Source organism: Macrotis lagotis, chromosome 8, assembly GCF_037893015.1.
Source record: "Macrotis lagotis isolate mMagLag1 chromosome 8, bilby.v1.9.chrom.fasta, whole genome shotgun sequence".
NCBI lineage: Eukaryota > Metazoa > Chordata > Mammalia > Peramelemorphia > Peramelidae > Macrotis > Macrotis lagotis.
In genome coordinates, this window is record NC_133665.1 from 90993785 (window position 1) to 91054732 (window position 60948).

The following is a 60948-nucleotide window of genomic DNA, read 5'->3' on the forward strand; positions in this document are numbered from 1 at the left end:
TGGCAGCTTTTAGAATTTTCTCTTTGATTTGGGAGTTTTGGAATTTGGCTATAATATTCCTGCAAGTTTTTCTTTTGGGATCTCTTTCAGGAAGTAACCAGTGAATTCTCTTGATTTCTATTTTATCCTCTGCTTCTATGATCTCAGGGTAATTTTGCTGTATTATTTCTTGAAAAATGAAGTCTAGACTCTTTTCCTGATTTTGGCTTTCAGATAACCCAATAATTTTTAAATTATTTTTTCTGGATCTGTTTTCGAGGTCAGTTGTTTTTTCCGATGAGTTATTTCACATTTTGTTCTATTTTTTGGCTTTTTTGGAAGAGTTTCATTTCTTCCTGATTTCTTGCAAAGTCATCAGTTTCCTTTAGTTTCATTCTGCATTTGAAGGAGTTATTTTCTTCAGAGAGCTTTTTTTTTAATCTCTTTTTCCAGTTGGCCAATTCTGCTTTTTAAGACATTCTTTTCCTCTTTTGCCTTTTTATTTGCTTTTTCCATTAGGCTTAAACTGGTTTCTAAAATATTATTTTCTTCAGTATTTTTTGTATATCTTTCACCAAGCTGTTGATTTGGTTTTCATGATTTTTCTGCATCACTCTCATTTCTCCTCCCAATTTTTCCTTCATCTCCTTTAATTGCTTTTCAAAGTCTTTTCTGAGTTCATCCATAGTCTGAGCCCATTTTCTAAATCTCTTGGAGGTTTTGGATACAGAAGCTTTGATTTTGTCATCATCTGAGTATGTGTTTTCATCTTCCATGGAACTAAAGTAAGTCTCAATGGTCAGATTCTTCTTTTTCTGTTTTTTACTCATTTACTCAGCCCAAGACAGTACTTCCAAGGTTTGGGTTTTTTTTGGGGGGGGGGAGGGGACACCCTGGGAACTTTATTCCTCCAAGGTCTTATGGTCTCTTGCCTGTGTTTTAAAATGAAAATGACCCATATCCTGCTATTTTAGTATGGAAGACCAAACTGCAATCTGGATCTGAGTTTAGGAAAACAGTAGAGTCCTACCCAAGGGAGAGAAGAGAAATCTCTACAGTCTTCCCTGACCTCTTACAGTCTCTGGAGGTGTAGGCTGCTTTCTCCACATTCTCTCTGCAAATTCTGCAGCCAGTGCTCCCTCACTCCTAACTCCTTCTGTTGCAGCAGAGTTCTCTCACTGCCCCATCAAGCCTTTGCAGGTGATCACTGGGCTGGGCTGGGCTGGGCTGCACTGTGGCCACAGCTTTTTTTCCAACCCCTGGTCCTGGTGAAACACACCTTTCCCACAGAACTTCTAAGTTATCTTGGACTAGGAAAATGTATCACTCAGTCTTTCTGTGTTTCCGCCCCTCTAAATTTTGGTTAGTGTCATCATTTGTTGAATTTTGGAGTTTGGGCGGGGAAGGAGTTCCCAAGAAATGCTGCCTTCAAGCCGCCATCTTGGTTCCACCCCCAAAGTGTCCCCCAATGCAGTAATTTTAAAGGAGTATATATTTTCTTTAAGGATACAGATCACTATCCATCTATACCTGCCTAATTCATGTACATGATACAAAGTTGGTTTACTTTAGGGACTCTACTCAATATAATGGGAGATAAATTCTCTTGATGTTCTACAAATATGCTAGCATTCCACCAGTTATCTTATTCTTTACTCAGGTTAGCCTTTTCTCATTGTATTTTGCTTTTATGAACCATCTTACATAAAGGGAATGCTGATTAGGTAGGTCTCAGATTCAACTGCTGCCAATTTTGAACAAGTTCTTGACAGAATCTCCGAGTTCTTTAACCTGAACTTTAACTGCCATCCCAGTAATAAAGAAGAAATAATTATTCCCATTGTCATTAATTCTGTGTTTATCTCACAATTTATCAAATGTTAGGGATAGAAGGACCTTTAAAATTATTCAAATGTCACACTTGAATTTTTCAGATAATGAATTAATTTCCTGGATGGGGAAGTTACTTTATCAAAGTCACATCATGAGTTAGTGGTGCAATTGGGGACCAGAATCCTTATTCCCAATCAAGAACTCTTCAACAAACACATTCCTAGGAAACAAAAACACCTAAATTCTTGTTACTTAGGAGTAGCCACTGTTTACAACAGACTCTGTGTTTATCTTATGACCTGGATTAGAATCCCATGTCTGGAACTTATTATCTCTGTAAATTTGGAAAATTCATTTTATTTCTCTGGTCTTAATTTCCTTTCCACTAAGAATAAAAAGAGATGTTGAACTATTGTCTCTAATTTCCCTTCTAGTTTTAAATCTATGACCCTGTGTATCTATTCTTTTAAGAACTATCCTTTATAGGGGCAGTTAGGTGGAGCAGTGGATAGAGCCCTGGCCCTGGAGTCAGGAGTACCTGAGTTCAAATCCAGTCTCAGACACTTAATAATTACCTAGCTATGTGCCCATGGGCAAGTCACTTAACACCATTTGCCTTGCAAAAATCCTAAAAAAAGAACTACACTTAATGTAGTCTAAAAGGAATGAGACTTTTTTGATTATGAGGACTTCTGAAGTGGCAATCATTCAATGACTGGTTAACATAACAGGAAAATAAAACAAAACAACAACAACATTCAGAGTGGAAAAACCCAGTGGATAACCTAATTCTTATCTTATTTTTTTGGGGGGGGGTAGGCTAGTCATCTCTAGATCTCCCTCAGTTTCTTCATCTGTGAAATGAAATGTTTAGATAAAATAATCTAGTCAAGGTGGTTTTTTTAGATTCTCATTATTATGAGTCTGAGTATGTAATGAGATTTAGTATAAGAGAAGGAGAGTAAATGACAAAATCAAGTTCTAACAGTTGTGTTCTTGTTTTTCTGGAACGCAGAGGTCTAATAGGAAGAGAAATGCTGTCTCAAGGCCATAAGGAAACTGCTGTAAGTAGCATATGCTATCTAATCACCAGGGTATTGTGTCATTATGTAGACATTGTCTGCCAGTGTTTGTATTTGATCAACAGATATAGAATAATATAAATTGTTTATGTTAATTCTATGGTCTAAAGTAATTAAAAAAAAGAAGAGTCCTTCCCTCTTTGGGAGTTTGTGGCAGAAGGCAGAAGGCAGAAGGCAGAAGGCAGTAGAATAACTCCATGGCATGTTCAATCATTGTAAAACACCAGATTTCCTCCTCCCTGTGTACTGGAGAGACAAGGAGCATGAATGAATTTGAATAGTCTCTGTGTACTCTGACCTTCAATGGGCCCTGATTGGCAACAAGGAGCTGATTGGAAAACTGTTTTGTTTAGTTCTCCATGGTGTCTGGGGAGTTGAACCTAGTGAATCTTGGACATGGGCAGCTAGCTCTGTGAAGACATTTTTAGGAATCTCAAGGGCAAGGACCGTAGACTGATAACTGGAAGGAACCTCGGATGTCAACTAGTCTAATCCTGTCATTTTACTATGGAATGGTCACTGACTTGTTTATGGTCAAATGGGTGGTTAGTCTGGTTGGTGTGATTAGTGTGGTTACTGTGGTTAGTGTGGTTAGTGAATCCAAATCCTCAAACTTTAAAGCCATTAACCTTCCTTCAATCATGAAACTTGGTATACTACATCTTTTCAAATATATATATATATATATATATATATATATATATATATATATATATATATATATATATTTGTGTGTGTGTGTGTGTTTGAAAATTTTTCTAGAAGCAGGCTTCCTGAATCTTCATTAAGAACTTCTACACTATCATGATTTGGGAAGCACTGGTATTTTGTGGGCTCCTATGCCTCACGGACCTTAGGCTTTAGTATGCTTTTTTGCAGGAATCAGAAACCAGGAATCATGAACTAGTGCATAGTGTGACTTTTAGTTCAATATGCACCTTTACCTTCTCATTGCCTAAAGTGCTTTGCATGCATTCAGAGAGGCTTTTAGCAAAAATTTGGTTAAAAACAATGGTAGCAATATGATTCAAATGCATTATCTAAACTGTCAGTTTAATCAATCTATATTTTTATCTGTATTAGGGAGTTATAACTCAGTTCCATTGGGCTTCCCAGTTAAGGAAATATTTTGTCATATTGAACTTTTCCCATTAAAAATTATTTTCAAATTCAAATCAAATGAGAAAGTGGATCTTCCAGACCTCTAGTGATTTTTTTAAAGCTTGGAACAAAATCTCCTCAATACTCAAGCTCTCTTTTCATGCGTTTTTTTAAAATGAAATTGCCAATGGAAGTTAAAGACAAGATAGTGCATCCTTATTCATACCTGTTGAAAAAATAAAGCAAATTAAAATGACAAATTGCAACATTCAAAGGGTTTCCTGTTCCCCAGATTTGGAACCCAATTTGTTGAGAATTTGTGATGTGTGTGCAAGTGGGAATGCTAAAAATAAGCAGTGCACCCTGCCGAGATTAAACATCAAGCTGCAGTTTCCAAATGAGTAAATGCTACTTGATGAACTCCTCTTGGGTTCTTACCCTCAATTACAAGTTAATTAGGCATAGCTTTTTAAGGAGGAGTTCAGCCCCAGAACTGGCCTTTTTGTGGCCATATGACATTCTTGGGGTAAAGGGGGAGTCTCATGCTTAATTACATAAAATATGTCCATAAAAATACAGGCTAAAATTTCTGGATAGTCCAAGTATTTCAGTTGGGGAGGTGGCATGCTGCTTAATAGCAAATTTGAATTGGAACCTAAAGACATATATATATATATATATATATATATATATATATATATATATATATATATGTATATATATATATATATATATATATATATACACACACACACACGTGTGTGTGTGTGTGTGTAAAATAAACTCATATGCTCATTCTTATAGGTAGTCAAATTCTCTTAGGATATCATTTAGCAAATTTACTACTTCAGAAGATAGACAACTTTAAATGTCTTTACTTTTCTTGGCTACAATCCTAGGGATTCAAAGTTCTAAATTCATATATGGTCCTAAAATTTCTGAGGTATTACACAAAATTCTCATTATATTAAAGAATATGGTATAAATTATCATATTATATATGCTATATATATATGAGAGAAGAGGAAGAATGCTAATATATATATATATATATATATATATATATATATAAGCATTTTCCCCAGTATTTTTCCTTTAAAACTCTCTCCCCAAAACCGTTATCAATTATTTACATCATAGTAGAATTTAACTTAACATAATAACTTTCCTGAGCAAAATTATTATCCTTTTTTTCTTTTCAGAGACATGTGTAATTACAATCTCTGTCCCATTAGCTATCTTAAGTTTACCCCCTGCCACCTGCCTCCATTACAACAGATGAAATGTCCTCCTTCATTTATGTGTAAGGTCAGCTAAGATGTATAAGTCTGGTCTCTCTAGTCAAATGTTCCTTCATTAAAATCAGAACTAAAAATAGTATGTTTGTGCCCCTCAAAAGGATCCTTAACTTTTAAAATAATTCATTAATATTTTTATTGATTTGTTTGATTGATTATTGATAAACTATTTTATATTGATCATTTATTTTATTGATTGGTTAATTGACCCTTCTAGAAATAATTTGAAAATCTTTTTGGGAAAGCTGTTTTGGGAAGATCATGGTACCATTAAAATTTAGGAAAGAAAGAAATTTTTCACTTTATTTTTATATCAACAAGAAGAGCTGATGCTTCTCTAACAATTACTTTGTTCCAGTTACTGTGCTAAGTGCTTTATAATTAATATCTCATTTGGTTCTCACAATAAACCTGAAAAGTATTTATTATTATTATCCACACTTAGAGATGTAGAAGCTATGACAAACAGAAGTTAGGTGATTGGCTCAGTCACAAAGTTCTTAGGAGTCAGAGGTTGAATTTGAAATTAGGTCATCTTGTATCCAAGTTTGACATTTTATGGGCAAATATATTCTCTCCACTAATGTAAATCTTATCTGAGCTTCTATTTAGTAGATTCCTCTAAGTTTCTGGGTCTCTCTCATGGGGATTCTGGAGCCAGCTTATGATTGAGTCAACAAAATACTCAATTGTAGCATTTATATTTCAGAAATAAGCAAAAAATACAAATCAGGGAATGATTATTATCTTATGATAGTCCAGACTAAAGAAAACAATGGACAAATGCTGATACAGCAGATTAAACTAAAATTGTGACAAATGTACATTTTTCATGTTCTCCTAGAGTTTGGCTGTAAAATTCTTACTAGCATATCTCAGGTGCTTTCAAAAAAAATTATCACGTGGTAGCCAACCTTCCAGGATTGAATTAAAGTTGATAAAAATGTTGTGTTAAAGTAATTATTGGTGTAAACAAGTCTTTAAATTAGACTTAAGAAAAAAAGAGTAGTTTCTAAACTGATGATAAGAAAAATATTTCCATATCAAGTTGAGTCCTCCCAAGGAGAACCTTCTTGAAACTGTCAACGATAAATTTTAGTATTACCTGCTCCATCTACATTGTTCCTCACTACCATTTCTTGTATTTAGATATTTCTGAGGTTTTCATATAGAAGCCAAACTTTCTCCATCAACAATAAATGTTTCTTTGAAACAAAGTAGGCAGGAGTCCAGAGAATTTAAATTGAAAAGCTTAGAAATCTTTCATAGAGGATAACTAATGCCAAGCTTACAGACAGAATTAGTAGAACACTTAAAAAGTAACTATAAAAATTGTAATTATGTTCCATTGATGAAACAATAACTTCTATTACATTGTAGTTGCATAAATAAGCAGTCACCTGGTTAAGAGACAATGTGAAATATTCCAGAATATTGTAAACTTTTTATATCAATCCCTGGACCCACCTGTAAAACATGCATAAATATTTTAAGTCTGATATAAGAATAAGAGAACAAAAAGAATTAAGCACTTTTTGGTTTTTGTTATTTTATTTCAAGTTCATACATTCCACCTAGGAAATTTCTAGGAACAAGATGTAACTGTTTTTCTAACTCCTGACCTTCAAGAGAAAAATGAGTCCCTATATTAACAGAGAATGCAATCTATTTCTGTACCTGCACTGGCCCCATGAAATAATTCTGACATTTAGGGTCCTGAAGCAACTAGTGATCACACTGTGTACTCAGCTTCATTGGAAATTACATTGAAAGGGCGGCTAAGAGCATCAACCCTGGAGACAGGAGTACCTGAGTTCAAATCTGGTCTCAGACACTTAATAATTACCTAGCTGTGTGGCCTTGGGCAAGCCACTTAACGCCATTGCGAAAAAGAAAAAGAAAAAGAATTTGCATTGAAAGCAGAATAAGGCAAATCTTGAAATACTCAGACGCTAGCAATAGTGGAGTTAGGTGTTCCTTCTTATGTGTTGGAACAACCTTTTCTGTTCCATTTGGAGTTCTTTAGGAATCCTGACATGATTGTTTCTTAGAATTCACAAGTCACTAGATTTTCTCTAAATGCTAGATTTACTGAAACCCTAGTCTTCAAAATAACTCCTCATCTTTGTCTGGCTATAATTATTATATTATATTATTATAATTTTTCTTAATTCCATACTCATCAAAAACTAACATCCTCAGATTATAGAGGATCTTAACCAAGTTGTATATCACACATTCCTCTATTCTCTGAACTGATTAAAAAAGCTTCAAGTGAATAAGAATTTCCAGTCACATGTTACAGAAATATAAGTTTAATATAGATGTATATATTTATACATATATATTTATAATTAATTCATTGTTCAGGAAGAAAATGCTATATTTCACTTAACACTTAAAGTATATATATATATATCACTGGAAGATATTCTGTAAAAGTAGTATTGCCTGCATTTCATAGATGAGGAAACTGTAGCCCACACACATGCACAAACAACATATAATTGGTATGCAAGTACATAATCTTCAATTTGGTCCCAAACTCTCTAACTCCATTTTAGTCCTTTTCCTCACTTTTGCAAAAGTTCTCTACCAAGTGGGCAAAGATCCATTTTAGGGGCTCCATGAATTTGATGGGAGACAAAAATACATTTTTCTTTTCACTATCTCCCAAATGAAAAGTAGCATCTATAAAATGAACTAGAGAAGAAAATAGCAAACCGCTTTGGTATCTTTGCAAAGAAAACTCCAAATGATTAAAAAACATTTTAAAAGATTGTCTCATCAACCATGTTTTGCAACACTATAACCAAGCACCATGGAAAAGTTGCAATATTTATGTGATGTCATTCATTCTTCTATTTATAATAATTTTTATGCAATTCATTACTGTCTAGGCAGCATGGTATAATGCAATATAATTTGACACTAGAAGGGCAATTTGAACTGTGTTTATGACAAGCTATATGATTTTGAGGAATCTCTCTGGACCTCAGTTTTCTTAGATATGAAATAAGTAACTAATCTAGAATTCCTTCCAATTATAAAATATTATTATTCAATTTATATTGATTGCAGTTGTAGAAATTAAACTCTAACTTTCATCAAGTAATAAACACAATCAAATCACATTGCATCAAGAAGACCCTAATTCCAAATCTATAGTTTGATCTGATTTGGGTTCAGAAGTCATGCCTTCACATACTCCTCTGCTTCATATTTCTCTCACTCTGGGTACTGCTTTCTCCTTTCTAGTCTTTAGTTTTCTCACCTGTAACACAGATAATAGGTTGGAATAGTTTTTATGAAGTATACAGTGAAATAAGGAAAATTTCACATAGATAAGTAAAAACTAGCCAGTGAAATGCATCTCAAGTGAATTAATCAGTGAAATGTATCTCAAGCATCTTCTCATGGAGAAAGAAGAAAAAGATTTTATAGTTAGTGATCAGGAAAATGGGTATTTTACAAATAAAGATAATTTAATGCAAAGGCATGTAAATTTAGTTTTGTGTATGAAGAAAGGAGGAAAAAAGGGAACAGCTAGGTGGTGCAGTGGATAGAGCACTGACCCTGGAGTCAGGAGGACCTGAATTCAAATTTGGCCTCAGACACTTAATAATTGCCTACTGTGTGATCTTGGGCAAATCACTTAACCCTTGCAAGAAAAGAAAATGAGAAAAAAACAAGTTTTGCAAAATAAGGAAAAAAAGGGGGGGCAGAGACTGATTTAGCTATACTATAAAGCAGAAGTTTCAAACTTGTAAATACTGTACAACAGAACTGAATTTAGCTCCAAATCGAATTAAAATATAACTCAGAAATTTTAACAAAATAAAAATAAACAACATAATAAATAGAAAACTTTACATTTTATGACTAAGTAAATATGCAGCCTGGAAGATGGTTTATGGCCCCATTTCTATTTGATTTTGACACCACTCCTATAGAGGACATTAAGAAGAATATTGTATAAACAAGGTTATTAAGGACTTTAAAAATGAAAGAAATTTTTTCTTCAGAGAAATATGGAGCTATTGGAGATGATTGCATTGGGGAGTGACATGTTGAGACATGATTTAAAGAAAAAATAACTTTTAGTAGCTATATGGAAGATAAACTAAAATGAGGAAAGACATGAGGCAGAAAGACCATTTAAGAAACATATGATCATTGTATAAGACAGAGGATTGCATATAAGAGATGTTGTAAAGAGAGAGACAGTAAAGATTTGACAACTGACTAAATATATGGAGTGGGGGAGAAGAAGGAATTGAGGATGTCACCAAACTTTTAAGTATAATTGAAAGGAATCACATGAAACACTAATTTTAAGAGAAGAGCAATCCATGTATTACAAATGCATGAATTTTTATAATAAGATTCCTCTAAAACAATGATTCCTTCCCAAATAGCAGCACTCTTTTTTTTAGATTTTTTTTTTTTGCAGGTTAAGTGGCTTGCCCAAGGCCACACAGCTAGGTAATGATTAAGTGTCTGAGACCAGATTTGAACCCAGGTACTCCTGACTCCAAGGATGGTGTTTTATGCACTGCGCCACCTAGCCACCCCAATAGTAGCACTCTTAAAACTGATCTCTGAGTAATTTGCATTTCTCTTCTATGTTTATAGTGATTAATATGCATTACATTCATCTATGTTGAAGTCAGATAAGGAGAGACACCATATTGTTTTTATCTTTCTTTCTCCCCCCAGCACTTCACAGATCCTTGCCATTATGACATATTCTTTGGGAATTATTTGCTGGTATTGGATTTGTAAAATAAATTAAATATGTAGCAATTAATTTTGAAAATTGATTGAAATATAAAGAGGCATGAGGCATAATGAGCAGAGAACTGGAATTGGAATGAAAAGACTTGGGTTTGAACTGAAGCTTTGAGATGTTTTATCTGTTTCAATGACTATGGACAACTCACTTAACTGATTTAAGTCTCATTTTCCTCTGTGGACAAACAGCAATATGTGTAGTTCACAGGGTTTTTATAAAGAAAAGACCTATGATCCGTGAAGTATTTCATAGTGCAAGATATTGTTTTGATATACCATCTGGGAAGGGGAGAGAAGGAAAGAAACAAACTTTTATGTAGCATATGTCAGATAATGCACTAAATGATTTAAAAACACAACAAACTTGGACAGTAGGTGCTATTATTATACTCATTTTACAATTAAGAAAATGATTTGCTCAGAGTTATACATCTACTCAATGTCTGAGGCAAAATTTTAAGTTAGATCACCCTGACTCTTGGCTTCAAGTTCTAACCACTATACCCAATCAACTAAACAAAATAACCCCAAAGCTAATATGATATTGGACTGCATTGAAGTCAATTGCTTCTAAGAATAAGGAAACAATAATCACATTGCACTCTGTTCTCCTTAAAACTCAGCTGAAGTGTTGAATTCTGTTCTATGAGTATGGTTTAAAAAAGAATATTGAGAAACTGACAAGTGTTGACAGGAAGGAAACTAGAATGTTGGAGGATCTTGATTTTTTGTCATAGCAGGATCCATGGAAGGAACTGAAGATTCTTAGCTTGGAGAAATGGGAACTCATTTGGGACATAACTGACTTCATATATTTGAAGGATTGCCATATGGAAGAGGGATTAGGATCTTCATTGACTCAAGTTGAATGCAAATAGAAATTGTTTTTGTTTTGGCCAGAAAGTTTGAGGGTCTTCCCTTGGTAGATTTTTTTTTTACCAGATTAACATGGCCATTCTTTACCTCATTTCTTTCTTACCTAGAATTAATCAGTCAAAGTGAAATCAGTTAAAAGACCCTTGCTGAAAAAGACCAAGGTCTCCCACTGCATCCAGGGCTAACTCCAGTGATCCTGATGTCTCAGCACAGCTCTTACTTAAAGCCAACTAATTTGTATGTCATGGTGTCATCTTCTTGATGTCATGCTCCTCTTCTAGATAGAAGGGCAAAAGACAACAACAACAACAAAGCAATAAACTACCACAACGTCTTACCTAATCAAAGAAGACCCCATCCCTGATCAAGTCTTTAAGCCAATTTCCCAGACCTACCCTGATCCATGGTTGTTTGGCTGGTTCTTGTCCTTTGTTATTGAACAAGACCAAAAAAGACATCACTATGTTTGAGACGAATTATAATGTATCTGACTGTGGCTGACCAGACCAGTATGAGTTCATATTGCTCTGCCTCAGGTTGGGCACAAATAGCCCATGTGAATACCTGGAGTGGGTACCCTAAACTTAAGTATGTCATGTTTACTTTAAGCTGCTTCAATTCTCTCTTCCTCATAGAGTGCAACCCCCTCACTGATGAGGGCACATCATACTGAATGGTCCTGTGCCAGTGACTCCCATGCTGTACATTCAGTTCTAAAGCTCTTCAAAGAGACCTTCAAGTTGTCTTGGTATCACTTCTTCTGACCTCGTTGTGAGCACTTGCTCTGAGTTCCTCATAAAATAATATTTTTGGCAGGTACTCATCCAGAATTTTAACAACATGTCCTACTTATGTCTATATTTTCTGTAGTAATTCTGGCATGCTAGGCAGTTTAACTTGAGAAAGTATCTCAGTGTCTGGTATCTTCTCCTACCAAGTGATCTTCAGAAATCTTCCTAAGACAATTTAAATGGAAGTAATTCAGACATGGTGCTGGGCGATGTCCAGGTTTCACAGACATATAGCAATGAGGTCGGCACAACAGCTCTGTAGACCTTCAGTTTGATAATCAGACTAATGCCTCTTCTCTCCCACACTTACTTTCACAACCTCCCAAATACTGAGCTACCTCCGACAATGTAAGTGTCAACCTCATTGTCAGTGTGTACCTCCTTGGAAAGGACCCTGCCAAGGAAAGTGAACTTATCCACAGTACTCAAAACTTCTCCATTTGCTGTAATCAATGGTTCCACATATGGATGGTGTGGTGCTGGATGATGGAGCATCTGGGTTTTCTTGGTGTTCATTGTTAAACCAAAATTAGCACAAGCAGCAGAGAATCAATCCCTACTTTGGTGCATCTCAAGTTGAGACTGCATTGAGTTTATAATGGCTTGTAAGCCTTTACAAGTTGAAAAATTTGCCTTCAATGTAGTATCTGAACTTGAGGCCATGTTCACCCTCAGTGAAGGTGTTTAATAATATGGTTGAAAATATCATGCTAAGTAGCCATGGCAGCCCGTATCCTCTCTGCCTGTGTCTGCCTCCTGCCCTCGGCCTCGGTGCCGCCCTCCCACCCCCGGGGCCTGTGCTCACCTGGCTTCTGCTGCTGGGGTCGGCCCCGTGTGTGGTGGCAGGGTGGAGGGGGTGGGCGGTAGCAGAGGGCCTGGCCCCCACGCACATGCAGGTTTCAGGAATATCCCTACAGCTGAGCTGTCAATATAGTGACATGTCCCCTCTGATACTGGAGAGCATTAAGGACCGTGTCCTCTATGTCTTGAAGCTATATGATAAGATTGACCCAGAAAAGCTTTCAGTATCTTCCCATTTCATGAAAGACCTGGGCTTGGATAGTTTTGACCAAGTAGAAATTATAATGGCCATGGAAGATGAATTTGGGTTTGAAATTCCTGACATAGATGCTGAAAAGTTAATGTGTCCACAAGAGATTGTAGATTACATTGCAGATAAGAAAGATGTGTACCAATAAAGTAATTTTTTTTAAAATCAAAGAACTCAAATGATCCCAGCCAGTGTCTGAATGTGAGAACACATTAAGAGACCGTTGCTGCTTTTGTTGGACTATTTCTGTTGGAATCATATATTTAAGTTGTCTAAATATATGTTGACCTTTACAAATAAACATATAAAATCAAAAAAAAAATATCATGCTAAAAAGTATCAGTGCTGAAAAGGACACATCCTTGTTTCACTCCATTGGTGACTGGGAAATCTTGAGAACATTGTCCACTATACAGAACCTGGGCAAACATGCCATCATAAAGTTGATGTACAATACTGATGAACTTCTCCAGACAGTCACATTATGACATAATTTTCCATAAACCCTCATGATTAACTATCAAATATCTTGGTCATTTCTATAAATGTTGTATATAGACCTCTCTTCTATTCCTGGAATTTTTCCTGGAGTGGTTGGGCAGCAAACACCATAATTATTGTTCCCCAACCCTTTCTGAAGCCTCACTGGCTCTCAGGGAGGTGACCATCTTCTAAGTGAGAAGGACTCTGTTAGGAATCTTACCAGCAATGACTAAAAGAGAAAAAGCCCTGTGATTGTCACAGGACAATTGATTCCCTTTACCTTTATAGAGATGAATAGTGGAGGCATCCTTAAATTCTTGGGGAATAATCTTTTCATGCCATTTAACCTGATTCAGAGAGTAAAACAGGATCCAGATGTCCTACCCATGAAATTCAAAAGGGGTGGTAAATATTTAAATTAGGAAATTGTGCAACTCAAAGGTAGCCTCTGACAAAATTATGGTGGTCTTTTTTTTTTTAGGTTTTTGCAAGGCAATGGGGTTAAGTGGCTTGCCCAAGACCACACATCTAGGTAATTATTAAGCATCTGAAGCAGGATTTGAACTCAGGTACTCCTGACTTCACAGCCAGTGTGCCATCCACTGTGTCACCTAGCCACTCCGGTGGTCTTCTTTCTTGCAAGGCCTAAAGAACATTATATCTGAGGTTCTGACTGCAACTCATTTTGTTTACCTTCCATGTTTATATTTAAATGTGCCACTGTTGTCCCAATTTGAAAGGATATTCATTAAAGTCTTTGTTTAAGGGCGAGAGCTGTCTAATGTCCTTCCCTTGTCACCACTTTATTTCCTATACATATGTTTCTCAAATTAAATCAAGAAAACATTCCTTTTTTGAAATAAATTACACAAGACAGAGGATACTTGCTTTGCATTTCTGCCTGGTATAATTCTATACAAGTTCCTTTAAGTGAAAAATCAAGTATAATAGATTGACCATATCTTACATTATATTTATCTTATCCCCCTACTCTTCACTATTCTGTCAGTGCTTTGAGGGTAGGGATGATTTCTTCTTGTCTTATCTTTCTCAAAGGCCCACACAGTTCTGCACAAAATACATATTATTAAATGGATGAGATGGCTCCGGTTAGTACTGTGGTTAAGGTGAGAAAGTTCTTAATAATGTCTTAAGGATTCATATCATGTAAAAAAAAGATAATGAATGATGATGATGATGATGATACCAAAAAAGAGGTTAAAAAGAGATGAATTGGTCCTTTGTGTACAATGATATTTGTAGCAGCTCTTTTTGTGGTGGCAACAAACTGGAAAATAAGGAAAAGTTCATCAATTGATGAATAGCCACATGAGCTGCAGCATATGAATGAGACAGAATACTGTTGTGCTGTAAGAAATAAAGAAATAGATTATGTCAAAAAGACAAGGAAAGACACATATGAACTGATGCAAAATGATGGTGACTAGAACAATTTATACCATAAAATCAAGATTATTAAAATGAACTTTTGAAGACATAAAATGATGAAGAATGAAATGAGCAGAACCCAGAGAATAATTTTTTATAATAACTACACTTTGAAAGCTATAGGATTATGAACCCTAAAATGACCATTCAATATTCCAAAGGACTGATGATATAAAGTATATCCACATGTGACAGATTTACAGGGCACAAGGAGATATAAATATTTTTATTTACAGTCAGTGAGGGATTTATTTTGCTTTCCTATGTATATTTATTCCAAGAAATTTTCTTCTTTCCTTTTCTTTTTCCAGTGGGATAGCAAGGCAGGAAAGAAAATAGATTTTCATGCATTTAAAAAAATAGAAATGTGGGAATAGGGTACTATAAATAAGAAATATTGCATAGACTTTCAGATGAAGTCACTCATTAATTTTGCTTATCTGTTCTATGTTATAAAAGACCTCTCGAAGTGGGAGTGATTTGTAAATGTATTGAAAAAGGATAACATTAATAAAAAGAATTATAATAACTAACATTTATAGAGTGCTTTGAAGATTTCAAAGCATCTTACATCCACAACAATGAACCATAGCAGAATTCCTTAAACAGATCTTTAAATCATCACCACTAAGGAGCACTAGATTTCATTATGTGCTATTTAGAGTAACACGGACACAGTCTCTCATGAAATTTACAATATGATATAAGACAAAATGAAAACTTCATTCCAGACCATTGAACTATATATACCTGAGAGGAAAAGTCAAGTAATTCACGGCAAATTAAATTAAAATGTAACATAACAGTACACAAACTTGCCATAATGAAAATGTACCCAATACTATAGTATATTAAACATCCAAATGTGGAGGTTACCAAATATGATTGCATCTGTCAATAAAAAATTATAGAGAAAAATTTTAGTCAATAATTTCCTTTACTAAATATTGAAATTTTCTATCATATTATAAAGAATTCCAAAACTTGCATCCTTTTCTCTAAGTCTTTTTTTTATAAATAATAGAGTAAGAGAAATATGATGGAGTGTGAAAAGTTATGGTGGCAATCATTGTACTTGGGTTCTAATTCTAATTCTGCCACTGATTACTTTTACAATCTCAGATATATATATATATATACCTCTGACTTAGGTTTGTAACTTCATTTACAAAAGGAGAGAGAGACAATGAAAGAAAAAAATCTCTCCTATGTCTGAATTGATATGATTTGAGATTTGTCAATTATGCATGTAGTTTGACTTTTTTCTTTCATTTATTACCTGCTACTAATTTTTATCTCAGAATAACCAGTTGTACAGGTGTTTAATAAATGTTTATTAAACTGAATAACTTCTTTGTTCTGACCACCTGATCCCCATAAATACTTTTTCTGATTTTACTTAGGTTGTGGGCACACAGTTATGGGCTTTATTATCTCAAATGAGGTAATTTTTATAAAATGCTTATAATACTTGGAATATAGTAGGAGCTATGTAATAGTTCTTATTGTTATTTTTATTATCCTAATGAAGAATAACCAACTCTTACTTTGGGTCACATAGACTATTTTCCATGGAAGTTGAACCATAGAAATGTCTCATACATCTAGAACTTCAATGTTGTTGAATGACAACAAATAAATTTGTTTGAAGTAAATAGATATTCACAAAATAAAGCTTTTTCTGAGGCACATTAAGTACATGATCTCATTTGATACTCAAAATAACCCTGAGATAGTTTACTGTAGTAATTATTTTCATCTTAGTTTTTCAGATGAGAAAAATGGGACTCAGAGATGTTAAAAATGATTTGTTTTTAATCAGACAACTGGTAATTATGGGAAGTATGATTTAAAATCCGGTTTCTTTTTTTGTTGTTGAAGAAATTGGCATTTGGGTGGTGCTGTTCAATGAATAAAACACATTAGTGTTTCTCAAAGAGGACAGTGTCTAATAAGGTAGATTTCAAAGTTTTTAGAAAATACAGACATAAAAATAGAGTCTAATTCTAATTCAAATCGACTGTCTAACCTAATAATATTAAGAAACCATTTTCAGTGATTTTTAAAGAATCTTTCCCATTTATAGTGTATTACTTTAAAAAAAACACAAATGTCTAAATAAAAACTGCATATAAAAGCTTAAGCAATTTATCAAGGTAATTGATTTAAATTTTTTTTCCTCATCTATACCTTCCTTCACTTCCTTTTGTGTAACTTTTAAAATGTTTTGTTGGTGATAAGATCAATCATTTTTTATTTCATTTCCTGCTCATTTTGCCATATTTCACCTGACCAGAACATACTATTATCTAGAGTAGTAATGTCAGACTTAAATAGAAACAAGTGCTTAAACCCAAGAAGCCATACATAATGATCTTTGAAGGCCTTATTCTGACTTAAAAATTCTACATTTTAGCATGACCTATATTCTATCGTATTTTTAAGCATTTCTCAATTATATTTTAAAATAATTTAGGTTTTATTAGAGATCAAGGTAGCTCAAATGTCTAGTCTATAATGATTTCCCTGGAATTTGAATACTGCCTTAAATGCTCATGTCTTGGATTGCTTCATGTCCCCAGTTTTGATCTGACAAAACCATAAACCTTTCCTTTTAAATTGTGATAGTGTCTCAGAAGTTTAGCTCAAGATTTGGATCCTACTACATTCATATTTTTGTACTTTGGGCAAAGACATGGCTGGTTGCATTCTTTAGACTGTCTTCTTCTTCTTCCTTATGGCAATTGGTCCATATTACACTTTTTGAAATCCTTGACTGTTTATTTCTTTTATTTTCTGAGTTTCCCAATTTTTTAGATACCTTAATTTATATCCTTGGAAATATATATTAGCTAATACACACTACATCTTTTCTCCCATCCTCTTTTATATTTGACAGAAACAAAAGGAACAGGTGATGGAGAATAATGACTAGAACCACAATATAATAATATAATTAAGCCCCCCAAATTGATGGATGTTGAACATTGTGGAGAAAGGGCAGAGAGAGTGATGATCTCTTACTGATTTCTCAGTTTTGTGATCGTGAGATTCAGAGATGTGGGGTTATTGAACTATAGTTCAATCTGCTCCTGTTAAAGAGGAGGAAAATGAGACCCAAAGAGACTTGCCAAAGGTCACGCTGATGGTATTAGTGGCAAAGAGAACTGGAATTTGGAATTCAGGTTCTTGAACAAAAACTCCACTGCTTTTGTAAGTATGTTTGCATTATGGCATGTTGAAACATGCTTTGGGTAAACAGTAGCAGTGTGGGTAAAACAAAGACCAAATAATGCAATCAGTGGGGTACTCTAAGCAAGAGATGAAGTAATCATACTAAAAAAAAAAAGTTGAAGTTTATTGGATTTTATTATCAGGAAATTCCTGTCTGGACTCTGATCCTGAGGCCCCAGAATTCCTTGTTCATCATGTCTTAGCAACTTTTTTACCCTGGAAATTTTCTCAGCTCCTGTAGTTCCATTTTCTGATTATTCTTCTTTAACCTCTATTTCAAGGAAGATCCCAGGTCAGTCATGTTTACTCCATTCTTCTCTAGGCTCCACTCCTGCTTGGACTTTTTTCTCCATCAAATCTTTTAAACATACACCTTTTAAACTTCCATAAGTGTATTTCTTCCTCATTGGAATATAAGCTTTATGAGGGCAGGAATGATCTTTTTGTTTCCATTTTGTCTCTAGTGCTTAGCATAGCATAGATGGCATACAATAACTGCTTATTGAACTTATTTAATAATCAATAAATTCTCATTGAATTCACTTAGTTTGATTTTTAGTTCCCTTCAAAGTCCAGCTGTCACCACATCTTCCATAAAGAATCCTTCAACCACAAACCCCAACTGCCATAGTGAAAATGAACCCTGTATTTTCAAATTGCTAATAGACATTGTTTGTAGCTTTCATTGGTATTTCTCCCCCCCACACCCCATCCCACCACATCTATTACTTGTATAATTGGATTCTTAAGAGCAAATCTCATAGTGGATAGAAGGCTAAGCCTAGAGTCCGGAAGACTTGATTTCAAATTAGACCTCTGGTGCTTAACATCTATGTGATACTGGTCAGTTAACTTCTGTTTGTCTCAGTTTCTTCATATGCAAAAGTGGGATGGTGATCAAATGAGACAATAATTATAAATCATTTAATCTAATATTTGGCATATTAATAAGCACTATGAAATTGTTAACTATTATTATTGTCAGCTTTCCTCATCCCTACTCCATTGCAGTCAGGATATTAAGGACCATGGTTTTTAGATAGCAGTTAATTGACACGTATTTGGTGTTGTATAACTAAATGAATGGATGAGATTCTGGTAATCTTCTTTTAATTTCCCTTTATAAATCAGTTAGTGAGCAGAGCTCATGTTGTACATTAATATAAAAATTATGACCAATGATCATGAAAAGTCTGTATCTTATCAAAATATAAGCAACACCTCAGAAAGGGGCAGCTTGGATATATAAAATTAATATATAATTAATTAGGTGAATACCTTTCAAGGTTTTCTGAAAATTTCTCAGCTGGCAATGGAGCAGTTAGTGGAATGGGTAGGCCTGTGCTATATTCCAGAGTGCATTTAATTTGAAAATGGAGAAAATAATGGTAATAACTTCCAATATTAAGATGATTTCAGTGGAAAATGTATCATTTGATCACAGGGTATCTGAACTTCAAGGGAATTAACTTCAACCTGCAATGCCACTCAGTATGTCACATTTTAAATACTTTTAACATCAGAAGTGACTTGAAATCAATGCACTCCAGTTAAACAGAAGTTGAGATTTGCAGGTATCCTTGAAAAGGCAGCTAAAGCCAAAATCATTTTAATCAACTCAGTACCGATCATTATATCCACAGGACAGTGGAACATTGGACAAACCTGTTTCAGACCCCCAACAGAATTCTACTGAGGGGGGTCAGCATTTCCAGGAAAAAGATAAAACAGCGCAACTTAATTTAGAATTTCTCTGTCTCTTCCTACAAGGAAGAGACCAGGATATTTCCTGATGGTGGATTTGCATGGAGTTAACATTCATCTTTCATCATGTAGTTTAGCCTTATATTCTGCTCAATTAACCCCATTACACCAGAGTTGTCAAGGAGACCAATTTGCCACCAAAAGGCAAAGGTGTGAACAGGAGACATTCTAAATCAACATTTTAATCAGAGACTCTAGGAAAGGTTGACCTCTTTATTTCTAGGGATCTGAGAAAGAACACCGTGCAGGAGTAAATATCCTCCATGGCTAGTGGTGAAATGGTTCCCTTAAAATGTTATATCAGAGAAACCCCATTAATTATTCTCTACTAAACATATTTTATACATAATCTAAAATATTTGCATTTTTCTGTTTAAAAAATTTAATTATCCTAACTTCTAATATGCCTATAGACTTTTTCTATAAAAATTAGCATTATAGTATAATATTTAAAAAATATGTCAGAATTGCTAAAATTATATGCTAATTAATAAATTAAAAACTTGGTTTATAGTCATTTATAAGCCATTTGAACTGACTTGGCAGGTTGGCAAAGATATCAAAAATGAAAGTCATTTGTTGGATGGGTCTCCCTTTCTCTCTGCACACACACACACACACACACACACACACACACACACACACACACACACATACAGATAAATATATATATATATGAAGTGTTGATTAATTTTACTAAATTGATTTTGTTTCTTTTTCATTCTTCACTATAAGACAGGTAATTTACTGTATATGCAATGGTTTTGAAGTCAGGGATACTTGAGTTCAGATTCTTCCTAACTAACTAGATATATGACTAGAGTGAGTTATCTCACTTCTGTTACCCAAAGGTGAGGTTGGAAAGAAAGAAAGGAAGGAAGGAAGGAAGGAAGGAAGGAAGGAAGGAAGGAAGAGAAAGAAAGAAAAAAAAGAAAGAAAAGAAAAGAAAGAAAAGAAAGAAAGAGAAGAAGAGAGGAAAAGAAAGAAAATTTCCATTACAGGAAGAACACCAAATGCAAAGAAATAATACTTGTACTTAAATTCTGTCATTCACTAAACAAGTTTTTATTTTCTCTGGTCTTTCATGTCTATGTCTATAGAATGAATAAAACCAATGAGGTTTAAAAGAGATGGGAGTTTGAAATTGCTTTCTAAACTCCCCCAAAGTAAGTTTCACAAAAGTAAATTAGTATTAACAAAATGCATTTTGTCCTTTGTGAAAGCAATTTCTTTTATTAACAATAGGAATACTAAGCTTAATATTTCTTTTTTTGCTTCTTGTTGTTGAGTTGTGCCTGACCATGTGTGATTCCATTTGGAGCATTCTTGGCAAAGGCACTACACTTGTTTGCCATTTCCTTTCCAGATCATTTTACAGATAGGTGACTGAGGTAAGTAAAGCTAAGTGACTTACCCAGGGTCACACAACATTAGTATAGTGTCTGAAGCCAATTTGAGCTCACACAAGGAGACCACCTTTTTGTGTTAATGTTTCTTTAAAGTTGTCTGGGAGCATAAATATATTTATGTTGTAAAAGTTAGATTGGATTAATGTCTCATGCACTGATATTTTCTGTTGGTATCTTATTGAGGAGTGGAGTGGGCTTTTTAGCTTCCTGTGGCAATTTTACCAATTATTCCAACCTTTTGCGGAGTCTACCAAAACTAGATAGGCTTTGAAAGAAAGTCTAGCAAAGAACTTGTCTGTTTCCCAGGAATAAGACTAACTAAATCTGTAGAGCTTTGTCTTCAGAAAAATACGAGCATGGCATCATTTTTCAGTCATGGCAGTCTATGAAAATAGAAAGACCATTATTTGCTTACTGATGAAATTATAGCCCACTCATAGAAATTATCTTGTGGTCTCTAATGTATTCACATAGATTTGCTTCTCTTCCTAATTTTCCTGGTTAATTAGGTAGATTATATATTTAGTCTGTTACCATTATGAATCTTGAGGGGTTGCATTAAATTATTTGTTAAATTGCAGAGCTAACCATATTAAATGTTACAGAAACCTACATTTAGGCTGGGTGAAAAACATTACATTTTCAAGAAATTTTTCCAACATCTTGGGACTCATTTTCACTTGCTGCTTTACTTTTGGAGTAGCTGAAATAACAGATTATGAAACATTCAGAATAGGAGTTACAATGTCATTGAAATCTTGCCAATTTTTCCCCATGCAATCCTTTTCACTGTTAACATATATCTCTAGGATGTTGTAAATCATTGCAAAAGGAAGTATTCATGTGCTATTCTATTGTGAATATTTGTATTGAGTGACAGGGAGCTACTCCAGAAGAAAAGATAGGTTACTAGAATTATATTGTTGGACCTGAATTTCTGAGTATTTTGATTAAAAAATGTTTTTCCACTAGAATGTAAGTCTATTACAAGTATTTCTCTAGCTTTTGTAGGACCAGTGTAATGCCACTAAAAATATGCTGATAAAAATAGAAGCTGATTTGGGATATTTGGTCAAGAAAATATGATCTTAAAATGTATGTTCTACTAGGCTTACTGGATGTTGATTAGTAACAAGGAATAATCAAGGAGTGCCTCATTTGAGATCACCTACTTTTAATTGCCTGTTAAATAGCATCATGCTTTTGAAATTCCTGTTTTAAAAAAAAGAGGCAAAATTTTTGAATGAAATATATTATTATAATTCCTGTACAGTATTTAACATACAATATACTATTAGGAACTATATATTGAAGGAATAAATATGCCTTCTGAGAAACAAATGTCACAGAAGGTTTTTTTTTTATTCATACATCATTTTTCAGATAAAAGTTCATAATCAAAACTCAATCCATTTTAAATCTTTATTTTCATGGGAACATAAACAATGAAATATATATAAATGAAAAACTATATATGTAATTACACAAACAACCACACATATATTATGTATGCATTTGTGTAATTTTTTATGTCTCCAAATTCATGTTATACATATATATGTATATTTACATATACATATTCACACATGTACATTGGTAAATTTTACAGCTATTATTTATCTGAAGTTTCTTTGGGTTGTATGAAGTCCTTCATTAGAGAGGAAAAAACAATTTCATAGATTCTGTGTCTATAGCTAATGTCATATTATGAACCTAAGGACAATGTCTATAGAATAAACTAAACATATTAGTAGTATTATTAGTATTTTCATATCTCATATCAGTCAACTGAAAATTAATTGAGTCATGAACAGATAAGGTTAACCTAATGAGATATTGTTACACCACTGAATAAAACAGACTGACTTTTTCCACTATTTGATGGTGAGAGGTTATCATGATTAGAAAAAACATGAGTCTCCCACCTGGCCAAATTGTGATTATGAGTTGCAGGATGGTTGACAGTGGCAGGGAGCAACAGCTATAAATCAAATATTAATTTTTTCATTCTACCTAAGAAAGGGAGATATTTTAAAATTAATTTTATAAAATTTTATGTACATGCATGCTATATATATATATCCATATAATGCACATATATGTATATGCATTAGTGGTTTTTATTATCATCATATCTGAGTACTTCATATTCCTCAAATTTCACCTAAAAAACTCCATTAGGAACATTATATTTCAGTCTCCCTATGATTTAAGAGATTTGTCTCCCCCCTCTTACTTTCATCTAAGTCTTCTTTTGGGGCCCGACCATCTTTTGATGAGCCTATATGAATTTCTCTAGATCATAAAATAAGAGAATTTCAGAGTTGTAAGGGATGACAGAAACCATTTAATTGCATTTGTTCTTGAAAAAGCATCCCTTCTGTAATGCCCCAATAAATAGTCATCTGACATCCTCCTGAGTGAGGGAAAAATTATTATCTCTTGGGGCATTCCATTACACTTTTGAGCAAATATGATTGTTAGAAAATAGTCTTCTAACCTCAAGGCTGAATATGCCTCTACAACTTTCATGCTTTTTTAAACTGTAGATATGTCCTTCTAACTGTAGAATAAGCATAATCTTCCACATTTTCATATCTGCTAGCAAATCTTCTTAGCATCTTTTATTCTCCTCCTCTAATCAACCAATAAATCAAATGATCTTTGTGCCCCAGTGTCTAGAGATCTTTTGCCATCCTGATGATCCCCTTCATGGCTCCTTCACTTTTTAGCTATATTGCTCCTTAGCATGCTAAACAAAATTGAACATAATAGTTCTATATGTAGAATATTGCTATGTCAGATAATTACAGATTACCTCCTTTATTTAAAACACTATTTCATTGAATAAACCCAAAGACTGTTAGTCACATTACTAGAGTTTGTATTCAATAAAATCACATCTTTTTTCAGTAGCTTATTTAGAAATATCTCTTCTTTCTGAAACTTCTCAAGTAAATTTATAGAATTCACATATTGAAATATATATTATATATTTATATGCATACATGCATACATATAATTTAATATTATTTGATTTATGAAATTATTTTAATCTTGAAGTCTATTTTTGATGAAGACTCCCAGTTTTGCAACCATTAAATATATTTTCTATAGCTTAATACAAGTCACTAATGAACATAATAAAGTAGAATATGACCAAGAGTATAACCCTGTAACAGTCTTTGAGGATTTTCCTCAAAGTTATCATTGTTCCATTAATTCCTCAAAGTACTTGTAAATTCAGTATTCAATATAAGACTTGAAAGAAACCTCAAGTGTCATCTATTATAACCTATACATTACCAAAATTCCATTCTATAATATTCTCAAATAATGTCTGGCCAGTCTCTCTCTCAAGATCTCCAGGGAAGAAAAATGTATCATATCCTTAAAAAGTTCACTTTACCTTTACTTTAGAGCATTAATCATTTTAATTATTTCCTATATCGAACCTAAATCAGTTCTTCTACATCTTCTGCTAAATCCTAAATCTTTGATTAACTGTTGGATTTATAATCTTTGAACTACAGACATAAAGCTATTTTCTTTAATCATTTTCTAATGCCTTGCCCATTTGGTAGAATTGACCAGAGTTATCATTTTATTTGGATAGCCTTCCTATAATTAACAAGCATTAATTATAATCAGTATATAATAATCATAATCCTCTAACCCGCTCTGAAGAGAATGTCAGTGGGGGCAAAGGGAAAGAAAAATTTTCATTTAAATAAAAAAGACTGAAGATTGAAGCAGCATGGTGCAGTGCACAGAGCACTAGACTTGGAAGTAGGTGAACTGGATTCAGATCCTGGACCTGGATCTCCCCTAAAGGGAGATCAATTTGAGCACAAAGTGGAAATGCATTTAATTGGGTTGATCCTTCATGCAAAAGGCCAACCTTGATGCTTTGGCACAGTCGGGGGGGGAAGATGTTTGAGAGATATTTTGAAGGCAGAAATGATAGGATTTGACAACTAATTAGATATTGGGGGGTGTCATATTGAGGAATTAAAAATGTTGTCTAAGTTGAGAAACTGGATTAATAGGAGGATAGGGACGCCTTCAACAGTAAGAGAGAACTGGAGCAGCTAGGCAATGCAATGAATAGAGTACCAGTCCTGTAATCAGGAAAGGACCTGAGTTCAAATCTAGTCTGTGACATTTGATACTAGGTGTGTGCCTCACTGGAAAAGAAAAACTAATAGAGAACTTAGAAGAAGAACAAAGGTTGTGGGAAAGAGATTATGAATTCAGTTTTGAACATATTGAGTTTAAAATGCTTGTAGTCACATACAGTGGGAAGTTAGAGATGAAATACTAGAAGGTAGGAGAGGTTAAGTCTGAACAAATAGATCTGAGAGTCAGCTACATAGAGATGTTGTTTGTAACCATAAAAACCAATAGAACATTGAATGAAATAGTATAAAGTTATATGAAATGGTACAGGAAGAGCCTAGGTGGCACTCTCCAGTCTTTGATATCTTTGATTTCTACTCCTTGATATTTTTTTCCTCTCTAAATTTTTTTTTTAGGTTTTTGCAAGGCAAATGTGGGTAAGTGGATTGCCCAAGGCCACACAGCAAGGTATTTCCTCTCTAAATTTTTGGAACCCTTCCCTCCCTGGATTTCCTTCCTACATGTCAATTAGTCTGACATTTCCTTCTCTGTTTCTTTTGCTATATTTTCATCCACGTCATACCTCCTAACTATAAAGTTCCCCTATGACCCTGACTTGGGTGTCTCTCTCCTCTCCTTCTTTATTATTTTGTTCATGAATTCATCAACTCAAGGGGATTTAATTATCAATTCCATGCAGCTAATTCTTAGATCTATTAATACAATGCTCCTGAACTCTCCTCTGATCTCTAGTACATGACTGGAATGCTTTCTTTCTTCATTCCATTGTGCAGGTTTCCCTTCCCTAAATTTTAGCTAAAATCTCACTTTCTTCAAGAAATCTTTTATAGTCTTCTTCAATGCTAGAAGGATTTCTAGAGCTCTCTCTTAATAATTACTTCCTATTTATTCCATATATACTTTATTTGAACATAATGGTTTACATGTCATTTCCCTTACTATATATATATATATATATATATATATATATATATATATATATATATAATATATATATATTAGCTGTTTGGTAAATGATTGTTGCATGGACTTTACTTTCTTGGGGAAAAAAATAAGGCTACAAGCAACAACACCAAAAAAACATGTAGGCAAGAGTTTGATGCAAGAATTTTTTAGTTCTGGGTTTTTTTTTTTTTTTGGGATGTGGGTATTATCCAGAAGCAGGGGACAATATGGCCACTTGCTTGCAATAGACTAGAAAAGGTCTGAGTTATTAGAGTCAATGTATTTGTTCAGCGTAGCTAAAAAAAATTTCCTCATTGTGAGCCACAAGCATGGTTCAAATGATCTGTTGATTCCTCCTGTATGGGAACTTAATCGGTCCTAGAGTCTGAAGTTTCTTATATCACCATAGTCTTCTAGGCCTCTCTCTGTGTCCCCCAGCCTACAAAACAAGCATTAATTTTTAGAGAGGAAAGAAAGTCAACATATCTGATCAATATTTTAATTAAATCTGAAAACATGTGCAATATACAACACCTGGGAATTCCTACCTTGCTGGATGGGTAGATTGGGCATGTCTTAATATATCTCTTCATTTAAATTCCATTAATCTCAGCCATTTCTTTTTACACTTAACTTTTAAATTTTTGATATGTAATTGTTCTTTCCAATGTGCTTCACTCTGTTCACTTAATTTTTCATCACTTCATATAGATATTAACATGTTTCTCAGTATACAATCACACATCATTTCTAAGAGAATCGTAGTATTCTATTATATAGGTGTAACTCAGTTTGATTAACCATTCCTTAAATGATGGGCATTTACTTTGATTCCAATTCTTAATTATCTGAAAAAGTATTGATATAAATATTTTGGAGTACATGAGACTTTTTTTCCTTTTCTTCTTATAGATGGCTTCCTTTCAGTTAAGACTAGCAATTCAGTCTCTGGTTCAAAGGGTTTAGATATATTAATCACTTCATCTGCACAATTCCAAAATAGTTTTAGATCAACAACAATGTATTAGTGTTACTATCTGCCCACACTTCCTCCAGCATTGATGGGTTCCAAGTTGTTTGTTGCCAATTTTCAGGATATGAGATGAAATCTAACAGTTGTTTTGATTCGAATTTCCTTTATCGTTAATGATATTCAGCAATTTTTAGTTCTTTTGAGAACTTTTGTTCATATCTTTTGGAAAATGATGAAAGATTTCCCTAGGTAACTTATGTTTTCCACTTTTTCATACATAGTATTATTTTCTCTATTTCTAAATCTTTCTTATATAGTCTGTTTATTGATATTTCCATTTTTTTAACCATTATCAAATTGTTTTGATGATTGCTGCTTTATAATACAGCTTGTAATCTGGAAGAGCTATTCTTCCACTGTCTTTTTATCATCCTTGATATTCTAGATATTTTGTTTTTCCAATGAGTTTTTCTATTTTATTATTTTTGAAATTATCCTATTGATAAATTGATCAGTATAGCATAGTTCTCCATGTTTAAATTTGACTGAAATACTATTTTAAAAAGCTGTGTTAATCTTCAATTTTTAAAAGTTGTCTTCTGAATTATACAATTTGTTATCTCTAATGTTTTCTTTCTTCTTATTAGATCTGATTTTTCTCTCACAACACATTCAATTTAGATCTATGTTTAGCATGGCTACAAATGTAAAATCTATAGCAGATTTCTTTTGGGAGGGAGGGAGGGGGAAGTAAGGGAGGGAAGGAGGGAGAAAAACTGTAAAACTCAAAATCTTGCAAAAAATGATTGATAGAAACTATCATTGCATGTAATTGGAAAAACAAATGCAATATTTATATAATATCTTATAAAAGTTGCTTTTCTAAGTGCCAGAATGAAGAATACATAGTTCTTCTATTTTCAAATAAAGACTTGACATAAATGGGCATATCTTCCACAGTACCATATAATATGAGTTGTTTTTTTGTTTATTTCTTTATCGAAGTCCCTTCCATCTTAGGTATTGTTTGTTTTGTCTAAACTGCAGTCCTTAAATGACTAAGTCAAATGGTACTAAAGATGTTTGATATGAGCAAAAAAAGTATAAGGGTCACCCAGATAAGGACAAGTTAAATATATTTGAGGGAAACTATTATCAAAGTCGAGTAAGCTTTTCAATTTGACAAACTGTTGATTCTTACAAAGGTGCTATTTATTAGCCTGTATAGTTCCCCATAATAGGGTTTCCTTATATTCGGTAAATTGTTTCATTATCATCATCATCATCATCATCATCAATAGTAGCAGCAGTAGTAACAATAATAATGGGAATAGTAATAGTAGTAGTAGTAATAGTAGTAGTAGTAGTAGTAGTAGCAGTAATAGCATGTTTAGCATGGCTACAAATGTAAAATCTATAGCAGATTTCTTTTGGGAGGGAGGGAGGGGGAAGTAAGGGAGGGAAGGAGAGAGAAAAACTAAAACTCAAAATCTTGCAAAAAATGATTGATAGAAACTATCATTGTATGTAATTGGAAAAACAAATGCAATATTTATATAATATCTTATAAAAGTTGTAGTAGTAGCAGTAGTAGTAGTAGTAGTAGTAGTAGTAGTAGTAGTAGTAGTAGTAGTAGTAGTAGTAGTAGTAGTGGCGGCAGCGATGGTGGTAATAGTCATAGTGGTAACACAGTGATGGTGTTGCCTTCATTGATTTCATCTCTCTAGCACTTGAACTTGCATCTTGGGTTAGCCTGTCCCTGAATTGGGTTGCCTACTCAGGTATGTTGGTTCATTCCAACGTATTTGCAATCAGGTCAAGTATTTTGCAATACTGTGATCTAACGATTCATTTGTAATATCTAATTCTTGCCAGAAATTAGCATGAAGGTAAAAAATGAATGACCTAGTTGTGGAGAAACTAAATTCAAACTGCATGCAGTGTTTTTTAAATAAGTCCATTTTATCTGTGATGTTTGATAAGACTATATATCCATCAGTCAACTAACAAAAATTTATTAAGACATGAAGGAATGTGATAACTGAAAGTACTTTTCTTTTTCTGAGTACAAAGTAAAGTATATCTAGTTAGACCGGAGATGATTAACTTAGTTTCAATTTTTATATATTTTGATATCTACATTGCAAAAAAAATTGCTTTTCTTTGCAATCTTTTGTAGTTTATTTTATGCATTTAAAATACATATTCTGAAGAAGGATGCTTAGGCTTCACCAGACTGTCAGAGTCCTTAACCCTACAAAAAAAAAGTGAAGAACTTCCCATTTAGACACATAGAACTATTTATTTTATACTATCATTGACACTTTATGAGGATAAAAATTGAGTAGGCTTTTCAAAATTTTCATAGGTCTCCAGTCAACATGATATATGATTAGAATATTTTTATGTATATTGCATAGCTAGTAGAGTGCTGAGTGAGTGGTCCTTTTCTTCAAAGACTTGCTTTCTGGCAGTCACATGAGAATTTTATCCTAAGTGTGAAAATACAAAGGCTGCAACCTAATAGATGTCTAGTCCTCTCTGACTTTCCTCTCCCAAGAAATGAATATGGAAACAAAGCTTCATTCTTGATAATTCATCTCTTTGTGAGCTAACCAAATTCTAAACAATAAAATTGGCTGTTGTCCACTTGAGACTATGGTTAAGATGCTACACTATTTGGTCCAAGGTATACTTATGCCTTGCAATATTGATCCAGAATCAGCATTAACGTGAGACTGCTTTTATCTTAGCAATAAAATGTTCATTCTCAACAGTATGAAAGCTGTACTGTGCATAAAGTAACAGCAGTATTGTAAAATGATCATCTGTGAATGATTTAGCTATTCTCAACAACACAACAATTCAGACAACTCTAAAGGACTTATGATAAAAAAATGTTTTCCCTCCCCAAAGAAAGAACCGATGCCATCTAAATACACTTAAGAATCATACTTTTATAACTTTACTTTTCTTGAGTTTTTTTGGTCTATATTTTCTTTCACAATATGCCTGCTTTGGAGTTGTTTTGTATGACTACATATTGAATTGTTTGCCTTCTCAGTCAGTTGGAAAAGGAAGAAGAAAGGAAGAGAATTTGGAACTCAAAAGTTACAAGTTTCTGGGGGAAAATTAAAATACTAAATAAACAAAAAAATAAAATCAAAAGGCTAAGATATTACTTAATTTTTAAAAGAATAATTCAAGGAAATTCATACTTCTGAGTCTGTTAAAACTAACTTTTCTATAGTGACTCTTTAAGAGTTCTGCCCAGTATAGGCATTTGAAGAAGGTACCTGCTCTAAACTTGAATCTAAATGAGTTAGATTTTTTCTAAATGTCATGCCATTCAAATCTTCCCATTACACTATTTCAAAAGAAATGTACTTTCCCCTCAGAATACTTACTATTCGGATGGGGAAAGCCGAAAGCCGCCATGGTAAGGAAAGTGAGATAAGGCTATCACTGCCTAGGAACTTTCCAAATCAAAGGTACTTCCTTATGTGACAATGATAGATGATTCCAGTTACAGAGTTGGCCTTCATGAAACTTAAACTAATCTTTCTTCCCCTTTCCATGCCCTCATCATTTCAGTGGGCAAAAGCCATCAATTTGTGTGAATGGATGCTGAAACAGTACATTTTGAGCTCACTCTTGCTAGCTGAGACTCAGTTTCTACCAAATCAGAATTCAAAGTTAATTTTATTACCATATTGTTAATAACATATGCACTTCTTGGCTCAGTTTCATTATTTATAAAATAAATAATACCTCAGGTCCAATCCAAGTTCAGTTTTTGAAAATAAAATATTCCATGTGATTTTCAATCTTATATTAAGGATGTATTTTACTTTTTTCAAAAAATTCATTCTGCAAATTCTGACTTTAGCATGTTTCCTAAAAGAGAACTGTGATTTGACATATTTAAGGGATGCCTCACTAGGTTTGTTTCAGCTATTGACCACAACCATCCTGTTTTCTTCTCTAACCAAAGTCTAGATATATTATTTCAATCTAAACAGCTGCAGGATTTTATTTTTATTGTTTAGTTGGAAGAAAAGCATGTAAGAAAAAAATCAATGCTGGTGTGTCTTAACTTTAAGCAAAATTGTATGGAGAAAAATCACATTATACAAAAAGTATATTAAGAGTAATTATTCACTTTATTAGAGGACTGGCAATAGTATTTCCTTAAGAAAATTTCTTAGTACATTTAAAATGACTTATCCTCCAAATTAATTCTAAGTAAAATATACACCCTATAGTATCTAGTTTTCATGCAGCTACTTTCTGGTTTCTGGATGCTCAGTCTTTTAAAAAAGGAGATAATACTATTTGCATTATCAACATTCATATGATTGTTCTGAGGATTAAATGAAATAAAGTATATAAAGTGTTCTGACAGCCTTGAGGTTGCATATAATGTAACAGAACAATTCCTTTTACTTGCAACTGTGATTTTATTGGTGTATTTAAGAATGTGGGCATTAACAATTTCTTAAACTGATGAATGTAAATCAATGAATAAGAGTAAGCTGTCATACCTTTTGCTAGGCAATACTTGACAGTAATCTTTTAAACACATAATATTTTTATGGTCTTATCTGAACATTTGATAAGTAAGTCAAATAGATGGTTAGTCATTTCTTCAATAGCTATTTCAATTAATGGATTCTTGAATCAGAAAATGTAGGTGAAAAGTAAACTAAAAAGTCATCTATTTTAATTTATATCTGATTGTGTACATCCTCTACTATTATTTTTTGCTTAAGAGTTTCTGGGGAAAATTTATTTTCTTTCAAAGTCACATCCTATTTTTGGACAATTAAAATTATTTGGGAGAGCTTCCTTATACCCAACATTGCAACCACTTATTGTTTCTTGTCCTGCCTTCTGAAACTAAACATAGCCAATCTAATTCTTCTTCCCCAATAGTTATAATGATTTATTTTTTTGAATGCTCATGAAATTTATTAACTGAAAAAGAAACACAGGCTTGGCACGTCTGAGATGGTTCAATTATCCTGTCTGTGAATGGGTTCAAGACTAGGAAAGCTCACCCGGGTCTAAAGGAGGACAGGATGGTCCTCTGACTTTGTTTGAAAAGTCTTTGGCCAGTCTGGGAAGGGGAAGTAGTGGTTCAAATCTGGAAGGCCTGTCCCTAAGTCCTTGGGTCAGGAACAGAGAGGAGAGAAAATGATTAACTCTGGAGGGTAAAAAAAAGTCTCACCTTGGGGTTCAAATGCAAATAAGCTATCAAAACTTGGGGAATTTTTTTGGGGGGATACCAGTCTGGCAAACGCTTTGCTGGTACCCGAAGCCGGGCCTGGGTGGGTGGTTCAGTTGCCAGACGAGGCAGGGCCGGCCGCTGAAGCCAAGGCCATTTCATCCTGGAGGGCTTCGTTGTACTGGGAGGCCCAGCTGGAAGGCTCCCAGTTCCAGATCTTGGCCACGAAGTGAAGGTCTTGCATCTTGTTGGTCTCCTGGGCGGCCCTGGGGCCCCAGAGGAACTCGTACTCTGGGGTCGGTGTGGGGGACCTGATTGTACTCCAGATACTTCTGCCGGACGAACTCGTCCTTGACCAGCTTCTTCACGTCCCCGAAGGTCTTGTGCCTCTTGTCGGGGTCGACGCGCAGCTTCTTGAGCACGTCCCGGACCAGGGCCTCGCGGGCCGCGTTGCCCTTCATGAAGATGAGGCTGAGGATGACCATGAGCAGGCCCATCTTGGCCACGCCTTGGTCCTCTCACATGCAGTCGCCCTCCAGGCGCTCCAGCTTGTTGAGGGTGATGTAGGCACGGTGCTTGGCTGCAGCCCGAACACCTCCTCCAGCGCGGCTTAGCGCGATGGTCCTTGTAGTCCTGCAGGATGGTCTTCACCATGTCGGCCCATGGATGGGCACCTTCTTCTGGTCCTTCACCAGCAGGAACTGCACCAGCTCGTTCCCGTTCTACTGGACCTGGGCTTCGGTGAGCTTGGCAGGCATCCTCGGGGCCTGGGAGGAGGGCCCCTCGCAGCCCGCCTCCTCCACGGCATCATCCTCCTGCGAGGGCCCTGCCTGGGCCAGGGCCTGGGCCAGGGCCTGGGCCAGGGCCCGGGACAAGCCCGGGCCGCCGCTGCTGGTCCTGGGACCGTCGCCCTCGTAGTCGCTGTCGTGAAGGAGGCCTTGGCCTTGCCTCGGGATGCGGTCAGGCGGCTGGGCCTTCCTCACACGCCCTCCCCCTCATGAGAGCCGCCCGCGGGCCGTGGAGCTACACGGCTCATAGTAGTGATTTTAAAAGTAAAGGAGGTCATTCCCCAATTGATAAAGGATGTGGATAGACAGTTTTCAAATGAAGAAATTAAAGCTACATATAATCATATGAAAAATGCTCCAAATGATTAGATTACTGATTCAAGAAATACAGATTAAAACAACTCTGAGTTATCCCACACCCATCAGATTGACTAACATGAACAAAGGGAAAATGATCAATGTTAAAGAGGTTGTGGAAGGACTGGGACATTCATGCATTGCTGGAGGAGTTATGTAGTGATCCAACCATTCTGGAGAGCAATATGGAATTATGTCCAAAGAGCAATAAGACTTCATACTGTTCATACTGTTCAGCAATTCGAATTCTAGATCTATATACAGAAGAAATCATAAAAATGGGAAAAGATTCCACAAACCAAAATATTCATAGCAATTATTTTTTGTCATGGCAAAGAACTGGAATTTGAGGGAATGCCCAGCAATTGGGGAATGGTTAAAGAAGTTATGATACTTGAATATTACAGAATACTATTGTTCTATGAAAAATCCATAAATGGACAGACTCTAGAGAAATCTGGAATGAATTATAGGATCTGATGCTGAGTGAAGGCCTTAGAACCAAGAGAACACTAAACACATTAACAACATTGTGAGATGACCAACCTTGATGGAAGCACCTCCTCTCAGCAGCTCAGAGAGCTAGGGAAACCCTATTAGACCAGTTATGGACATTGCTATCTCTATGCAGAGGAAGAAAAACAAAACAAAACAAAAAATCCTTCAGAATCTGATTTAATTTGTAAAAAAACATCTCTTATGTATTTCTTTCCCTTAATCCTAACTCCCCATACCAAAAGTGACTAATCTGTAAACATGTGCATGTATAATATTAACTTGATTGTTTACCATTGAGGGGAGTGAGGTAAGAAAGGAAGGTGGAAGGAAATTTTGCAACTTAAAAATGTCCATACCCATATGGATGAATGTTGAAAAACTTACATAATCTGTATTTGGAAAAATAAAATACTAACAAAAACAAAAATAAGAATATTAAAATAAAATAAATGTAAGGGAGATGGATTGAAAGATGTCTAAGAAGTAGATCTGAGAAGTTAAGACACTGTTTGACATTTAGATGGAGTGCGTAATTTAGGATAAGTATGAGACTGTAAATCTGGGTGAATGGAAGGACAGAGATAGAGATCTATAAAAGATCAGTAAGTATCATTGGGATTGGGTGTGAAGATAATAATTTTTATTTTAAACATGTTAATTTTGAAATGTTTACAGAACACCAAGTTTGACATGTTCAAAAGGAAGCTTGTAATGTGTGACTGAAGACAAAGATAGACACTAGAGCTAAATACATAAATCTGGGAAACACTAGTATACAGATTATTGAAACTATACGTGCTTATATGTTCACCAAAAGGGGTGTAAAAGGTTTAACAAGAGAACCCTGGTTGGTATGTCCAAATTAGGAGGTATGAAATAAATGATGATCCTGGAAAAGACACTGAGAAGGGGCAATAAGAGAGGTAGGAGGACAAAAAAAAACATTGCCATGAAATCTCAAAGAGGGAGAGTAATGAATAGTATCAAAGCTTTTAGAGAGCTCTTCCCAAGCCTCCTCTTTACCAGGACAAATATTTTTGCTTTTTTCAACCTCTCCTTATATGGTGTGAACCCTTTACCATTCTGGTTGCTTTCACTTTCTCCTGCTTGATAGCCCTATCATATTCTTTGGAATATAGATTTATTTCTTGAATTTTTTCCCCTTTTCTTAATTTCTAGGTATCTTTACCATGATTCCCTTTCCTACATTATAGCTACTTTCTCTGGTAACAAGCTTGCTGGAAATATCATGTATATAAGTTGTCAAACTGCGAGACAACTTCCAGTCTGCCTGATTAATATCTATTGGAAATATTTAACAAAATAAATAAAATACTTTAGATCATAAATAATGCCAATGTGTTTTTCTAAGTCAACAAGAAGCATGTAGGTGTCCTTATATGTGGTTTAGTGAACTTTGCCACTTTGGAGTTTGCCACTTCTCTCCAACTTTTGTCCCCTTCCTTTCTTTCTCCTTTTCTTCCTTCCTTTTTTCTTTTTTCCATTCCTATCATCCTTCCTTCCTTCCTTCCTTTTTTCCTTTCTCCCTTCTTTTTTTTCCTTTATTTTACTTCAGTGACTTTCAGTTATATTTACATGATTCTAGATAACACATTCTTACTTGATCTTTTTATTTACCTGCCCTTATAGTATAATGATTAAAGAATAAGCTATAGAGACAAGAGGACCAGAATTCAAATCCTTTCTCTGACACACAGTAGCTGTGAAACCCTAGGCAAGTCGTGAAGAGATAGAAACAGTACCAGAATGGGGAGTGTGGCAAAGGGTTAGAGAATGAGAAAAGGGAGAAAGGCGGGTGAGTAGAGGGAGTCCATGATGAAAGCCACACTGGGCTTGAGCAACAATGTGATGTTACTATCCAGCTATTTGATATATTCTCTCCAGTAAGAACGAGTGAGAGAAGACAGTCTTTTGATGACAGAGTAACTTCTGGGTAGTAACAAGCAAATCATTCTCAGTTCCCCAATTCCTGTGAAAAAAGGTGTCATTTCATGTCATTTGATGACCACCAGATGGCAATAGATTTACACCACAGCATCCTCAGTTCACATATGGATTATGCCCCTGATGTGCTTTTATCACTTTAGATTGCTCTGCTAGTAATTGTTATCTTTACAGATATTCTCAGAGAGAAGGCATTATTGCTTTAAAAATTGAGAGATTGATATCTTTAATGTAAACACAGATCCTACCCCTCCTCCCCATATTCTCTGTTTTTGTGAGGAACTGCAACATGTTAAGGGCTGATTTGATTATACAAGCATTGTAAAGTATTACAAAAATCAATAAGGAATTTCATTTAAACCAAAAGACTACATAAAGATTTGATTACAGATAATTGAATGCAGATATGCTGTGATTTTTATTTTTTTTTTAATACCGGAATCCTTTATAGTCCTACAGACCTTTACATTTCAATAACCAGGACATCTCTAGTCTCTCCACGCCACCTCTCCCAATATAAAGGAACACAGTGGGAATGAGCTCTAATCCACAGTCTATTGTAGGGCTATCTGTATGTGATCTCAGAAGATCCTTGCACAACTGGTGGACATTTTGAGTGTTCTGTGATGTATAAAAGTGTCTCAGAAACATCTGCCAAAAACATCTGCCAAATACAGATTTCATGAGGAAAAATGATGGATTTGACTCGATTTCATCTGGTACAGATTGGAACACTCTTTTTAGTCACCCTGGCAAAATGATAGAGTCCTTTGCCTTTTGGAGGCTGAACCATGAATTAGTCAATAATAATTATTTGCTTTGATTTCCAAGGAGCTTGATCTTTCTTTGAGATTTGAACTTTGATTGCTTCCCCCACCCACCAAGCCTCTGTGTCCCATCCCACCTTAACCTTTCCTCAAAGATGACACCTTTCAACCCAGACTGCAGAAATTTAAATTCTATAGTGATTAGAAAAAAATTAAAACAAAACAAAACACTCCCTAGGTGTTGAGATCTTTTCTACTGTTGCCTATTGTCAAATTCAATTCTGAAATCCCTGTATTTTTTTCTTTGCATTTTTCTCATGAATGTTTTTGATCATCCAGATTTTGTGGAAATTTCTAACATATATTCCTCTTATCAGTTGGAAAAGGAAGAAGAAAGGAAGAGAATTTGTGACATTCTAAATAAACAAAAAAATAAAATCAAAAGGCTAAGATATTACTTAATTTTTAAAAGAATAATTCAAGGAAATTCATACTTCTGAGTCTGTTAAAACTAACTTTTCTATAGTGACTCTTTAAGAGTTCTGCCCAGTATAGGCATTTGAAGAAGGTACCTGCTCTAAACTTGAATCTAAATGAGTTAGATTTTTTCTAAATGTCATGCCATTCAAATCTTCCCATTACACTATTTCAAAAGAAATGTACTTTCCCCTCAGAATACTTACTATTCGGATGGGGAAAGCCGAAAGCCGCCATGGTAAGGAAAGTGAGATAAGGCTATCACTGCCTAGGAACTTTCCAAATCAAAGGTACTTCCTTATGTGACAATGATAGATGATTCCAGTTACAGAGTTGGCCTTCATGAAACTTAAACTAATCTTTCTTCCCCTTTCCATGCCCTCATCATTTCAGTGGGCAAAAGCCATCAATTTGTGTGAATGGATGCTGAAACAGTACATTTTGAGCTCACTCTTGCTAGCTGAGACTCAGTTTCTACCAAATCAGAATTCAAAGTTAATTTTATTACCATATTGTTAATAACATATGCACTTCTTGGCTCAGTTTCATTATTTATAAAATAAATAATACCTCAGGTCCAATCCAAGTTCAGTTTTTGAAAATAAAATATTCCATGTGATTTTCAATCTTATATTAAGGATGTATTTTACTTTTTTCAAAAAATTCATTCTGCAAATTCTGACTTTAGCATGTTTCCTAAAAGAGAACTGTGATTTGACATATTTAAGGGATGCCTCACTAGGTTTGTTTCAGCTATTGACCACAACCATCCTGTTTTCTTCTCTAACCAAAGTCTAGATATATTATTTCAATCTAAACAGCTGCAGGATTTTATTTTTATTGTTTAGTTGGAAGAAAAGCATGTAAGAAAAAAATCAATGCTGGTGTGTCTTAACTTTAAGCAAAATTGTATGGAGAAAAATCACATTATACAAAAAGTATATTAAGAGTAATTATTCACTTTATTAGAGGACTGGCAATAGTATTTCCTTAAGAAAATTTCTTAGTACATTTAAAATGACTTATCCTCCAAATTAATTCTAAGTAAAATATACACCCTATAGTATCTAGTTTTCATGCAGCTACTTTCTGGTTTCTGGATGCTCAGTCTTTTAAAAAAGGAGATAATACTATTTGCATTATCAACATTCATATGATTGTTCTGAGGATTAAATGAAATAAAGTATATAAAGTGTTCTGACAGCCTTGAGGTTGCATATAATGTAACAGAACAATTCCTTTTACTTGCAACTGTGATTTTATTGGTGTATTTAAGAATGTGGGCATTAACAATTTCTTAAACTGATGAATGTAAATCAATGAATAAGAGTAAGCTGTCATACCTTTTGCTAGGCAATACTTGACAGTAATCTTTTAAACACATAATATTTTTATGGTCTTATCTGAACATTTGATAAGTAAGTCAAATAGATGGTTAGTCATTTCTTCAATAGCTATTTCAATTAATGGATTCTTGAATCAGAAAATGTAGGTGAAAAGTAAACTAAAAAGTCATCTATTTTAATTTATATCTGATTGTGTACATCCTCTACTATTATTTTTTGCTTAAGAGTTTCTGGGGAAAATTTATTTTCTTTCAAAGTCACATCCTATTTTTGGACAATTAAAATTATTTGGGAGAGCTTCCTTATACCCAACATTGCAACCACTTATTGTTTCTTGTCCTGCCTTCTGAAACTAAACATAGCCAATCTAATTCTTCTTCCCCAATAGTTATAATGATTTATTTTTTTGAATGCTCATGAAATTTATTAACTGAAAAAGAAACACAGGCTTGGCACGTCTGAGATGGTTCAATTATCCTGTCTGTGAATGGGTTCAAGACTAGGAAAGCTCACCCGGGTCTAAAGGAGGACAGGATGGTCCTCTGACTTTGTTTGAAAAGTCTTTGGCCAGTCTGGGAAGGGGAAGTAGTGGTTCAAATCTGGAAGGCCTGTCCCTAAGTCCTTGGGTCAGGAACAGAGAGGAGAGAAAATGATTAACTCTGGAGGGTAAAAAAAAGTCTCACCTTGGGGTTCAAATGCAAATAAGCTATCAAAACTTGGGGAATTTTTTTGGGGGGATACCAGTCTGGCAAACGCTTTGCTGGTACCCGAAGCCGGGCCTGGGTGGGTGGTTCAGTTGCCAGACGAGGCAGGGCCGGCCGCTGAAGCCAAGGCCATTTCATCCTGGAGGGCTTCGTTGTACTGGGAGGCCCAGCTGGAAGGCTCCCAGTTCCAGATCTTGGCCACGAAGTGAAGGTCTTGCATCTTGTTGGTCTCCTGGGCGGCCCTGGGGCCCCAGAGGAACTCGTACTCTGGGGTCGGTGTGGGGGGACCTGATTGTACTCCAGATACTTCTGCCGGACGAACTCGTCCTTGACCAGCTTCTTCACGTCCCCGAAGGTCTTGTGCCTCTTGTCGGGGTCGACGCGCAGCTTCTTGAGCACGTCCCGGACCAGGGCCTCGCGGGCCGCGTTGCCCTTCATGAAGATGAGGCTGAGGATGACCATGAGCAGGCCCATCTTGGCCACGCCTTGGTCCTCTCACATGCAGTCGCCCTCCAGGCGCTCCAGCTTGTTGAGGGTGATGTAGGCACGGTGCTTGGCTGCAGCCCGAACACCTCCTCCAGCGCGGCTTAGCGCGATGGTCCTTGTAGTCCTGCAGGATGGTCTTCACCATGTCGGCCCATGGATGGGCACCTTCTTCTGGTCCTTCACCAGCAGGAACTGCACCAGCTCGTTCCCGTTCTACTGGACCTGGGCTTCGGTGAGCTTGGCAGGCATCCTCGGGGCCTGGGAGGAGGGCCCCTCGCAGCCCGCCTCCTCCACGGCATCATCCTCCTGCGAGGGCCCTGCCTGGGCCAGGGCCTGGGCCAGGGCCTGGGCCAGGGCCCGGGACAAGCCCGGGCCGCCGCTGCTGGTCCTGGGACCGTCGCCCTCGTAGTCGCTGTCGTGAAGGAGGCCTTGGCCTTGCCTCGGGATGCGGTCAGGCGGCTGGGCCTTCCTCACACGCCCTCCCCCTCATGAGAGCCGCCCGCGGGCCGTGGAGCTACACGGCTCATAGTAGTGATTTTAAAAGTAAAGGAGGTCATTCCCCAATTGATAAAGGATGTGGATAGACAGTTTTCAAATGAAGAAATTAAAGCTACATATAATCATATGAAAAATGCTCCAAATGATTAGATTACTGATTCAAGAAATACAGATTAAAACAACTCTGAGTTATCCCACACCCATCAGATTGACTAACATGAACAAAGGGAAAATGATCAATGTTAAAGAGGTTGTGGAAGGACTGGGACATTCATGCATTGCTGGAGGAGTTATGTAGTGATCCAACCATTCTGGAGAGCAATATGGAATTATGTCCAAAGAGCAATAAGACTTCATACTGTTCATACTGTTCAGCAATTCGAATTCTAGATCTATATACAGAAGAAATCATAAAAATGGGAAAAGATTCCACAAACCAAAATATTCATAGCAATTATTTTTTGTCATGGCAAAGAACTGGAATTTGAGGGAATGCCCAGCAATTGGGGAATGGTTAAAGAAGTTATGATACTTGAATATTACAGAATACTATTGTTCTATGAAAAATCCATAAATGGACAGACTCTAGAGAAATCTGGAATGAATTATAGGATCTGATGCTGAGTGAAGGCCTTAGAACCAAGAGAACACTAAACACATTAACAACATTGTGAGATGACCAACCTTGATGGAAGCACCTCCTCTCAGCAGCTCAGAGAGCTAGGGAAACCCTATTAGACCAGTTATGGACATTGCTATCTCTATGCAGAGGAAGAAAAAACAAAACAAAACAAAAAATCCTTCAGAATCTGATTTACTTTGTAAAAAAAACATCTCTTATGTATTTCTTTCCCTTAATCCTAACTCCCCATACCAAAAGTGACTAATCTGTAAACATGTGCATGTATAATATTAACTTGATTGTTTACCATTGAGGGGAGTGAGGTAAGAAAGGAAGGTGGAAGGAAATTTTGCAACTTAAAAATGTCCATACCCATATGGATGAATGTTGAAAAACTTACATAATCTGTATTTGGAAAAATAAAATACTAACAAAAACAAAAATAAGAATATTATTGTTTTGATGATTGCTGCTTTATAATACAGCTTGTAATCTGGAAGAGCTATTCTTCCACTGTCTTTTTATCATCCTTGATATTCTAGATATTTTGTTTTTCCAATGAGTTTTTCTATTTTATTATTTTTCAAATTATCCTATTGATAAATTGATCAGTATAGCATAGTTCTCCATGTTTAAATTTGACTGAAATACTATTTTAAAAAGCTGTGTTAATCTTCAATTTTTAAAAGTTGTCTTCTGAATTATACAATTTGTTATCTCTAATGTTTTCTTTCTTCTTATTAGATCTGATTTTTCTCTCACAACACATTCAATTTAGATCTATGTTTAGCATGGCTACAAATGTAAAATCTATAGCAGATTTCTTTTGGGAGGGAGGGAGGGGGAAGTAAGGGAGGGAAGGAGGGAGAAAAACTGTAAAACTCAAAATCTTGCAAAAAATGATTGATAGAAACTATCATTGCATGTAATTGGAAAAACAAATGCAATATTTATATAATATCTTATAAAAGTTGCTTTTCTAAGTGCCAGAATGAAGAATACATAGTTCTTCTATTTTCAAATAAAGACTTGACATAAATGGGCATATCTTCCACAGTACCATATAATATGAGTTGTTTTTTTGTTTATTTCTTTATCGAAGTCCCTTCCATCTTAGGTATTGTTTGTTTTGTCTAAACTGCAGTCCTTAAATGACTAAGTCAAATGGTACTAAAGATGTTTGATATGAGCAAAAAAAGTATAAGGGTCACCCAGATAAGGACAAGTTAAATATATTTGAGGGAAACTATTATCAAAGTCGAGTAAGCTTTTCAATTTGACAAACTGTTGATTCTTACAAAGGTGCTATTTATTAGCCTGTATAGTTCCCCATAATAGGGTTTCCTTATATTCGGTAAATTATTTCATTATCATCATCATCATCATCATCATCAATAGTAGCAGCAGTAGTAACAATAATAATGGGAATAGTAATAGTAGTAGTAGTAATAGTAGTAGTAGTAGTAGTAGTAGTAGCAGTAATAGCATGTTTAGCATGGCTACAAATGTAAAATCTATAGCAGATTTCTTTTGGGAGGGAGGGAGGGGGAAGTAAGGGAGGGAAGGAGGGAGAAAAACTAAAACTCAAAATCTTGCAAAAAAATGATTGATAGAAACTATCATTGTATGTAATTGGAAAAACAAATGCAATATTTATATAATATCTTATAAAAGTTGTAGTAGTAGCAGTAGTAGTAGTAGTAGTAGTAGTAGTAGTAGTGGCGGCGGCGATGGTGGTAATAGTCATAGTGGTAACACAGTGATGGTGTTGCCTTCATTGATTTCATCTCTCTAGCACTTGAACTTGCATCTTGGGTTAGCCTGTCCCTGAATTGGGTTGCCTACTCAGGTATGTTGGTTCATTCCAACGTATTTGCAATCAGGTCAAGTATTTTGCAATACTGTGATCTAACGATTCATTAGTAATATCTAATTCTTGCCAGAAATTAGCATGAAGGTAAAAAATGAATGACCTAGTTGTGGAGAAACTAAATTCAAACTGCATGCAGTGTTTTTTAAATAAGTCCATTTTATCTGTGTTGTTTGATAAGACTATATATCCATCAGTCAACTAACAAAAATTTATTAAGACATGAAGGAATGTGATAACTGAAAGTACTTTTCTTTTTCTGAGTACAAAGTAAAGTATATCTAGTTAGACCAGAGATGATTAACTTAGTTTCAATTTTTATATATTTTGATATCTACATTGCAAAAAAAATTGCTTTTCTTTGCAATCTTTTGTAGTTTATTTTATTCATTTAAAATACATATTCTGAAGAAGGATGCTTAGGCTTCACCAGACTGTCAGAGTCTTTAACCCTACAAAAAAAAGTGAAGAACTTCCCATTTAGACACATAGAACTATTTATTTTATACTATCATTGACACTTTATGAGGATAAAAATTGAGTAGGCTTTTCAAAATTTTCATAGGTCTCCAGTCAACATGATATATGATTAGAATATTTTTATGTATATTGCATAGCTAGTAGAGTGCTGAGTGAGTGGTCCTTTTCTTCAAAGACTTGCTTTCTGGCAGTCACATGAGAATTTTATCCTAAGTGTGAAAATACAAAGGCTGCAACCTAATAGATGTCTAGTCCTCTCTGACTTTCCTCTCCCAAGAAATGAATATGGAAACAAAGCTTCATTCTTGATAATTCATCTCTTTGTGAGCTAACCAAATTCTAAACAATAAAATTGGCTGTTGTCCACTTGAGACTATGGTTAAGATGCTACACTATTTGGTCCAAGGTATACTTATGCCTTGCAATATTGATCCAGAATCAGCATTAACGTGAGACTGCTTTTATCTTAGCAATAAAATGTTCATTCTCAACAGTATGAAAGCTGTACTGTGCATAAAGTAACAGCAGTATTGTAAAATGATCATCTGTGAATGATTTAGCTATTCTCAACAACACAACAATTCAGACAACTCTAAAGGACTTATGATAAAAAAATGTTTTCCCTCCCCAAAGAAAGAACCGATGCCATCTAAATACACTTAAGAATCATACTTTTTTAACTTTACTTTTCTTGAGTTTTTTTGGTCTATATTTTCTTTCACAATATGCCTGCTTTGGAGTTGTTTTGTATGACTACATATTGAATTGTTTGCCTTCTCAGTCAGTTGGAAAAGGAAGAAGAAAGGAAGAGAATTTGGAACTCAAAAGTTACAAGTTTCTGGGGGAAAATTAAAATACTAAATAAACAAAAAAATAAAATCAAAAGGCTAAGATATTACTTAATTTTTAAAAGAATAATTCAAGGAAATTCATACTTCTGAGTCTGTTAAAACTAACTTTTCTATAGTGACTCTTTAAGAGTTCTGCCCAGTGTAGGCATTTGAAGAAGGTACCTGCTCTAAACTTGAATCTAAATGAGTTAGATTTTTTCTAAATGTCATGCCATTCAAATCTTCCCATTACACTATTTCAAAAGAAATGTACTTTCCCCTCAGAATACTTACTATTCGGATGGGGAAAGCCGAAAGCCGCCATGGTAAGGAAAGTGAGATAAGGCTATCACTGCCTAGGAACTTTCCAAATCAAAGGTACTTCCTTATGTGACAATGATAGATGATTCCAGTTACAGAGTTGGCCTTCATGAAACTTAAACTAATCTTTCTTCCCCTTTCCATGCCCTCATCATTTCAGTGGGCAAAAGCCATCAATTTGTGTGAATGGATGCTGAAACAGTACATTTTGAGCTCACTCTTGCTAGCTGAGACTCAGTTTCTACCAAATCAGAATTCAAAGTTAATTTTATTACCATATTGTTAATAACATATGCACTTCTTGGCTCAGTTTCATTATTTATAAAATAAATAATACCTCAGGTCCAATCCAAGTTCAGTTTTTGAAAATAAAATATTCCATGTGATTTTCAATCTTATATTAAGGATGTATTTTACTTTTTTCAAAAAATTCATTCTGCAAATTCTGACTTTAGCATGTTTCCTAAAAGAGAACTGTGATTTGACATATTTAAGGGATGCCTCACTAGGTTTGTTTCAGCTATTGACCACAACCATCCTGTTTTCTTCTCTAACCAAAGTCTAGATATATTATTTCAATCTAAACAGCTGCAGGATTTTATTTTTATTGTTTAGTTGGAAGAAAAGCATGTAAGAAAAAAATCAATGCTGGTGTGTCTTAACTTTAAGCAAAATTGTATGGAGAAAAATCACATTATACAAAAAGTATATTAAGAGTAATTATTCACTTTATTAGAGGACTGGCAATAGTATTTCCTTAAGAAAATTTCTTAGTACATTTAAAATGACTTATCCTCCAAATTAATTCTAAGTAAAATATACAGCCTATAGTATCTAGTTTTCATGCAGCTACTTTCTGGTTTCTGGATGCTCAGTCTTTTAAAAAAAGGAGATAATACTATTTGCATTATCAACATTCATATGATTGTTCTGAGGATTAAATGAAATAAAGTATATAAAGTGTTCTGACAGCCTTGAGGTTGCATATAATGTAACAGAACAATTCCTTTTACTTGCAACTGTGATTTTATTGGTGTATTTAAGAATGTGGGCATTAACAATTTCTTAAACTGATGAATGTAAATCAATGAATAAGAGTAAGCTGTCATACCTTTTGCTAGGCAATACTTGACAGTAATCTTTTAAACACATAATATTTTTATGGTCTTATCTGAACATTTGATAAGTAAGTCAAATAGATGGTTAGTCATTTCTTCAATAGCTATTTCAATTAATGGATTCTTGAATCAGAAAATGTAGGTGAAAAGTAAACTAAAAAGTCATCTGTTTTAATTTATATCTGATTGTGTACATCCTCTACTATTATTTTTTGCTTAAGAGTTTCTGGGGAAAATTTATTTTCTTTCAAAGTCACATCCTATTTTTGGACAATTAAAATTATTTGGGAGAGCTTCCTTATACCCAACATTGCAACCACTTATTGTTTCTTGTCCTGCCTTCTGAAACTAAACATAGCCAATCTAATTCTTCTTCCCCAATAGTTATAATGATTTATTTTTTTGAATGCTCATGAAATTTATTAACTGAAAAAGAAACACAGGCTTGGCACGTCTGAGATGGTTCAATTATCCTGTCTGTGAATGGGTTCAAGGCTAGGAAAGTTCACCCGGGTCTAAAGGAGGACAGGATGGTCCTCTGACTTTGTTTGAAAAGTCTTTGGCCAGTCTGGGAAGGGGAAGTAGTGGTTCAAATCTGGAAGGCCTGTCCCTAAGTCCTTGGGTCAGGAACAGAGAGGAGAGAAAATGATTAACTCTGGAGGGTAAAAAAAAGTCTCACCTTGGGGTTCAAATGCAAATAAGCTATCAAAACTTGGGGAATTTTTTTGGGGGGATACCAGTCTGGCAAACGCTTTGCTGGTACCCGAAGCCAGGCCTGGGTGGGTGGTTCAGTTGCCAGACGAGGCAGGGCCGGCCGCTGAAGCCAAGGCCATTTCATCCTGGAGGGCTTCGTTGTACTGGGAGGCCCAGCTGGAAGGCTCCCAGTTCCAGATCTTGGCCACGAAGTGAAGGTCTTGCATCTTGTTGGTCTCCTGGGCGGCCCTGGGGCCCCAGAGGAACTCGTACTCTGGGGTCGGTGTGGGGGACCTGATTGTACTCCAGATACTTCTGCCGGACGAACTCGTCCTTGACCAGCTTCTTCACGTCCCCGAAGGTCTTGTGCTTCTTGTCGGGGTCGACGCACAGCTTCTTGAGCATGTCCCGGACCAGGGCCTCGCGGGCCGCGTTGCCCTTCATGAAGATGAGGCTGAGGATGACCATGAGCAGGCCCATCTTGGCCACGCCCTGGTCCTCCCACATGCAGTCGCCCTCCAGGCGCTCCAGCTTGTTGAGGGTGATGTAGGCACGGTGCTTGGCTGCAGCCCGAACACCTCCTCCAGCGCGGCTAGCGCGATGGTCCTTGTAGTCCTGCAGGATGGTCTTCACCATGTCGGCCCGCGGATGGGCACCTTCTTCTGGTCCTTCACCAGCAGGGACTACACCAGCTCGTTCCCGTTCTGCTGGACCTGGGCTTCGGTGCGCTTGGCAGGCATCCTCGGGGCCTGGGAGGAGGGCCCCTCGCAGCCCGCCTCCTCCACGGCATCATCCTCCTGCGAGGGCCCCGCCTGGGCCAGGGCCTGGGCCAGGGCCTGGGCCAGGGCCCGGGACAAGCCCGGGCCGCCGCTGCTGGTGCTGGGACCGTCGCCCTCGTAGTCGCTGTCGTGAAGGAGGCCTCGGCCTTGCCTCGGGATGCGGTCAGGCAGCTGGGTCTTCCTCGCGCGCCCTCCCCCCATGAGAGCCGCCCGCGGGCCGCGGAGCGACACGGCTCATAGTAGTGATTTTAAAAGTAAAGGAGGTCATTCCCCAATTGATAAAGGATGTGGATAGACAGTTTTCAAATGAAGAAATTAAAGCTACATATAATCATATGAAAAATGCTCCAAATGATTAGATTACTGATTCAAGAAATACAGATTAAAACAACTCTGAGTTATCCCACACCCATCAGATTGACTAACATGAACAAAGGGAAAATGATCAATGTTAAAGAGGTTGTGGAAGGACTGGGACATTCATGCATTGCTGGAGGAGTTATGTAGTGATCCAACCATTCTGGAGAGCAATACGGAATTATGTCCAAAGAGCAATAAGACTTCATACTGTTCATACTGTTCAGCAATTCGAATTCTAGATCTATATACAGAAGAAATCATAAAAATGGGAAAAGATTCCACAAACCAAAATATTCATAGCAATTATTTTTTGTCGTGGCAAAGAACTGGAAATTGAGGGAATGCCCAGCAATTGGGGAATGGTTAAAGAAATTATGATACTTGAATATTACAGAATACTATTGTTCTATGAAAAATCCATAAATGGACAGACTCTAGAGAAACCTGGAATGAATTATAGGATCTGATGCTGAGTGAAGGCCTTAGAACCAAGAGAACACTAAACACATTAACAACATTGTGAGATGACCAACCTTGATGGAAGCACCTCCTCTCAGCAGCTCAGAGAGCTAGGGAAACCCTATTAGACCAGTTATGGACATTGCTATCTCTATGCAGAGGAAGAAAAACAAAACAAAACAAAAAATCCTTCAGAATCTGATTTACTTTGTAAAAAAACATCTCTTATGTATTTCTTTCCCTTAATCCTAACTCCCCATACCAAAAGTGACTAATCTGTAAACATGTGCATGTATAATATTAACTTGATTGTTTACCATTGAGGGGAGTGAGGTAAGAAAGGAAGGTGGAAGGAAATTTTGCAACTTAAAAATGTCCATACCCATATGGATGAATGTTGAAAAACTTACATAATCTGTATTTGGAAAAATAAAATACTAACAAAAACAAAAATAAGAATATTAAAATAAAATAAATGTAAGGGAGATGGATTGAAAGATGTCTAAGAAGTAGATCTGAGAAGTTAAGACACTGTTTGACATTTAGATGGAGTGCGTAATTTAGGATAAGTATGAGACTGTAAATCTGGGTGAATGGAAGGACAGAGATAGAGATCTATAAAAGATCAGTAAGTATCATTGGGATTGGGTGTGAAGATAATAATTTTTATTTTAAACATGTTAATTTTGAAATGTTTACAGAACACCAAGTTTGACATGTTCAAAAGGAAGCTTGTAATGTGTGACTGAAGACAAAGATAGACACTAGAGCTAAATACATAAATCTGGGAAACACTAGTATACAGATTATTGAAACTATACGTGCTTATATGTTCACCAAAAGGGGTGTAAAAGGTTTAACAAGAGAACCCTGGTTGGTATGTCCAAATTAGGAGGTATGAAATAAATGATGATCCTGGAAAAGACACTGAGAAGGGGCAATAAGAGAGGTAGGAGGACAAAAAAAAACATTGCCATGAAATCTCAAAGAGGGAGAGTAATGAATAGTATCAAAGCTTTTAGAGAGCTCTTCCCAAGCCTCCTCTTTACGGACAAATATTCTTGCTTTTTTCAACCTCTCCTTATATGGTGTGAACCCTTTACCATTCTGGTTGCTTTCACTTTCTCCTGCTTGATAGCCCTATCATATTCTTTGGAATATAGATTTATTTCTTGAATTTTTTCCCCTTTTCTTAATTTCTAGGTATCTTTACCATGATTCCCTTTCCTACATTATAGCTACTTTCTCTGGTAACAAGCTTGCTGGAAATATCATGTATATAAGTTGTCAAACTGCGAGACAACTTCCAGTCTGCCTGATTAATATCTATTGGAAATATTTAACAAAATAAATAAAATACTTTAGATCATAAATAATGCCAATGTGTTTTTCTAAGTCAACAAGAAGCATGTAGGTGTCCTTATATGTGGTTTAGTGAACTTTGCCACTTTGGAGTTTGCCACTTCTCTCCAACTTTTGTCCCCTTCCTTTCTTTCTCTTTTTCTTCCTTCCTTTTTTCTTTTTCCATTCCTATCATCCTTCCTTCCTTCCTTCCTTTTTTCCTTTCTCCCTTCTTTTTTTTTCCTTTATTTTACTTCAGTGACTTTCAGTTATATTTACATGATTCTAGATAACACATTCTTACTTGATCTTTTTATTTACCTGCCCTTATAGTATAATGATTAAAGAATAAGCTATAGAGACAAGAGGACCAGAATTCAAATCCTTTCTCTGACACACAGTAGCTGTGAAACCCTAGGCAAGTCGTGAAGAGATAGAAACAGTACCAGAATGGGGAGTGTGGCAAAGGGTTAGAGAATGAGAAAAGGGAGAAAGGCGGGTGAGTAGAGGGAGTCCATGATGAAAGCCACACTGGGCTTGAGCAACAATGTGATGTTACTATCCAGCTATTTGATATATTCTCTCCAGTAAGAACGAGTGAGAGAAGACAGTCTTTTGATGACAGAGTAACTTCTGGGTAGTAACAAGCAAATCATTCTCAGTTCCCCAATTCCTGTGAAAAAAGGTGTCATTTCATGTCATTTGATGACCACCAGATGGCAATAGATTTACACCACAGCATCCTCAGTTCACATATGGATTATGCCCCTGATGTGCTTTTATCACTTTAGATTGCTCTGCTAGTAATTGTTATCTTTACAGATATTCTCAGAGAGAAGGCATTATTGCTTTAAAAATTGAGAGATTGATATCTTTAATGTAAACACAGATCCTACCCCTCCTCCCCATATTCTCTGTTTTTGTGAGGAACTGCAACATGTTAAGGGCTGATTTGATTATACAAGCATTGTAAAGTATTACAAAAATCAATAAGGAATTTCATTTAAACCAAAAGACTACATAAAGATTTGATTACAGATAATTGAATGCAGATATGCTGTGATTTTTATTTTTTTTTTAATACCGGAATCCTTTATAGTCCTACAGACCTTTACATTTCAATAACCAGGACATCTCTAGTCTCTCCACGCCACCTCTCCCAATATAAAGGAACACAGTGGGAATGAGCTCTAATCCACAGTCTATTGTAGGGCTATCTGTATGTGATCTCAGAAGATCCTTGCACAACTGGTGGACATTTTGAGTGTTCTGTGATGTATAAAAGTGTCTCAGAAACATCTGCCAAAAACATCTGCCAAATACAGATTTCACGAGGAAAAATGATGGATTTGACTCGATTTCATCTGGTACAGATTGGAACACTCTTTTTAGTCACCCTGGCAAAATGATAGAGTCCTTTGCCTTTTGGAGGCTGAACCATGAATTAGTCAATAATAATTATTTGCTTTGATTTCCAAGGAGCTTGGTCTTTCTTTGAGATTTGAACTTTGATTGCTTCCCCCACCCACCAAGCCTCTGTGTCCCATCCCACCTTAACCTTTCCTCAAAGATGACACCTTTCAACCCAGACTGCAGAAATTTAAATTCTATAGTGATTAGAAAAAAATTAAAACAAAACAAAACACTCCCTAGGTGTTGAGATCTTTTCTACTGTTGCCTATTGTCAAATTCAATTCTGAAATCCCTGTATTTTTTTCTTTGCATTTTTCTCATGAATGTTTTTGATCATCCAGATTTTGTGGAAATTTCTAACATATATTCCTCTTATCTATGACATTCCCCAATTCCAAGTCATAAATCAAAACAAAACAAAATGCTTCAAAGGTGAACCAATATGTGATTTTTCTCAGTGAGAATATTTCCTCACAACCACTGTCTTTCTCCCAACCAGAGAAGAAAGCTTTGTGAGTTGCCATGGACAAAAGTATTTATCCCCTAGGAGCTAGCATTCTAATCAATTAACCTCTTTGAACTTGGTTTGACTTCACTCTAGAAAAAAGGTTCACAGTCAGTCACTGGCTCTGTGTTTAAAGAATTTCTAGTTTGAAACTGCATTCTGGGGGGGGATTGAAAATTTTTAAAAATGAATTTAAAAAAAGAATTTCCATTTTGGTAAAACTAGCCCAAATTGAAATTTTCTTGTTCTGATGTGAGAATAGTTTTGACTTCATCACTAAAGTTTGTAAAGAATTTTTACAAACAAGTCTAGGTAACTTCCACTTTGTAAAAAAAAAAAAGGAGCATATATTTTAAGATATCTTGAAGAAAAAGGAGAAAAAAAACCTGAGATCTTATATATTAGCATATTTAGCTAATTTATAACTACCTGTTTTGAGGGAAATCAATATATAGGATTACATTTTGAAGCATTTAAATATAATCATACAGACTTTATTATGCTAGAATGGATAAATCTATATTATCTTTTCTCCTTTTCAAATTTATAAGAGCAAAAGCATTGGGGGCCTGTCCCCAGTAATAGCTATAGGTCATGTTGATACATATTGGTCCATGGAATATCTTGGATGTAAAATTACTTCTTTGCCTCAAGAATTTGATGTTCATCAGTATGAGTATTCCCTTTCCCAGAACAAATCATAACATGAGAAAATTAATATGAAGCACTTTGTAAACTTTAAAGCACTACCAAAATGTAAGTTATTACTAACTTTCTAAAATTCAAAAGGTGATATAGATAGGACAACATAGATATGTTTCTTCACCTGACCCTTAAGGCAAATAATATATCATATAAACAGTCTTGTCCGATATAGTGCGCTGTGTTTCAGAAAATCTATAAAAATGGCAAATTAAAACAGCAAAGCCATATGAATTAGACAAGAGGTTTAACGATAACCCTATATAAAGTCAGTTTTGGAGATATGAATAGGTACTTAGAAATAAAAGTAACACTTGCTTATCCAGCACCTAGTAGTCTGAACATTAATATTTTATTGAATTAGTGAATTAGTGAACTAGTGAATAGAATATTCCATGTTCAAGCAGGGTGAAGTCAGAGAGCAGTTATGCTCATTCCAAGAAAAACTAGAATGGTAAGTAAAGTTAGAAGAAGTACATTACCATTTAACATAATAATTGTAAAGGTATGAGCAGTTTTAACAGGTGGAAAGAGTTTTACTTATACTAACTGAATATGTTACCATACATCATACATTCTATTACAATTTTAAGTGGTATCATTTTTATAACCCAATTCCTTTACATTATTACTACATATGATTCAAGATATTTCATAAATTTCAGATTCTTCTATTTTCTCAAAAAGTATAAATATATAGGCATATTTTTAAGAAAAATAAACATACATAGGAAATCAAATGCTTTTTAGAGGTGATTAATAGTCAATAGGTAAATGACCTCCAGTGTAAGGATCCTTTCTGTGGGAACAAAGTATATCACAAGGCATCTTTGACTTTTTAGATACTTGCTAGTGAGTTCTGAGGCAGTGAAGTTCAGTGACTTTTTTAGAATCATCCAGTTTCTAAATGTCAGAAGGGGATCCACTCTGATACATTCTTTGGTAAGTGGAATTTTCATATATATCTTGAGGCAACTTGATATAATCAAAAACATGCTAGATCTGAAATCATGAGAAATCTTTTTTGAATTTTGTTTATGAGACTTATCCCTACATAACAATTTATTTTCTTTAAGCTTTCATGCATTATATCTGCAAAATGGGCATTATAACACCTATTAGTCACCTCACAATATTACTATGAGGAAGGCAATTTGTGAAACTCAAAGGGTTATATGATGAAGTTGAGGAGGATTTTTATAAGAAGAAACTGAGATTGAATAACTTGTCCAAGTTTCAGTAGATAGTCAATAATCGTGTTGAATTTAGATCATAATTGTAAACCCTCTGCCTTCCACCAGAGCCACAGCTTTGTTTTTGCAGATATGCTATATTTGGATTGGATTTCCTTCTCTTCACCCCAAGATCTCTAAGTGTAACTTTCCCCTTGTTATTAAAGCACACCAATCTCATGCATCTGACAGTATTTTAATACCTTAAAACATAACTTATTCTAGTGGAGTTTGAATTAAAGCCTCTTTTCAAAAGCAATTATGATCATTAATGAATGAAGTCAAATTTAAATCTGAAGTATGTGGTCACCATACCTCCAAGAGTAAAAACCATTAATCTGCAAGTAGTACTCTGACAAATTGAATCATTGTGGGTGGTCAGTCATGGTCATAAGGAACTAAGAGAAGGGAAATCACAGGAGCTCAAGTCATTCACTTTAACAAATATATAGCTGAATGTAAAGAAATCTAATAAAAACACAAGCATAGGGGTTTGTGGGCAAGCATAGGTCAAGATAGCACCAAGATGAAATGTCAGTGTAGCACAAAACAGGGAGAGAAATGAAAAGGATTCATACTCCGACAGCAATTAACTTCCTGGGTAGTTATATGGAAGTTATTAAGTCATTTAATCTCTGAGCCTCAGTTTTTCTCAAAATAAAATGTAATTAACAATACTTGAAGTAAATAACTCATAGGATGATAGTGAAGATCTAAAGAAAAAAGTATGCCTAAAATTATGTAGATTGCACATGTATAACCTGTATCAAATTGCTTACTATCTCTCTCAGGGGAGAGAGGGAAAGACAAAATTTGCAACTCAGTTTTTTTTAAATGGCTGTGAAAAATGGTTTTTATGTGCAATTGGGAACAAAATATTGTTTAAAAAATAAAAAGTCAATATATAAATTCTTGATGTCCCTATCCTATTGCATTGTTCCTGATGCTGTTCAGTCATTTCAGTTGTGCTGGACGCTTCATGGCCCCATTTGGGATTTTCTTGGCAAGGATACTGAATGGTTTGCCATTTCTTTCTCCAATACATTTTACAGATGAAGAAAATGAGGCAAACAGGGCTAAGTGACTTGTCCAGAATCATACAGCTAATAAGCATTTGGACCTGGTTTGAAATTTTATCTTCTATAATTGAATTCTGGCACTCATTTGACCAAACCACTTACCTGCCCATCTTATTACCACCACTACTGCTATTAGTAATAGTAATGATATGCTAATTAATAGTTAGGATGAGATGCTGTCTAAGGCTCCCTCCAGGATTGAATTTCTGTGATCAGATTCTGCTTTTTCAGACTAAACTTGAAAGTTTAGAGAGTTGATAAAAAGTTAAAAAACTTAAGATGGGGTAATTCAGAGAAAAGAATTCCTAGAGGGATGGATTTTATTTTTAATTGGATCATGAAAGTTGGGTAATTTGTCTGTGTTGGTAGAAAAGAGATGATCTTTCAGGTATAGTCAAATGTCAAAATAAAGGTGCAGAGGTAGGGTCAGGAAATTTGTTCTTAGATCAGCTAATAGATTTCTCAGCTAGAGGGAAGAGGTCATGGAGGTGTATGCGTTGTGTATGTGTGTGTGTGTGTGTGTGTGTGTGTGTGTAGGGGAAAAATAAAATGTAATTGGAAAGCTTCAATAACCTCATATAGCCATCTTGAAAGCTGAGATAAGGAATTTGGATTTGATCAAAGAGACAGTAGGGAACCTTTATAGTTTCTCGAGAAGAAAAGTAAACAAAGGAAAATGGTATTGTGGCCACATAGAATTGGGATAGGGAGAAGATGGGGGCACAGAAAACAGTAAAAGGACTGCTACAGAAAGAAATATAGAGGTGAAATCATGAGGGTTTGAACATGCAATAATGGAAATAAAATAGTGGAACTTGCAATAGTGGAAATAAAAAAGGAGGGAGACAAAATGAAAAACTTGTCAAACCAGAACTGTCAATGTTGGGCAACTGATTGGATATGAAAGGTGATGGAAGGAATAAAGTCAAATTTAAATCTAAAGTTGTAAAAAGAAAGGTCAGAGAGAATGGTGGTATCTTGATTAGTATTACCTATATCAAGAAGGTTGTAGATAAAAGGAGTTCAGGGTTTTTTCTTTAATATTTCCAAGTTTTCAAACATTTAGGTAGTTTTCAACCCAAAAAACAAAGATGAGACAAAATTTATGGGCCTAACTTTCTTCATGCACAGTACATTACTAAACTGTTCTTGTTTGTTTGTTTGTTTGTTTTGTCCTTTATTCTTAAAGAGGGCCATGATATCAGTGAGGTAATGTCATAACTTGCAAGTGAATTGGATTTAAGTGAGGGAAGATTGTACAAAATCACCAGCCTCACTTCCACCACCCCCCCCCACCCCACCCCTGATTATCTGAGTACAGAAGCCAGATATGGATCAAGACAACTGGAGATGGAAAGATCCTCTAATACTTATAAAAGAAATCTAGGAATTCAATTACATGTTTCAAATTTGTATTCATGCTACCTTTCTATCTTTGCTACTACAGGAAGATGGTAGTATTTAATACCTTTTTTGGTTGCAGTCATAATTTTTAGATTCAGATATATGCAGATTTATGCAGCTGTATGTAGACATAAAATTCAGATGTGCCAAATGTTAATAAGTGAAAAGACAAGATTTATTAAATCAACATTTATTAAGCATTTTTTATGTGCCAGACAATGTGCTAAGCTTAAAAACATACTAAGGAGCCCTCAAAAAGCTTATAATCTAATGGGAATTATAGCATGTAAAAAATATATCCAGAGCAAGCTTTATAAAGGATAAATAGAAGATAATTAACATAGAAAAGGCAGGGATGTTTTTAGAAGATGAAATTTTAGTAGGAATTTAAAAGAAGTTAGGGAGGTCAGTAGTCAGTGTTGCGGACAGTGTTGCAAACATAGAGGTTGGCCAGTGTTGAGAAATATAGAGGCTTATTTGTGGAAAAACCAGGAGACAGATGTCATAGGATCTCAGAATGCATGCCAAAGAATAAGGTTTAGAGGAACCAGAAAGATAGAAGACAATTGGTTTATGAACATTTTTGAATGTCAAACACAGTATTTTGTATTTATTCTTAGAATATTTATTAAGCAATGTAAATGTACTTCTCATATATTCCTATAGTAACTTAGAGTAAGTCTTACTTTCTGCCAAAAGGAAATCTCTAAGGATTGCCTTACCAGATGGATAAAAATCGTTTGCAGCATCAAAGTATTGGCCTGTGTAATGTGCTAGTGTGTGGAGTACAGGACACATGAAATTTCACTGTATTCTTTGTCAATTGTCTCCTTTATATGTCATGTAAAAGTAAAATTCAGACAAAGATTGATCAGCAAGAGTATACTTGATAAGACTTTACTCATCTTAAGCAGTTTTTCTTCAGTGATAGCATGGACCTTTTTCTGAGTCATCTTTGAAATAGGATATCTACTGCCTAGACATTCATCAGTTTTGAGGTATCCCTACTGTTCCTTGAACAGCTATAATTATTTCTTTTGAAATTCAAAGAAATACAAAGTTAAAAGAGATGTCATCAAGTCACCTTTAGTCCATTTCTCTTGGCTCAGGGAAAACCTATATTTCAGTCCAGCAATGATGGCTGAACAACCACCCTCTTGAAGGTGTCACAGTTGATGGTCAGAAATGACTAAATAATCAACCTTATAAACAGTCCAATCATAAAAACAGCATCTATTGTATTTCACAGAATTACAGCATTTAATACTTCACAGAACAGTTTCCCTAGAGCCTTCCTTGTGAAGTGGGCATTGACATAAATATTTTTTCTCCTTGCTTCACAGAAGAGTAAAATATGGCTCCAAGAGTTAGAACAACTTATCTAAAATCAGAGTAAGTGGCAGAATAAAAATCTTCAATTTAGGTCTTCTGGCTTAAAACTTAGTGATCTTTCCAATATGCTGCTGCTGCTGCTGCTGCTGCTGCTGCTGCTGCTGCTGCGGCTGATGATGATGATGATGATGATGATGCTAGTCCCTTGTTCTCGTTCTCAAAGAAGACCATGACATCAGGGAGATGATGCCATGACAAGCATATACATTGGATTTGAGTGAAGGGGGCTGTTCTACGTTACCAGCCTCATTTTCTACTCTAGAATCATCTAGATCCCATGACCAGATATAAATCAGGAGAACTGGATATGGCCCCCATTGCAAGACAATCAGGGTTAAGTGACTTGTCCAAGGTCACACAACTAGTGTCACGTGTCTAAATGCCAACTCTAATCCTTCTGACACTAAGGCAAGTGCTCTCTCCATTGTACCACCATGCATCTTTCCAATATATCATATTGTTGACTAAAAGACAGATCTTAAATTTGTAAGATTCTTGAAGAGTCAGGTCTGGTTCATTTTTCTCTCATATCTATAATATCTAATAGTACCATAAATGTAGTAAATATATGATAAACTTGAAAAGCATAGAAAGAATATTGCAAATTCGCTCTTTACCTAAGCAACCTATCATTCAAAGCTTTTTAAGAATCATTAGGGGATCTCCAGTGCTCTGAAAGATAGAAACAAATAATGTTAATAGACAAAGTTAAGTAATTTTAGCCCTTTCTTTGATTTAAAGAGAGCCCCAAACCATTACAGATATAATACACTCAAGGAAGAGCTTTGAACTCTTGAAGTTGCTAATTTGGCATTTTCCTTTTAGAGAAAAAAACTTTAATCACTGTGGAGTGTGCTGACCATGGTGATTAGAAGGTTGAAGTTCCTTTGAAAGTTTTCTATGACATTATAAAACTCTTAGATGGTTCAATTATTTCTGAAGTAGAATTTAGTTACTTTTAAGAAATCAAATAGCTGAATTCAGTTTCATGAGTTCAGAAAGCAACATTGGAATTGGGAATAAAAAAGGACCTGGGTACCTAGTCATCCCTCCTCCAGTCCATGTCCTAGTTTGTACAAACAAGATTTTGATCTGTAGCTGATTGAAGGAGATTTTCAAAATGAGTGTCAGATGACTGTGCCTTGAACCAACTACCCTTCAAGAAACTGAGCTATCTAAAAGATGAAACAGTTTGAAAGTCTAAAAAGGACTTAGGGAAATAGTTTCTTATTTCATATATATATATATATATATATATATATATATATATATGCATTCATATATAATTCTATAAATCTATATAATCTCTATGTATGTGCATTTACATGCATGTCTATGTTTATATGTACATTTAGCTATCTTTATCACTTGGGGCATGCCTACATATACATGTATGCTGAATAGGTGCTCCAGGTTCAAATTCTTTATGAAAATATTTATATTCAAAACTATAATTAATGTGCTGGTACTAATATATTTGTTTTATTTTACCTCTTTATACAGATTGAAAACACACTAATCTTAAAGATATTTCATGAATTAAAACAGGAAATTAAACAAATAAACAAATATACCTGGGCAATATTCTACCGCAAATATTACAAGATTTGTGGGTAGGGTGAGCATAAAAAAGGCACATATAACCAAGGAACATGTGTGAAGGGGCAGCTAGACCACTGTCTTCTGATGATGCAATCATAATTCCTCAGTGTTCATTTACTGTAGAATACTTTCTCTATTAGGTGCTGTTCTATTAGTCTCAGATAATTTCATGGTTGCTATTATATAAGTAGTCTCTGCCACTGAGGACCCACTACTAGCATTTGGATTTCATCATTTTACCTACTGGACATCTTAGCTCCAGACTACTGGGGTATAATGCTTAGACTATCACATTAATAAGGTCAATATGACCTATTTAGTCACATCTACTATACCTCATTAAGCCAAGAAGAATTCCCCTAGCTTAGAGAAAGTATTTTCTTTTTAACCCTTATTCTGGTCAGAAATGACAATTTTTTGCTCTACACAACTGACATTTAAAGTTATATAGTTCCAGGTTCTTTTCTAGTTTATCATTCAAGTTAGTTTGCGGCAGGTCAGCAGACATCATTTTCAAAGTACCTAATTCCTCTTTTCACATTTATTATGCCTTTGCAAATAGGCAAAAACTTGCACTACTTTATAATATACACTTCCACAAGCAAATTTCAGATCTTTATCAAAAGAAAGTTTCATAGTTATTATATATCTTTTGGTGCAATAGGATTTGTGGGTGGAGGAGGGTTAATATGAACACTAGCCTCTCACCTTCTACTGTGACCTTTATTGCTGTCACTTACTACTCAACCAAATGACAACTTCACAATGCTTCATTTTCTCCAGTTATTGCATGAGTGAGTAATCTGAGATCACCTTGAAGGTGCTTTCTGGATTGAATTGATGATCCTATGACCTTATGACTTGTACATGCTCACAAAGCAGATGACTACCAGAGATGAGATTCAAGCACACATCTTTCTGCATTCAAGTCCAGAACTCAAATCACTGCTATTCCTTGCTGCCAATTTATACTGATTTAATTTTCTGAATTTGAAAGCATTCCTCAGATGGAAAAGTATGGCATAAAGGAAAGAGCTATGGACTTGGAATGGCAAGCTCTATGTTCGGATTGGGGTTTTGCTACCTGTGTAACCTGGGGTAAGTTACTTCTCTCTAACCCAAAGTTTCCTCATCAGTAAAATGAAAGGATAAGACTACCTTAAATAATCTCTAATGTCCTTTCCATCTGTTATAAACTATATGAAGATTAGCAAAAAGTAGTAGTGGCAATAGTAAATTATGATAGTAGTAGTAGGAAGTAGTAGTACTAGCAGTAGCAGTAGTAGCAGTAGAAGTAGTAGTGATAGTAGTAGTAGTAGTAGTAAGAAGTAGTAGTAGTAGTAGTGGGAGCTGCCAGGTAGCACAGTAATCAAGCACCAACTCTGGAGACAAGAAGACCTGAGTTCAAATATGACCTCAAACACTTAATGCTGACTTAGCTGTGAGACCTTGGACAAGTCACTTAACATACCCTCCAAAAAAGTAGTAGCAACAGCAGTAACAGTAGTAGCAATTGTAGTAGTAGTGGTAGTAGTAGTAGGTATTAGTAAGAAGCAGTAGTAGCAGTAGCAGTAGCAGAGCAGCAGCAGAGCCAACAGCAGTTGCCTCTACTCCCAACTCCAAAGAAATTGTAAAAAAAAAAAATTACAAAAAAAATAACTTCTTGTCCGGGGGGCAGAGCCGGGTTGGTGCTATGCCCTTGGCTTGCGGTGCGGCTCCGGGGTCCCTTCCGGCCCGGGGACCCCAAGATGTCGGGCCCCAACGGGGACCTGCCCATGCCCGTGGAGGCCGGCGTCGGGGAAGAGGACTGCTTCAGGGAAGCAGAATATGCAGCCATCAACTCTATGCTATACCGGATCCTGCTTGGATCACCTGGAGGAGAAGAATGATCATCTTCATGCCCGGCTCAAGGAGCTGCTGGAATCCAACCGGCAAACAAGAGTGGAGTTCCAGCAGCAGCAGCAGCAGCAGCTCAGTGAGAGTCCACCTGCTCCTAAGCCTCACCCATAGGCTAGCCCCTTATTCCCCATTCCACAGCAGCCTCAGCAGCTCCTGCCCCACAGAAGGCATTTGCTGGATGAGTCAGAGGCTCTGGGCTCTTATGTCTCTTCTTAAAGGCGCAAGGATGCTTCCCCAGACCATAGGCTGTGAAAGCCATTTGAACAGCTACCAAGACCCTGTTATGTTAAACTTGGGTCCTAGTCTGTTTTCTCCCTCATTTGTATCTCCTGTTCCCCAGGCCCGATTATCAAATTTAATCCCAGAGGATTACCTGGGACCGGAATAGCTGCCAATCTGTGGGCAGGAGATTGGTTGCTTGGGAAGAGGACAGGGATGGGGTTGTTATTAAACACATGACTTTTAAAAAAATAATAACTTCAACTCAGAAGGCTGTCCTTCATCTTTACTGAAATCAAGAGAATGGGAGCTC

At 35.5% G+C, this 60948-nt stretch overlaps 5 pseudogenes; 2 read left to right on the top strand and 3 right to left on the bottom strand.

The window, feature by feature from the left end:
* The first annotated feature begins 12474 nt into the window (after window positions 1-12474).
* LOC141494884 (acyl carrier protein, mitochondrial pseudogene) lies at window positions 12475-13077 on the top strand (annotated as a pseudogene).
* Window positions 13078-32457: 19380 nt separating this feature from the next.
* LOC141496497 (non-structural maintenance of chromosomes element 3 homolog) lies at window positions 32458-37518 on the bottom strand (annotated as a pseudogene).
* Window positions 37519-39085: 1567 nt separating this feature from the next.
* LOC141496498 (non-structural maintenance of chromosomes element 3 homolog) lies at window positions 39086-44442 on the bottom strand (annotated as a pseudogene).
* A 1902-nt stretch (window positions 44443-46344) lies between these two features.
* LOC141496499 (non-structural maintenance of chromosomes element 3 homolog) lies at window positions 46345-47229 on the bottom strand (annotated as a pseudogene).
* A 13036-nt stretch (window positions 47230-60265) lies between these two features.
* Window positions 60266-60527, top strand: LOC141496501 (bublin coiled-coil protein-like; annotated as a pseudogene).
* The last annotated feature ends 421 nt before the right edge of the window (window positions 60528-60948 follow it).